Source organism: Mobula birostris, chromosome 18 (genome assembly GCF_030028105.1).
Source record: "Mobula birostris isolate sMobBir1 chromosome 18, sMobBir1.hap1, whole genome shotgun sequence".
NCBI classification, from domain to species: domain Eukaryota; kingdom Metazoa; phylum Chordata; class Chondrichthyes; order Myliobatiformes; family Myliobatidae; genus Mobula; species Mobula birostris.
Window position 1 is genome coordinate 35,043,921 of NC_092387.1, and position 60,948 is coordinate 35,104,868.

General features: G+C 40.4%; 1 protein-coding gene across 2 annotated transcripts; it reads right to left on the minus strand.

Moving 5' to 3' along the window:
* Positions 1 to 8,356: 8,356 nt before the first annotated feature.
* Positions 8,357 to 59,330, minus strand: zfand4 (zinc finger, AN1-type domain 4). 2 transcript variants are annotated; one of them, XM_072282468.1, is made up of 10 exons: positions 59,219 to 59,330; positions 56,590 to 56,910; positions 31,974 to 32,049; positions 31,489 to 31,556; positions 26,729 to 26,813; positions 26,052 to 26,199; positions 19,557 to 20,750; positions 14,751 to 14,805; positions 13,430 to 13,556; positions 8,357 to 9,818 (listed from the first exon to the last, which is right to left on the minus strand). In XM_072282468.1, the coding sequence occupies exons 2-10, from the start codon at positions 56,852 to 56,854 to the stop codon at positions 9,683 to 9,685; spliced, it is 2,154 nt and encodes a 717-aa protein (XP_072138569.1). In that variant the 5' UTR covers positions 56,855 to 56,910; positions 59,219 to 59,330; the 3' UTR covers positions 8,357 to 9,682. The 2 variants fall into 2 exon arrangements, with proteins under 2 accessions (XP_072138569.1, XP_072138568.1); XM_072282467.1 differs by having other exon boundaries at positions 8,358 to 9,818; positions 26,627 to 26,813.
* Positions 59,331 to 60,948: the final 1,618 nt, after the last annotated feature.

A 60,948-nucleotide genomic window follows, 5' to 3' on the forward strand; every position in this document is an offset into this window, starting at 1 on the left:
ACAGTGCAGGAGGCAAAGGTCAGAGTGGGAGAAACGCGTCTTCCCATAAATCAGGCTCAGACGCTCTGCAAGCAGCCACTCGATCTGCATTTGGTTTCACCACTGTAGAGAACACAGCGTGAATCACGAGTGCAGAACACAGACTGGAAAAAGTGCTAATGAATCACTGCTTCACCTGGTAGGACTGTGCATTGGGAAAAGACAAGGTAAAACAGCAAATATTGTATCTTCCATGGTTTCTGTAAAGGAAGTGTCTGGTGGGACGGAGGAACACGACCCCTCCAAAATACTGAAAGGGAAGGGAGAAGGAAGCTATGTCTGATGTAGAATCTTGTTGAAGATGAATGAATTAATTGACTTTATTTCTTATATCCTTCACATACATGAGTAAAAATCTTTACGTCTCCATCTAAATGTGCAATGTGCAATTATAGTAATTTATAATAAATGGAACAGTCAATGTAACATGGTTGGTTGGTTGTTCGTCCATCGTTGACGTCGATGAGGACCTCGACACCATTATGATGGTGTCGAGACTAGCGCGTGATTTGGATTTAATTGAAGAAGAGTTGCGCAGCGTCAGCCTCACTCTCTCTTCCCAATTCCCATCTGGATCCAGTGGCAAGACAGAGTCTAGAGGGCTGGAGATGGGACTAGGCGCAGTGGATGACCAGGACGTCTTCTGTGTCTTGTCCTGCTCTACACGTTCCATAGAACATAGAGGTACATTCAAAACACTGTGAGTTAATCAGTCTGATGTCCTGGTGGAAGCAGCTGTCCCGGAGCCTGTTGGTCCTGGCTTTTAAACTGTAGTACCATTTCCTGGATGGTAGCAGCTGGAATAGATTGCAGATGGGGTGACTCGGGTCCCCAGTAATCCTTCGGGCCCTTTTTACATACCTGTCTTTGTAAATATCCTGAATCATGGGAAGTTCACATCTACAGATGTGCTGGGCTGTCCACATCACTCTCTGCAGAGTCCTGTGATTGAGGGAAGTACATTTCCCATACCAGGCAGTGATGCAGCCAGTCAGGATGCTCTCAATTGTGCCCCTGTAGAGAGTTCTTAGGATCTGGGAGCCCATAACAAACTTGCAGATGGCAGAAGCTGTAGGGATGATCTCTGAATTCAGATGATAGTGGGATGGAAGCTGAATGCCCGAGAAACCTTCTCCTTGTTCCCTCTGGGTGATGGGCTGAGAGTAAAGGGTGAGAAATAGATCTACGATGGTAAAAAGGAAGCCTCCATTTAAGAAAGGAGACATTTAATTATTGAGATACAGCTCGGAATAGGTCCTGCCGGCCCTTCACGCCCCACCGTTCGGCAACCCCTGAGTCAATTCTAGCCTAATCACGGGACGATTTACAATGACCGATTAATCTACCTACTGGTACATCTTTGGACTGCGGGAGGAAACCCATGCTGTTACATGGAAAATGTACAACCTCTTTACAGGCAGTAGGGAGTCATCTGTACTGTAAAGTGATGTGCTAACCACTACACTACCATGCCACCATGGAGATGGAGAGATCCAGAAAGGGAAGAGCTGGAGACAGACCAGAGGAGAGTGAGAGCAGGGCAGAAATGATAAAGTTCTGCGCAATTGCAAGAAAGAAAACCAACACAGTTGTCGATGTACCAGAGGTAGAAATGAAGAGAAGGCTTAAGTGAGACTGAGACAGATTGCTTCATGTTTCCCACGTGACTTCCCAGTGCCACACTTTTAATCTGGAGAAAGTAAGGGGAATTGAGGCAGAAGTTGCTCAAAGTGAAGAGGAATTCAGCCAGGGGAAAGGGTATGCTGGAGGAGGGAATCTTGTTCAAGGGAAAAATGTAGGGTGGAGGTGTTGTGAGATGGAATATCCATGTTAAAGCTGAGCCACTTGGGATCAGGGAACTGGAAACTGATGAAATGGTAGGGTGGAGGGAGATGTTAAAAGTGTATCTGCTCTCCCCAGAACTGAATTAAAGCCACAGCCCCATTTTACAGTCTGAGGTTTGCCCACTAGTCCAACTTGTAAACATCCTTTATCTACACTCTGTAGTCACTTTATTACGTACTTCAGTGGTCACTGAGAGCATGTTTGTAGCCTTCTGCTGTTGTACCCATCCACTTCAAGATTCGACATGTTGTGCAGTTAAAGAAACTCCTCTACACAGCACTGTTGTAGCACGTGGTTATTTGAGTTACTGTCGCCTTCCTGTCAGCTTGAACCAATCTGGCTATTCTCCTCTCACCTCTCTCATTAACAAGCCATTTTTGCCCACAGAATTGTTGCTCGCTGTTTTTTTCCCCCCCACACCATTCTCTGTAAACTCTAGAGACTGTTGTGTGTGGAAATCCCAGGAATTTCTTGGTTACTCAAAGTCACTTAGATCACATTTCTTCCCTATTCAGATGCTTGGTCAGAACAATAACTGAACCTCTTGACTATCCCTACATACTTTTATGCATTGAGTTGTTGCCATGATTTGCCAATATGAGGTGTATAGGTATACCTAATGAAATGCCACTGAGTGCAAACAGACAAAGTTAAGAATAGATTAAAACAATCAGGTTGCACCAATTGTAGCCTTTATTTATTTCAAGAGAAGTCAGTGACCCGCAGGAAGGGTGGGTTTTGCCTGAAGTGAGCTTTCCTGGGGAACAGAGCTTAACTGAGCTTAATGAGCCATCATGCTGATGCAGCTCACCGCCACCTGCTGGAGAATACAGTGACTGCAAGTCCATCAACATCAAGACCGTTGTCAATGCCCACCATCTGGGCCTGATGCACAAGGCAGGGTTATCTTGGTCAGAAAGGCCTCTTTCTGTGCTGCATGATTTAATGAATCTATAAAATGGGCATGCTAATGGGTGTTGTTTGTGCCTGAATGGCATCCAAATATCATTTGTACATCTGGAAAGGAGTGTATCCACTTCTCATTGAAGTCACATCAGTTGTGAATTTAGACTTTCAGAGGGGACTCAGCCAAATGTCACTTTCTGTTTCCCATCACCATACACCCACCTGATGATGCCACAACCTCCTTTCTTTTCTGTAATTGGTCACAAGCTGGTGTTTCAGTCACAGGTTGGTCAGTGAACAACACAACTGTTGGCGTGCTCTTGATGCAGCTTTCCTCTGTAAATGCGTCAGTCACGTTTTAACAGGAGAGAAGCAGACTGAGGATGTATCAAAGCAAAAATGTCCCACCTCCTCCACTTGCTTCAGTGTTAGTGAAATTTTTAAACATCTCTTCTCACTCCTGGGAATTTCTGGCCTCTGAACATTCACAGTGGTGAAGACACATTTGGGATGGTATCAACAAATCTCTATACCCAGGATTTCTGTACTCCGCAGTGCTAGCCTTTGTTCGATGCGATTGTAGCAGTTGGCTGTCATACCTTCAGACATCAAAGCCATTAGGAATCCTCTCATTGCTCCTATTTCTCCAGTTAAGAGCTTCCTTAAAGCCTGAAGGAGAAAGTGTTAGAAAAATTCAGAGAAATAGTCAGTGTTTCAGGTCTGTGATCCCTCATGGAAACTGGGAGAGAAGCAATGTTTTTAGATGGAGGGAAGGAGGGACTGATGGCATGGGAAAGACAGTGTCTGATTAAATGAGTCAAAAATCTGCTTTTGTTTCAGATTTCCAGCACCTGTAAACTACTTCTACATTCTCCTATAATATCTGCCTTTTATCAGCTCCCTGAAGGTCACTGAGATTGATTTGTTAAGGTTTGCTTGCAGGGCTCCCCTGAAGTACCTTGCAATATTTTGTGTTTTTAAGGACATGATTTGTTATCTGTGCTAAATTAAATCTCTACCAACATGCAAAAAAAATACGGATGGCATAGTCACAGCTGTAGGGATGATTTCAGTCCTGACCTTGGGTGGAGTTTGCTCATTTTCCCTGTGATAGCATGGCTTTCCCTCAGGTCCTCCTGTTTTCTCCCACACCCCTCAGTTATGCTAATTGGTTGGAGTTAGTATAACTAACCAGGCACAGTACACCACACCTGAGCTGACATTCTTTAATATCACTTGTCAAATGCAAATCAGCAATGTAATCAGAGTTTAAAATTTTGAAACACTGTTAGTTTTAGTCAGTCTTTACATACAAGAATATGTCATACAATACAAACAATTGATTCAGAAACATGCCCCTCTGCTGGCTTGGGACACATGGTTCTAAAATAGAATTTATACACTTTCATCAATTTCGCCTGCAACTTCTACCTTGGCCTTAAATTTACTTCAACTATTTTGGACTTCTCTTTCTCCATGTCTGACTCCCACAGGCATCTTGATTATACTTCTTCCCAACCTGTCTCCTGTAAAAATGCCATTCCTTTGTCTCCACCATATCTGTTCCCAGGATGAGGCTTTCCTGTCCAGGACATTAGAGATGTCCTTCCTCAAAGAACAAGGTTTCTCTTCCTCCGCCATTGATGCTGCCCTCACACACATCTCCTCTATTTCTCGGACATCCGCCCTCACCCCATTAACAGGGATGGAGTTCCTCTTGGCCTTACCTACCACCCCATGAGCCTGTGCATTCAGCACATCATTCTCCATAACTTCTGCCAATGAGACCCCAGCAACACCTCCCCCCACTCTTCGTAGGGATCATTCCCTCTGAAGAGATCCTTGTCCTTTCATCAATCCCCACTAATCTCCCTCACGGCACTTACCCCTGCAAGTGGTAGAAGTGCTACATCTGCCCAGTCATCTTCTCCGCTTCCATTCAAGCCCCAAACAGGTGAAGCAACACTTCACCTGCAAATCTGTTAGTGCCATCCTACTGTATCCACTTCCGTTCTTCCTCCTTCCCTTTCTCCCATAGTCCACTCCCCTCTATCAGATTCCTTTCACATCTTTCATCTTATCCACCCCCTTCCCCCACCCACCAGGCTTCACCTAACACCTAGCCTAGTTTGTCCTCCTCCCCTCCCTCCCCCTCTTTTGGCTTCTTCCCTTTCCAGTCCTGATGAAGGGTCTCAGCCCAAAACGCCAACTGCTTATTCATTTCCATAGATGCTGTCAGACCCACTGAGTTCCTCCAGCATTTTGTGTGTTGTTGTGGATTTGCAGCACCAGCAAAATCTCTTGTGTATACTCCGCATTTAATGGTTCACAGATTTCAACACAACTTAATTCGATAGATGCTTGGGTTTACTTGGGTGTAAAAGTTGCTGTCTAAATGTCAGTTTTTGTAAAAAAAAAACCACCAGTGGGGTGGTGTGGTGGTGTAGTGGTAGTCACAATGCTTTACAGTACAAATCAATTCCCACCACTGCCTATAAGGAGTTTGTACGTTCTCCCCGTGACCGCAAGGGTTTCCGCTGGGTGCTCTGGTTTCCTCTTTCTGTCCAAAGACGTACTGGTTGGTAGTTTAATTGGCCATTGTAAATTGTATTATGATTAAGCTCAGATTAAATCAGGAGAGTGCTGGGCAGTGTGACCTGAAGGCCAGAAGGGTCTATTCTGTGTTGTATCTCAATAAATCAATCTAAATTCAATCCTCATTATGGAGTGACAACTTCCCATGCTGGTTCTTTCCACATGTAGACAACATGCTGTCTGCTGGAACCAGCCCCTGGAAAACAGGGGACAAACATGACCCAACTAAAAAGATTTACAGGCACAGGATGCCTAATGGAAAAGAAAAGTTACTCACGTTAGTGACATTGTCATCCTGTTGATGAAAGAAAAGTGACATTACGTGCATAGATGCAGTAACCCTGGAAACAAGAGGAAATACACATACAAGCAGGAGTTCACACGTGGCTTGCCATATTACAGTGTGTATCATGGAGCAGTAAAGAAGTTCTGCACCATTTCATGGTCTCCCGTTTAATTGCTACCGTTATTCAGCATCAAGAAAAATCAATCTTCCTTTGCTTAAATAAAAACTTTTTACAACATTCACTAACAATAGCATTCCAGAGCACAGAAGGAAGACAGCCACTGGTGTACTACAAGTGTGCACTAGTATGTTGAACAAACTCTCCAATTCTCTTTCACTTTAAGCACTGCAAATTTCTGCTACACATTCTTTTCAAGTTATTGATTATACAGTTGAGACAAAGATCCAAAACAGGAAGCAAGAAAGCCAAGGTGAGCCATCTTACCTTGAAAGCATTTTATTTTAAGATGTAGCTTGTTCGTGCATTTTAGTGTTAATAATTAAGTAATAGATTTATTGAATTAGCACTCCAAATGCAGAGTTATGTACGCTGGGAGCAGATTTTAAGATCTTCTGGGACTGAAAACACAAGCTAAGTATAATGAAACATTACAGAAAGAAATAGAAATGGGTCATGAAAATATCTTGATAGGCAAGAAGCCATTCTTAGGAAATTGGACGGTCAAGCAAACAGTTGCTTTCTTTTATATCTCTCTACCCAAATTATATTTCCTTGCACTCAGAGGTTAATACTGGCAAATTCTTGTGGCGTGCAGCGTCCACCCTCGAATTGTGGGAAGAGTGGAATGTGTAACACTGCAACTACAGTGTAGTTGTTAGAGCATCTCAATTCCACCCTGACTGTTTGGTGTAGAAACAGTTGAGGGCTTTGTTTATTTTTCCCCACTGTGTCCCCACAGGAAACAGCCACATTACTACACAGCTTCATTCCAGTGCCAAGTTTCCAAATCATACCTACAATTCTTCTCACAGACAACTGTCATCATGATGAAGCTCCTGAGTGACCATTTGGAAGAACAGCCAATAGCACGTATGCAAAGTGCACCATCTTCGACAAGACACTTTCATGAATCAATTTCAAAGTTCAAAGTACACTTATTATCAAAGTATGTATACTATAAACAACCCAAGATTCATCTCCTTACAGGCAGCCACAAAACAAAGAAAGCCAATAGAACCCACTTTTTTTTTTAAAAAAACCACCAAACACCTAACGGGCAAAAAAAAACACAAATCGTGCAAACAGCAAATAACATTCAGAACTGAAGTTCACGAAAGTGAGCCCACAGCTGATTCCGGACCCCATTAATTGCAGGCCATAACTTCAGTTCAGCGCAGAGACAAGTAAATCTCATGGAGCAGCAAGCTGACCACTGGCCTGTTCCTCACCTCTGGCCCAAACAAACTGTCCTTTTCAATCTGGACTGGCACTCGAATCAGCCAAACCCCAGGTCAATAGCTCTCAGGCCTGTACCCAGCCTTTCCACTTCAGCCTGGTGCTTAAATTGGTCATATCTTGGGTCTTCCCAAGCTGCGCTGCCTCAATTTTGCCTTGGTTCTGCCACATCGAATCGCCTCCGTCCGCTCCAGCAATGGCCAAACATTGACTCATTCTCCACTCATGGATCTGCACTCCATTGTCGCGATTCCACTCGCAACCACCACACCACAACTGGCCTACAGCTTCCAGACTTCAGTTTGCGCCGTAAGAATGCCGGGTCATATTCCCAAAGGGAAGTTCCAGGCTATTGATGACAATGATTGTATCTGAGAAAAAATGTGATTAAAATAGTAATTTATAGCTTTGCTTACTACCAGCAAATTGTTGCTGTGCTTCACCAGCGCCATCTTAAATCCACCCTTCCCATTCTATTAACCTAGTTTAATGGAACAGCTGTTGTATAGGCTGGGTAACAGGAAGCCCTTGGAAAATGTTGCAATAGAAGCATTTGCGTTAATATCTCAGCTCAGCATCTGCTCTTGTCCTTTTGGAATGTTTCTCCATGTTAGTAACCAGCATTGGTATGCTTGCTGTGTTCTGTGGCTAACCATAAGAATGCATCCACCCAAAATAAAGCATCAAGCCTAATAGAATCGAAGGCCAGGTAGAAACTGATGACAAGTACAGTGAAAATAATCCATAAGGAAGCTGAACGACTGTCAGGAAACTTGTCTGCTGCCAAGCTGACTCAGAGACATTGGTTGGAGATGGTTCTCTTCAAAGCTCATTGATAGTTGGCAGTTTCTTGGAGATGACTGATCTCAAGCAACAGCCAGTATCTTAAATCCACTTTCAAAATAATGGCTGCAACTGTTTGTGACCAAGTGATACATACAAAATCAGATTTCCATGTTTCCTACCCACATGCCAATCAACTGGTGGGTATCTGAGGATCACCAAAATAGTTTTTAAACCATAGATTCTGCCTTACCAACTACAGAAAGTTAAATCAAAGAGACAAGATTTATAACATAGATGATGTGAATCACAGAATGCCTCAGTCATCACCAGATCTAGTGGCTCACAGGATCAGTGGGCAAGAAAGAAAGAGCGGGGGAGAAAAGAAAAGTAAACAGGTAATTGCTGGATTAGGTGTTGTAGGGGAGAAAGAAACACATTGTGGCTACAGAATGATCAAGTTATGCATTGTTATAAAACCATTTAAATGGTGCAATTAAACACAAAACATCCCTGTTTAATGCAAATATTGTTTCATGCTATGAATATAATGCTCAGGATAACATTAAAATTGATAAAAAGGCACTACAAATACAACTTACAAAATTTTACACATTGTGTTGAAATAATATTGTTATCACAGCAATTTTAAATTACACCATGATCTAAAGGCCAAACTTAAAGAATAATAGGTCACACATTAACTGCCTCCTTCTTGAACCAGTTATGGATTTCATTATGAGAGGGCAAAGACTACAAATCTCTGGTGATTACCTCTCGCCTGCAGTGTTCAATTATAAATAGGGTGGACTGATCAAGCAATTAAATAGAGTACAAGATACCATTACAGTACAAATGCCAAAATACCAATGTTTTAATATAAATTAGTTTAATATTGGCTAGATGCTTTCTGCACATTAGAAAAATTATAGGTGCAAATTATTCAATTTTTATTCAAATCTTGTTAACAGCACTAACTTTTATTTGCAAAAAAAAAATGTGTAGTCTTGTATTTAAAAAACTGAGATTACAAAAAAGATTCACTTTGCCAAAATGTGAGATATGTAACAGAAGCAAAGAATTAGGCAGAGGATAATTTCTGAGGACCAGTCATAAAGACAGAAGAACAAATTTTAAAATTACCTCAGAACATGTTTCCAGTAAGGTGATCAATAATCTTTATACAGTGCATAAAACTTGAATTTTTTAAACAACTGAAGAGATATTGCACAACCAACCCAGTATGGGAGCCAAGTACAGTTGTCACTGAATCCAGCTATCAATGGTGTCAACATCTGTAGAAGCAGCAGAGGCGCAAATTTTTCAGCATGAAATAAATATACCTTTAACAAGAACTTGCAATGTTAAAATAGACACGTACTTAAAATGTTATGTTACAAAGATCTAATGCACATGCCATCTTTTTCAAAAAAAAGTCCTCCCTTGGGATTTATTTCAGTCAAACAGTAGTGACAGGATTTTAATAAAGTGCATTCTTGCAAGATTTGCTAGTGAAGCATTATCTGCACCAAATACAAAATTAACAAAAACATCTGCATTCATTTGAAACCGAACCCACCGCGCAAATCTTCGGGAAATTTCATTTCTTTTTCCACACTGACAATTTACTAAAAGAATTATGCAAACTAAAAACCCACAATAGTGTTCACATAATACATAAATACCAAGCATCAATTATGTGCTTCTGATTGGCAATTTTGTCTTTCCAAGACCAATGTCAAAATTACGCAAAATGGTTAAATATTTAGTTCTTTCTGCACAGTCTGACAGGTTACACAAAATTACGTGGATCAGATTTTTGGAAGCTTTGGTGCACTGATGACAGGGTTGGTCTCTTGCAAATATTTTCTTCCCACCGTCTTGTAGTCATATGTACATTCATGAGTCTCAGCATAGCGATGAGTTGCGCAAAAATTGTTTCCACATCTACAATTTGAGGAACACAATTTAGTGCTCAAGCAATCTGTATTCATTTTAATCTTGAAGTACACATTTATGAATATTTGATTGCTTTACTTGAAAAACTATTAGGAAGATTCCACAAGTGATATACAAAATACACACTACTGTTAATACTGTACTAAAGCTTCAAATAGACCATATCTTTTTCAACTCATTCAATGTGAAACAGAGTCTTAAGACACAAGGGAACTGAGTACAGTCGGCCCTCCTTATCCGCAAGGGATTGGTTCTGGGACCCCTCGTGGATACCAAAAAACGCGGATGCTCAAGTCCCTTATTCAACCTGTCCAAATGCGGTGGACCTGAGGACCCAGCGGAACCCCGGATCTTATTTAACCTGTTTCACTGTGGTGGACATTAGGACCCGGTGGCAGAGCTCTGAATCCGCAGTGTTTCTGTTCATGAAAATAATCACAATCACTATTTAAAATAAAGTGGAAATAATAAAGCGATCAGAAAGAGGTGAAACACCATCAGTCATTGGAAAAGTGTTAGGCTACAGTCGGTCAATGATTGGAACAATTTTAAAGTGAGAAAGGCCCTACCCCAATGAAAGCTACAATTATTACTGAGCAACGCAGTGGTTTTATTATTGGGTTTTTGATCCTCCACATCAACCTGGCATGGATGGAGAGCGCGCTCGGGAATGGTCTGTCACTGGATTGAACTCGGGGATTTCTGTTCCCGAGCCCGGTGCTGAAACATACGTTTCTTAAGTGTTTTATATGCATAGAAAGGTAAAATATATACTATATACTAAGACAAACGTTTGACTAACTGACGCTAAATAATACCGGATGTACCTGTTCCGACTTACTTAGTAAGAGAACTTCCGTTTTTTTTTCAATCCCGATCCACGATAACCTACGCACATCCTCCCGTATACTTTAAGTCATCTCTAGATTATTTATAATACCTAATACAATGTAAATGCTATGTAAGATAGTTGTTATACTGCATTGCTTAGGGAATAATGACAAGAAAAAGAAGTTTGTACATGTTCGAACAACAAGTGCTGGAAGAGCACTTCCGGGTTTTCTCGATTCGCGGTTGGTTGAATTCGCCCATGCGGAACTTGCGGATAAGGAGGGCCGACTGTATAGTTTTGGAGGTAGGGCAGGAGTCAGTCAAGAGCAACGAGAACCATTTTCTTACTCCTTGTTTCAGGTTTTAAGTGATGCTATTAATAAAACAGCCAACAGAAGCTTTCAACCAATATTGGAGTGCTCTCAATATTTGCAATTATTTTCTCCAATACAAGGCCCGTTAAATATCATTAATAAATCAGAGCATTATTTGAAATATTACTAAAATGACACTGCAAATTCAGGGAGATGAAATGCCTTAGGAAAGGCATGAGTGTGGAGCAATACACTGCAATAAACCAGTTGACAGTGAGGAAGCCTATTATAGCTTGAGGCCAGATCTGCACCAGCTGAAAAAAAAATGGCAGATGGAATTTAATGCAGACAAGCACGAGGTGTAGCATTTTGGGAGGACCAACCAGGGTAGGTTTTGCACAGTGACTGGTAGGACACTATGGAGTGCGATAGGACAGAGGGATCTGGAAATACAGATCCATAATTTCTTGAAAGCGGTGTCACAGGTAGATAGGATCGTAAAAAAAAAGCTCTTGGCACATTAGCCTTCATAAATCAATGTATAGAGTACAGAAGTTGGGATATTATGTTGTAATTGTCTAAGATGTTGATGAGGCCTAATTTGGAGTATTATGTATAAAGATTTGATCACTTACCTACAGGAAACATGTAAATAAAATTGAAAGCATGCAGAAAAATTTACAAGGATTTTGCTGGGTTTTGAGGACCCAGGTTACAGGGAAGATTGAATAGGTTGTGACTTTATTCCCTAGAACATAGAAGATTGAGAGAAGATTTGGAAAAGGTGTACAAAGTTATAGATAGGTTAAATGCAGGCAGGCTTCACCCCCCCCCCACCCCACTGAGGTTGGGTGAGACTACAACTAGATGGGTTAAGGGTGAAAGGTGAAATGTTTAAGAGGAACTTTTTCACTCAGAAGGTGGTGGCAGTATGGAACAAGCTGCCAGTACAGGTGGTGAATGTGGGGTCGATTTCAACATTTGAGAAATTTGGATAGGTACATGGATGAGAGGGGTATGGAGGGCTATGGTACTGGTGCAGGTCAATGAGACCAGGCATATTAATACCTTCTTCCATTGGTATACAACGCCCTGTAGATTTAAATATCCAATCAATACTGAGGCTGGGAACAGCATAAAATCACTCTTTCATTTTGCAACTGCATACACACACTTCGGATTGGTAAGTCAAGTCAAATTTATTGTCATTTATTTATTTACATGTATCTAATGTATATAACCATGTAAACAAGACAACATATACAAGACAACATTTCTCCAAAACAACATGTAAAACACAGTAGTACACATACCACACAATAACTTATGAAGGCAAGGATAAAGTGTGGGAAAGGAAATAGCATTCTGCACAAGGTATCTCAAAACAAGTTTGTGCCCTCAAAGGGCACTCCAGCTGAACTGTGGTATTTGAGCTGAGACAGTTTACTACTGAAGATGCCTGAACTTCTTATTCTGTTCACAGCATCTATACCAGCTTGGCATTCTACAATACACAATGACCAGGATAGTTTAAGAGGAATTAGGAATGTGTGCAAAATACATAACCGAGTATTAATAAGGTATTACTTAATAAGGTATTTAGTTTATCCTAATAAGGTGTAATGAGCTGAAACAGCTATCTATCCCTAAATAAAGTTAAGTACTTAAAACTAACTAATGGACATTTTTTGAGGTGACAGTAAATGGCCAACGATTATTGCCTTTTGCTGCCCTAAGCAATTTCACATTATATCTGAAATAGAAGCATCATTTTTTCCCTCTCTCTTCACCATTCACGTCATGAAAGACAAAAATATCTACAAAACAAAGTTTTGACTGTAAACATTTCATGATATAATCTATTCAATAACATCAATCCCACTACATTCAAAGGATAATCACTGAAAACAGTACCCACATTGCAAGCACATCAACCAAAACCCCTATGTCCATTTAAAATTACAAGCAATAAACTGAAATACAATTAGGAACCTCATCTCTCCCAAGAATATTCTGCCCAACATTTTCAATGCTTTGAAATTACTGCCTGTAAAACCCCTAATTTGCATTGCATGAATTAAAATTTCAATATTTGGGAAATGAAACAGTGACTTGAATATTCATTGAATTTTTCCTTATTTAGATTTAAATGAATAATTTTGGTAGGTAAAAAAGAAAATTGTAAATTCTAAACTGTAAACTAAAGGTTTAAATGGTAAAGTTATGACACTTTCAAAGATACATATCTAGAATTTATATCTGGTCTTTCATTTTCAACTGGCCTGTTGTGGTCTTTATTTTAATGTGTTAACATGGGGATTCTTGATTCCAACTGCCCAAGACTGGAAAAGAACAAATGCCATATTTCCAGTTTAGGAAAGTGTACCACAACCAATTATGCACCTGAAAGACATGTCTACCTCAGCATTTCACCAGAACAAAAATAATACTAACCTGCACTCGTAGCTGGTCGCCAATCCAGTTTTCTTCCCACAAAGAAAGCAGTGCTTGGTAGTTTTCTTTTTTGTCTGGGTTGGAGCCTTTACCGGTGGAAAATGATGTGTAGGGGTGTCTGATGTACCTAATGACATTTCAAGAGACAAAAGAGGTAACATTGTTTACACTGAAATATTACTGAGAAATCAAATAAGGCACAAACTGTTCAGAGATGAATGACAAGAGAACAATACTACCAGTACTGATGAGAAACCATCGACAGTTAATTTCCCTCCTATATGCTGCATGACTCACTGAGTTCGCCCGGCAATTTGCATGTACGTGTCTGTTTTGAGTTATGTACCAGGGAGATGCTGAAAACAATTCCCCGTGAAATATTCAAGGTAGACAATGACTCTTCGAAAGTGACTTTTCTAAAAATCTTCCTTTCATTCTTAATGGTAGATTGTCACTCAATATAAAGCATTCTATACAAAAATAAAACAAATTCCATTTGCTCACTTCAAACTAACTGTAGGGTAAAATTTGAATTGATTTTTCTCAAATCACTACACTGGTTGTTTCTTAGGTGGAATAAATTCTATTCCAGTAATGCACATTTGTTTGCAGAGTTGAGACATTGACAACCCCAAATTATTTTAAGGGACCACTTAAGACAAATATGAAAACTCTGAACTTCTCAAAAGAGTCCTCACTGCTGCCGTTTGAAAAGTGTTACAACCATTTTATTATTTTAGACAACCACATTGTACACCCTTTTGTCTCCATCTTTTGAGATTTATTTAAATGGAGGCTTCTATCTTTTGTTCCTTCGAAATCTACATTCCACTTTGCTTTGGTAAGTGGTCACTGATATGATCAAAATGATCTATATATTATGTGAACAGTTATTATGGGAACATAGTCTTGTTGGAGGGGAATGGGTAGTAAGTAGTGTGGATACTGAAAACAGAATTCATTTTAACTTTCAACTGACCCATGTAAATCGACAACTATGATAGACAAGGCTGGAACTTCAGCCTCAAGAAAAATTAAATGTACAATTCACTCTTATTATTCTTTAACAAGTCAAATAAACAGTATATGGTTAAAAAGACCAGCATCCGTCAAATTGTAGCTTCCTTGACTTGCTACTGTACCAGCTGAATTAAAAGTGAACTAAAACATTAAAACAACTTTAAGAACAGGTAATGCTGGCGGTTAAGATTGACTACAGCTAAATGTTTAATAAAGAGAAAGATAAGGTCGGAGAAGAGATACAAAACTACACATTAAAAAATATCAAAATTGCATCATCTTATTAGGTGACTAGGCTTACCTATTCGCCTCCCCATTGTTGTTGGTCTGCCATTTGCACAAAGTCCAAGGGGAGACTGGAAGGAGAGAAAGTATTGTACCCTTTATACACCGGAAAATTAAACACCAGGGTCAGATGGTGTGAAGATACAATGATTTGCAATCACTTAAAAGTTAACTATTTCTTGTCCCTCTTAACATTGTTTTAGGGTAGAAGACATGCTATTATAACTTTAGAAAATTTTCGCAAGGACAAATAAGGTACAAAGGTAAATAAATAATTGGAAGTGTTCACAACAATAATATAATTCATTCAACATATGAAAGAGGATTCTGACCTTCACCCTAATGATATATCAATCCAGATTTTATTGGAATGAGCTACTTCTCAGCACTTATTTCCCCCTCACTTGTCAACTCTTAAAAAAGATTCTGATCAACAAATTAATGGAAGTGAGAGCAGATAACAGCTTGAGGTTAAGACCTTAGTTGATTACAAGGCTACAGTCTTTTCCCTTCATTAAAGTCTAGGAAAAGAAATAGAGCCGGGGTGGCAAGGAAATAAACTCAAATTACAAGTCAAAGTTAAATCCAAATAAAGGGAAATAAATAAAAATCAAGAGTGAAAATGATAGAAGGAAAGGATGTTTGTAAGTAACCATCCTCCAAAAGAGTATTTTCAGACAACTAGTAAATAGTTCTACAAGAGTTGGGGCTGTACTCAACCTTAGGAAATGAATCTGGGCAGGTGTCGATGGGACTACAAGCTTCAGGGTTGTTAAGAAAAGGGAAAAGGTTGGTCCACAAGTTAAGGCCCAAAACTGGAGGAAGGCTGATTTTAATGACATAACGGAAAGCTCATTGCAAGTAAACTGGCAACAAACGCTTGCTGGTAAAATTACATCTGACAGTTAGGTGTCTTTTTAAAAAGACTTCAGGGCCACTATGTTCTGGTAAAAATGAAAGGCAAAGATGGAAAGATTAGACAGCTTTATATGACAAAAGATACTGAAAGGCTTGATCAAGAAAAAGAGCAAAACAGATAGAAGCAAAAACAATCGGGCATGTGCCTCAGAGAAAATAGAGGTTATAGAAGAGAACTTAATTAAATATCCTTGACAGGAAAGATTACAGAGTATCCCACATACTCTTATAAATATATTCAGAGCAAGAGGGGAGCCTGGAAAAGAGTAGATGCCTTTGGGAACCAAAGGAGTACTTTGAGTGTAAAGCTTTGATGTGGGCGAAATGTAGCAAGTTCAGGGAGTGATATGCTGATATTCTGGTGCATGATAATATTGAGGATGTATTACATGTCCTGGAGCACACCAGGGTCAGTACATCCCTAGGGCCGAAGGAAATCAATCCCAGGTGCCATGAAAAGTGAGGAAATTGCTAAGTCTCTTACAGAGATTTTAGCCACAGGTGAGGAACCAGAGAATTGATAAGGTAGTTGCTTAATTAAGAAAGGCAGCAAGATTAAACCAGGTAATTATAAGCCAGCAAGCCTTACATCAGTGGTAGGGAAATTACTGGGAGAACATTCTGAGGAATACGATATGTGTACATTTGGAAAGGCAGGGGCTGATTAGCAATAGTCCTCATGCCTTTGGAGTGCAGGAAATCCAATCTCACTAATTTGATACAGATTTATTTTAAACTAAGAAAATTCTTGTCACCAATTCTTAATCAGGAATACTTTGCTATTACTTCACCACCACAATCAAAATTGTGGAAATGACTACTGAATATCTTTGCTTAGCAACTTAAAACATTGTATAGCTTAATCAGGACCCTTCTTCAGCATTTTCCATTCTGGAATAAAAAAATCAGTCAGTGTAATCTCTCCTTATAATGAAATATGCTCCAATTTAGGCAACATGCAGGTGAATCTGTCTGAGGTGCAATCACATCCTTCCTGTAGCGTGGCAACCAGATCTGCATACAATATTCCAAAGAAAGGCAAATTAAACCCAAATTGGCTCAGTTTTAACAAGTACAAGGTAATGATAATTAAAAAGGCAAAAGATGCTGAATGCTAAAATAGTGAAATATAAACTAAAATTGCTGAAATCCTGACAGCAACTTCAGCCTGACTGCTGAGCATTTCCAGTTGTCATTAAGGGGTATTGGTATTTGCACGACCACAAGACTGTCATCAGTGAAGTTCTACAGTGCTCAGTACTTAAAGCCATGTTACTTGTGATATATATTAATAACTTAGACTTAATTGAAGGGAGAAGAGACAATAAAAGAAGTTTGCTCGTAATGCAAAAATTGGAAATGACAATGAGGAAGAAAGCATTAGACTATGAGAAGAGAGCAATGATCTGGTTTGCTGGGCAGAAAAGTAGTAAACAGGATCCAGAGAAGAGTGAAGTATTGCTTTGGAGGTGCATCATAATAAAGGAACACACAATAACATAGCAGGATATTGAGAGACATGGAGAGAAATGCAACTCTGGAAAAAGGCAGGACTCTGCTCAGATGCAGCAGAGTAAGTCAACACTGGTTAAATGGCTGAAAAAGTACATGGAATAATTTCCTCTGCTAGTCCTAAATGTAAAGAGATGAGGGTACTGGAAATAACAGGAATTCTGCAGATGCTGGAAATTCAAGCAACACACATAAAAGTTGCTGGTGAACGCAGCAGGCCAGGCAGCATCTCTAGGAAGAGGTGCAGTCGACGTTTCAGGCCGAGACCCTTCGTCAGGACTAACTGAAGGAAGAGTGAGTAAGGGATTTGAAAGTTGGAGGGGGAGGGGGAGATCCAAAATGATAGGAGAAGACAGGAGGGGGAAGGATGGAGCCAAGAGCTGGACAGGTGATAGGCAAAAGGGATACCAGAGGATCATGGGACAGGAGGTCCGGGAAGAAAGACAGGGCGGGGGGGGGTGGGGGGAGAGAGACCCAGAGGATGGGCAAGGGGTATATTCAGAGGGACACAGGGAGAAAAAGGAGAGTGAGAGAAAGAATGTGTGTATAAAAATAAGTAACAGATGGGGTACGAGGGGGAGGTGGGGCATTAGCGGAAGCGAGAGAAGTCGATGTTCATGCCATCAGGTTGGAGGCTACCCAGACGGAATATAAGGTGTTGTTCCTCCAACCTGACTGTGGCTTCATCTTTACAGTAGAGGAGGCCGTGGATAGACATGTCAGAATGGGAATGGGATGTGGAATTAAAATGTGTGGCCACTGGGAGATCCTGCTTTCTCTGGCGGACAGAGCGTAGGTGTTTAGCAAAGCGGTCTCCCTGTCTGCGTCAGGTCTCGCCAACATATAAAAGGCCACATCGGGAGCACCGGACGCAGTATATCACCCCAGCCGGCTCACAGGTGAAGTGTGGCCTCACCTGGAAGGACTGTTTGGGGCCCTGAATGGTGGTAAGGGAGGAAGTGTAAGGGCATGTGTAGCACTTGTTCCGCTTACACGGATAAGTGCCAGGAGGGAGATCAGTGGGAAAGGATGGGGGGGGAACGAATGGACAAGGGAGTCGCGTAGGGAGCGATCCCTGCGGAATGCAGGGGCGGGGGGGAGGGAAAGATGTGCTTAGTGGTGGGATCCCGTTGGAGGTGGCGGAAGTTACGGAGAATAATACGTTGGACCCGGAGGCTGGTGGGGTGGTAGGCGAGGACCAGGGGAACCCTATTCCTAGTGGGGTGGCGGGAGGATGGAGTGAGAGCAGATGTACGTGAAATGCGGGAGATGCGTTTAAGAGCAGAGTTGATAGTGGAGGAAGGGAAGCCCCTTTCTTTAAAAAAGGAAGACATCTCCCTTGTCCTAGATTGAAAAGCCTCATCCTAAGAGCAGATGTGGCGGAGACGGAGGAATTGCGAGAAGGGGATGGCGTTTTTGCAAGAGACAGGGTGAGAAGAGGAATAGTCCAGATAGCTGTGAGAGTCAGTAGGCTTATAGTATACATCAGTGGATAAGCTGTCTCCAGAGACAGAGATAGAAAGATCTAGAAAGGGGAGGGGGGTGTCAGAAATGGACCAGGTAAACTTGAGGGCAGGGTGAAAGTTGGAGGCAAAGTTAATAAAGTCAATGAGCTCTGCATGCGTGCTTGAGCTGCATATAATACTGCTTAGGCCAGTTTGAATACTGCAATCTGTTCTGCTCAGCAAGATGCAGGAAAGACATGGTTACACTGTCTTGGAGAGGATTCAAGGAGACTACCAGAGTTGGAAATTTGTAGCTGTCAGGAAAAAAGGGATAAGCTGTGGCTGTTTCCTTTGGAATAGTGGGAAAACAGCACTAACATGTATAAAATTAGAGGGGTCTAAACAGAATTAAAGAGTTTAAAACTATTTCTCCATAAAATGGTCAAAAATAAGGGGGAAATATTTAAAGAAATTGGTAGAATAAACACTGCAGTGAAAAGGTTCATTAAAGCAAAGTTGAATTACAAAAATGATACTTACTAGACAAAACTTGGTACATATTATCCTAACCACCTGGAGAAGACACAACATGCATCTTATACTATCAATAAGTGTATACTGATGATGTCAGATAACAGCAAAGTCAGGGATATCATGCAGTGCACTTCTTAAGATCCCTTGGTAGACCATGCAAACTCACCTGATTAAATTCACCAAAAAATATCATAGAAATCCATTTTTATAGATGGACACAGGTAGACTTTGGTACTGCAGGAGCAGCACAGAATAACTAGAATCTTTTTGCCAAATTGCCGTTGTGTTTGTGTTACCATTGTACAGGAATTTGGAAGTACAAACTTACGTCAACCTGTGTGCATTTTTTTTACTGCAGTAAAATAGCCACATTCACTTAAACTAATTTTAAAATTAAAGTGAAATTCACTTACAACAAATGCATTTGAAACACGATCTGGTGATGCAATGCCTCCAAAAATCTCTTCCTGAAAATTCTGAATGCTAGCTGGTAGTGCAATACCAGACAGCCACTGTCTGCCTGCCCCACAATTACTCTGCATACTCTCCCTGGATGTGCTTCGAGCCAGCGAAGCAAATGTGCCAAGATTTTTTGTAGAGTCCAAAGGCTCCATCATTGCTTTGTTTACCATCTCGGTCATCTCAGTTTGAGAAATGTTATCAGTTTTCTTTCCAGGAGAATCTAGTTTAAGTCCTCGAAACCTGTTTCCCTTTGACAGGGAAACACTAGGAAAACTATCACTATCCCGAAACAAGTGTAGCAGCTGTTGTGAAACAGGAGACGTTAGGTTATTTATGTCAAAAGTCTTCTGGGGTCTTTGAGATGCAAGAGTAATTAAGGAATTATGAGTGACTGCTGCAGGGTATCTGGTGGATGGCATTACTTTATCTTTTGGAAGTAACTCAGCAAAACTTGATTTCCCAGATTCCATTGGAACACATCCTAGTGGATTTGGAAAAATGGGTCTAATAATATTTGGTTCCATAACATCATTTTCTGGAGTCTTAGACTCTTCCTTGGCCTGTTCACTCAGGGAAGTTTTAAGTTCAATTTCATTCAGTAACTTGGCCTCTTCTGCACGATCAGCATCTATGGACAAGGCAAGGTCGTTTGCAGAATCCTCAGGTACTCTGCTTTCTTCTGAAAGGGTCACTTCATTATCTGTGGATTTTAGTCCTGAGCCAGCTGCTGTACAGTCCGTTACAAAATCTGTACAAATTGTTGGAGCATCCCTATAGTCCTGAGGAGCAAGTGAAGGAAGCATCTGCTGCCGTGGGGTTTTCAATTCTTCCTGCAGAATTCTGCCTGGTGATGGAATAGCACTCTGAAGCAAAGGAGTCAGGTCGGCAATTTCATCATCCTTTAACAGGAAACCGCTGGAAGATGATGGGGCCAAGCTGATACCAGAAGCAAAATTGGGACTCAACACATTTTGGTAGGAAAAAGCTGGATGCTGATCAACAGGAGGTAGATACAGTGTATGATTGAGGGGCAGCGTGTTGTGAGGGAGAACACGGAAAAGGCGATGACGAGCTGCAGTAATCGAACTACTCGTTGGTCTGGGTGCTGTGGGAGGCCTTGGCTTCACCTTGGCAATTTTCTTGGGCTTTTGCAAAAAAAAACACAGAAAATGAAGTTAAAAAAAATCAGTGAAGAAAATATTTTCCTCAAGTATTAATTAGGACACAACTGAAATTTTTATATAACTATAATGCTTGTTTACAACATATTTAAAATTATGTTCTTGATTCACTTACTAACACAGACCAATGTTGACATCAGTGAAAAAACAGAAGATCTGCCTGCCATTATAACAACAACATTGAATAACACTTTGAAGGCAGTGTTTTTCAGTTTGCAAAAAGGAACAACTCTGTCAGTTAAACTTATAGGAAACTTGAAGATTTTAAACAATTTCAAAATATATTTACTTAAGCAAATAAACAAAACAGGAATAGATTGAAATTGTAGATAGTGCACACAAAGCAAAACAAGCTCATGACTCACTTTTTTGTAAATTTCAGGTGATTACCCACAGGATTTTAAAAATTGTACTTGTAGCCTTTTCCTCAGCTTGTACTACTTCCACTGTTTAAGATTTCTACTCTATGAATATTTCCATTAGCCAAACTACACATTCCTTGTTATTTTAATTTACTTTTATCTTATCAACAGCAAGGAGCACTAACAAAACAACTCCATTTAAATTGACTATCAATTAGCAATTGATGTAACTTGAGGTGGTTTTGTCTTGGTTACCATTCCTGAAGGAAACCTCACTGCCTTCAGTAATTAAGTCAAAGAGTGCAGGTTAGGGGCATCCAAAACATTAGGGAGGGCTCCATTTGATCTAGAAAGTTACAAATCAGAGAAAGCAAGGCTCATGAGAGAGAGGACTGACATGTGACATAAAAGGTTAATTCCAGATAGGATCCTAGTCCTGGGCATTTTTACAGCATAGGACAGGAGGTTATTGTCCCAGAAGGCTGCAGCAAATTGCACTAGTGGCTTAGCCAAAGAGATTAATAGGGAGGTAGCGAAAAACTTTAAGATGGGGTAGGATTCACAAGAAATGGAGGGGAAATCCATTGTATAAACAAAGCAGAAAAAGAGACCACAGTACAAACTGAACCAAGGGCATAAAGGAGCAGGAAAATAAAACTCCCAAATATAAATATATAAGATGAGTAAAATTAAAGTGAAAAGAACTATTAATAAAAATGAGTTAAATTGACTGTAAATTCATGCCCACATTTCAGTCACTAGCTTTGAACGTAGAATGTATTGTGCAATGAATTCTGCCTCCTAAAACTGAAGCGAGAGATGACAGCCTGTGTAGCATATTTAATGCTACCAACCAGGTATGAACTTTAAGTTTTAAATGCCTGCAATAATCAGGGGAATTTGAATGCACAGCAAGGAAACAGAAACTGTAGATTAAAAACACAAAAGATTCAGCAGATGCTGGGAATCCAGAGTAACACACCTACAAAATGTTGGAGGAACTCAGCAGGTCAACCAGCATCTATGGAAATTAATAAACAGGCAATGTTTCAGGCTGAGCCCTTCATCACGACTAAAAGGAAGGGAAGAAGCCAGAAAGAGGTGGGGAGGGGGAGGGGTACAGCCTAGAAGGTGATAGGTAAAGCCAGATAGATGGGGGAGGAAGATGAAGTGAGAAACTGAGAGATAAGTGGAAAAGATAAAGGACTTAGAAGAAGGAATCTGATAACAGATGAGAGTGGACATTGGGAAAAAGGGAAGGAGGAAGGGCACCAGAAGAGGTGACAGACAAGTAAAAGGAGAGGAAAATCACCGGAAATTAGAGAAATCGATATTCATGGTCACAAAAAAATCAGGAGGAAATAAACATTATTACAACATAAGAGTTTGACTTTCCATAAAGTGATCTTTATATTTTTCCATACCAAAATGCAACATTTCATATGTTAAATTTGCCAATTGTTCCACCCTTTTGCAAGATTATTACTGTTTTGTAATTTGTTACAATATTGAATGTGCCCAATGTAATGTCATCCATAAATATAAAAATATTGCTAAATTGAAATTGTGAGCATCCATTACCCCATTTTCTGCCATTGATAACAGCCACCCTTCACCCCACTATTCATCTTTCTGTAACTCATTTTCTACCCTAACCAATAGCATCTCATTTGCCTTCTCCGAGTAGAATAGAAATACACGGTCAACAGGATCTGGCAGTGTTCAGAAGGAGGATATTAAATTGGCACAAAGAAGCAAAGAGAGTTGTCAGAATAGAAATCCTTGTTAATCAGTCTCAATCTTGGGAAGTCAACAAAGGGGGGATTTTGGCAATATAGTGGATCTGTATGTATAAAAGCAGGCCATTTGGTTTGTCATGTCCCTTGTTACTTCCTGTTCCTTTTCTGCAGACATGTGAATTACTTTCCCTCAAGTATTCATCTAATGTTCTTTAGATAACCTGATTAATTTCCAACAATCTGGAAGTACTTGATGTAGGTAGGCAGTGTTTTAAAATGTTAAAATACCAACTAAAAGCATTTATTTAAAAAAAGTGAAATGACAATTCTTTATTGAAGGGCACGCAGCTTGTGTACAAGATCATTATTTTTGTGAATACAGGTAGTTCTGCATAACACCAATTAAATATAACACTGTTGAGGAATGAGTAAACGTTACTTGCATTATATAGGCTGCAATGTCATAGCACAATCACAATCAGGAAAACCTATTTAAATCTGTACTTTGAGGACAATAACAGCCTGTTCTGTTAAACGCAACTTTCTATAATGAGGTGCTTCTTAGAAATGTGGGTATTGTGTTATAGCAGAGCTACCTACACCTCAAGTTTTACATTCACTAAAAATAGCTGAATAATATTATTCTCAATTTATGGACAGACTGATCACTGAAGGTAATTACGGCACTTTTAAGGCATTTGTAGATGACACAAAGTTGGGAAGAATATTCAATAATTTTATGAAGGAGTTATACAAATACTATAAGAGTTATCCTTGGTATTTTCCAAAATCCAGCATCATTATTATTTTAACACTGATGATTAATTTTTCATTTTATGAACTGGTCCCTCAAGTTTTTTTTAAGCTACAAATATTGAAATGTTGATGTGAAAGGTTAGACTGGTTTACTTGCCAAACCAAGGTATTCAAATCCAATACCCTTCTGAGATGGATATTTACTTTCCATAAGGGCTTTTCTAATCTATTGCAGTTCAAAACATGACGACTCAAATGGGAAACAATATTTTTCTCACCCTTCTCCTGAAGATGATGTCATCTACAGAAAACTGAACTTCACTGCTGGGTTAAGTAGCCTTGTTTAGAGCAGTAGTCGTTTCTAATGTCCCCCAAACTGAGTAGGAGAAAGTGTGATCCTATCTTTGAAGATTGTATAAAAACCCAGCTGAAGGAGCAATTTGCATATCTATCAAGGGCAAACCGAAGCTTGATTTATAAAAAGTATATTCCGACCTCCAGCTACTGCTTAGACATCTTGACAATGATCAATTGTAATGCTGCTACTTCAGACATGACACTTACAGGACAATTTAATAACAAATCAAGGGCTGCAATTTGCCTAGCACAACAGGTCTATAGCAGATGCAATCTCACTAGCTCTCCACTCCGTTTTGGAGCTTCTGACAATACATGCGTTAGGTTTATCAATTACAGCATTCAAAACCATCATCCCCTCAATACTAATCAACAAGCTTCAAAACCTGGGCCTCCATTGCTCCCTCTGCAATTGTATTGTTGACTTCCTCATCAGGAGGCCACAGTCAATGAGGATCTTCTTCACTGACAGTTAATAAAAGTACAGCTCAAGGATGCATGCTTCACTCACTGGTCTACTCTCTCCACAATTATGACTGTGTAGCTAGGCACAATGCCTTCTATAAATGTGCCAATGATATCACTGTTAAGGTGGTGTACAGGAGTGAGATAGGTTGAGTGGTGTCGCAAACGACAACCGTGCACTCAATATTAGCAAAATCAAGGAATTGTAGACTTCAGGAGAAGGAAGTCAGGAGAACATACATCGGACATCATTGAAGGGTCAGCTGTGGAAGGGGGTGAGCAACTTCAAGTTCCTGGGCATCAGCATCTCAGAAGATCTACCCTGGGTCCAATCCACTGAGGCAATCATGAAGAAGGTATGCCAGCGGCTACACTTCATTAGGAACTTGAGGAGATTTGGCAAGTCACCAAAGATTAGCAAATTTCTACAGATGTATCATGGAGAGATTTCTGACTGGTTGTATCACCACTGCATCCAATGCACAGTATCGAAAGAGACTGCAGAGGATTGTAAGCTCAACCAGGACCATGGCAACTTCCATCATTAAGGATGGTCACAATCTGGGACATGCCCTCTTCTCATTACTACCATCAGGGAGGAGGTACAGGAGCCTGAAAACCCACACTCAATGTTTTAGGAAGACCTGCTTTCACTCCAGCATCAGATTTCCGAAAGGTCCAAGAACCCATGAACATTACTTCACTATTCCTCTTTTATAATATAATAACCATGCCAGCCTGAAAAGGTCTCTAAATAACTATTGACAAATCACCTGTACTACCAAAGGAAAGAAAACGCTGGACCAATGTCACACCACCATCAAGAGTGCTTACTGTGCTATTCCATGCGCACACTTCAGAAATCTGATCACCTGGTTGTACTTCTACTCCTTGAGTATTGGCAGAGACTGAAGACTGCAGTACCAGTAGGAAGGAGCAAGAAGGTATGGACAAGGGAAGCACAGGAGCGCTTACAGGGCTGTTTTGAATCGGTGGACTGGACCATATTCAGGGATTCATCTAAGAATCTGAATGAGTATGCTGTAGTTGTTACTGACTTCATTAAAACCTGTGTGGATGAGTGTGTGCCTATGAAAGCTTGCTGACATTTATGTTTTGTAACTTTTAGTAATTTTTATGCCTATACTGTGCTCTTGCCACTAAACAAATTTCACGACATACACTGGTGATATCAAACCTGATTCTGATTTAATACAACGAATATCCCATTTATTTCATTCATGTTTAGCAAATGAATCATTTCCTCATTCCCCTTGTGACTTAATTTCATTTTATAATTTAGTTTCCTCTGGATACAGATCTATCAAACCCTACAGGCCACATCCGTTCCCTCTTTTATTGATTTTCTCAATTTTATCCTCAATATTGCCTCTCAGTTGCTAATCTTGTAAATTTTATAGTTTATTGTCTTCACAACAGAATCAACCTGAAAGGGATCATTAAGATCAAATATGTTGAACAGTGACTCCTGGCAGTCTCAGTCTTGTTAATCAAGTAAAGGAAGCTGTAATGATAGAAATCTACTGTACAAGATCTAACCAGTAATTAGCTTTCCCTCTAGTTACCTTTTTACTGAGGTTCATGTTTTCCATCTTTGCCTTCAGAAGTTTCATTTTGTTCATAGTGATTGAATTTTCTAATATCTGCTGTCCAGACGGAGACTCCTCAGATTCATCTTCATCATCAGCGTACAAGTTGAACATTGAGCCTCCACTTGAATCAGAAAAAAATATTTAAATCTAATATTAAAACAAACAAACAAGTTTCTTCACATCAAAGATGGTGCAGAAACAGAGGCTATGTTCAAATCTCTCCAAGTGAAACTGAAGTAAATGTGGCCTGACTTTAGAAAATGAAAGATTAGTCACTAATACTCTTCACATATGTGTCTGACACCAAATTAGTAAAACAAAGGGTGGGGAAATAATGCCTTGTCAGAGTCATGCACATGCTACGATTTTATAAAAATTGATCATCTCCTCAAAAGAATTCCATTCGTAATTCCACTCCCACATGGAAAAGTCACAGCCAAGGTTTTCCAAATTTAATGTAAGCAATTCAAGAAATAATTGCTAAATATCGGTGTTGAATCTCCTTGAATCCAGTAATATAGTTTCACATTCTACTCATTTTCACACACCTCAGGGATTCGGAGAGTGGTGTTAAAGTGCCATCCCCACGATCTACAACTCGAAAGAAATTTAACTGGTCCCCTTCACGATATACTAGAAAGGTCACTTGCTTGTTAGAAGGAATCTTATCCCAGATGTCATCTCGACTGGTCTCCATGTACTCAGCCATATCTCTTGTCGGATCTTCCACTGGAACTGCAAAATATGGATAGAAATAAATGAAAATATTTTAACAAATTGCAGGGGATAAGAACAGCAAATTTCTTTCCTTAAAAAACACGGGTGGAACAGTTGGGTTCTTATAATATTCTGAAGGTTATAATTAGTGATGGCTGCTTTTTATGACTTGAATTTAAATTCTTTAGCTCCCATTACAAGAGTATGCGGCCAGATTAATAGTTCAGGGCCTTGGATGCCAGAACAGTAACTTAACCACTATGCTATTAGGGAAAGGTATAAAAAGAGGTAAATACTCATATGCCCATAAGCCATTATAACATGGACTAAGTATATCTCATAACATCATTCATTATCGGCAGAAAACAATGCACACAAATCACTTTGCATTTCACATGTTCATATTCCAGACCACACAGTCAATCTTCTAAATGCAAATTGATATTTGATGAGGCAGGTTTAACCAGTCAAGTGCCAATTATGTGACAAGATAATTGCATGACATTAAAGAGACAAAGGAGACTGCAGACGCTGGAACCTGGAGTAAAAATAAAACAAACAGATTGACTGTCTCAGCAAGTAGGGCAGCATCTGGGCAGGCAGAGGAATTGTTAATTTTTGTATCAAGTGCTTACATCTGGATTGAAAGTGGAGAGGGAAGATATCTGATTTAAAGAGGAGAGGAGCAGGGGCGAGATGGGGGCCAGCTGATGATAGGTGGACTGAGGAGGGACTACGGATGAAGGGCATCTGGTGAGGGGCAGGTAGAGGAGGGGACAGGTAGAATTGGGGGATAAAGGCAGGTGGGTGATAAGTGGAAGTACATGAGGAAAGATGGAGCCAGCAGCTGGGTGACAAATGAAAGGTATCAGTACTGGAATCTGATTAGATAATGGAAACCATTAAGGGAGAAATGAGACCCAGAAGGCTGAGGGGATACCGTGGGTGAAGTGTGCAGGTAATGCGTGGATAGAACCAGGAAGGGGAAGGATCCTAAAATGATGGGGAATGGAGGAAGGCAGTACAGGAAAGGGAACAAAAAGACTGAAACTGTAAAGTTCAATGCTTACACCACTGGACACTGTACACTACCCAGATGGAATGAGGTGTAGTTCTCCTTGTCTGTGTTGAGCCTCACCCTGGCAGCGAAGACTAAAGATGGACAGATTGGTGTGGGGATGGAAAGGTAAATGCAGCAACAATATGTATGTAGGAAAGAATGATACCAAGGAAAATTATTTTAAATTTAATTAATTGAAAGATGGCAAAACAGTGGAGCTCAGCAAGAGACATGCAAGAATAGTTCAAGTTTTGAAATGATAAATGAAGGAGCCCGACAAGGAAATTGCTGCAATGCAAGAAAAGCATAGGCTAGTGACATGATGTCAAGGAAACTTATGGTAAAAAATTTGCTTTAAAATCAATCAGATCACTGTGTCATTCTGCCACGCCATATGGACTTCACGAAATACAACAGTGATCTGTGCAAATGTACCTGTAGAGCCATTCAATGACATGCAATGAATACAATACAAAAACATTTTTTAAGTGACATTCTGCAAATTCAGAAGGCTGAATAAAATGCATTTGGGGTGCATAATGTACTGCATAAAACAATACAAGGTACTGTTTTGTGGGAGAATGGTATGAACCTCCTGGCAGGTTAAATGACCTGATAGACAGCAAGATAAACACCAGAACCAGGATATTTCCACAAGTATGTAATCATCATTTTGATGCTCTTCATCCTCAGACTCTTCTTACTGCTAGTTCTCTTGGGAGTTCTCTAGTTCTCTTGCCAGTTCTATTGCCTCAGCCAAACATTGAGCTCTACCAACAGGCAAGTCATGCAAGACATGGAATACCAACAACAATATCTGCATATGTTTGGAATATAGTGCTTACCACCCCCCACACCTGTGCAGACAGTGGTATCGCCAACAGTTTATCCAGTAGGACCCTGGCTGTGCTGACACCTTGAATGCAGAAATGCTCAGCTGGAGTGGATGAGGTAGAAGTACAGCACCAGATTTATCGACAATCCTTATCACTAATGATCCAGCACTCAGAGCAATGCAAGCCATCGAGTAAAGTGGACTCACTTAGCACAAAGGGGAAATACAATCTTCCAGATGCATGGCACTGACCTCTTCAGCAAATTTAAGCACTCTTAATTTACAGAGTCCTGATTCTAAACGACTTGTGCAGTTGATCAGGAACAGAAATCTACAAATTGATAAAACTCCATCACTAAACTAGAGGTAGCTCCTTTTAAAAGGTTTATTAATATTTTTACAATATTTACATCACTTTCATTCAAATATTCACACAATTTTCAAATTAACACATAGTCATCCTTGTCCTGGATGCACTCTAGCCCCAGGGCACTCAAAGACCTCTGAAGGCCACTTTCCACCCTAGGATCACCCAAGCATGGACCCCTTCTGCAGCAGCGAGCTTCAGCAACCATGAAATATGGCATGGTTCATCCTTGGCCATCTGTAACAATCCCAAGCTAGAAAGATGTAAAAGTAACAGTTACGTAACCTCCAAAGGCAAAGCAGTTCAGGGATGTGAAAGCGCCTGGAGATCTGATGGCAGAACAAATAATGTACTGTATGTTTTAGTAAGCCCAATTCTGCAGAGATGCTGTTCCTTAGTGAACTTGAGATAATGACAAATGTTTCTGCAAACTCTACAGAATTAGGATCTTTGAATACATTTACTTCTCTGCTTCCTCCTCCAGGTTGCCAAAGTGCCTTAGGTGCCTACAACATCTGCTAAGTTTGAAGAGTGCTGCCAACAGGATCACATCAGATTTCATTCTGGGTCAAATACATTTTCCATCACATCTTGTTTCCAACATGCTGTAACCTAATCTTTAGCCATTTATGTTTATGTAACTCTGAGAACATCCCAATGTGCTTCACGCATGCACTGACCCATTTCTGAGGTGCAGTCATTGTCGATACATGGAATGCAAAATGGGTTCCATATTTGTCAGAAGTCAGAAGTGTATTAAAACTGCAAAAGTGCTGTCTATCTATTTATTTAGAGATGCTGAGTGGATTAGGCCTTCCCGGCTCTTCAAACCACACCGCCCAGCAACCTCCGACAACCCTGATTTAACACTAACCCAATCATGGGACAACGTACAATGACCAACTAACCTACTCGGTTAATCCTTGGACTGCGGGAAGAGACTGGAAGACCGGGAGGAAACACATGCATTGCATGGGGAGGATGAACAGACACCTTACAGATGATGCCAGAATTGTACTCTGAACTCGAATGCCCTGAGGTGTAATGGCGTCACACTAATGGCTACGCCACTGTGGCGCCCAATCAATACCTATCTGTCAATAAGCAGAGTCCTGAGTGCCCCTGGTCAGCATTAGATCTTGTACATTTAGATAAACAGAATCATGTTTCAACGTCTCGCTTGAAAAACATAATGATACAGTCTCTCCTTGATCCACTAAGCCTAGGTTAGTAACTGGAGTTGGCTTTGAACAAAGAAAATAAGGTATTTGGTAAGTACTCAATTTGTTTGATGATAGAGGTCCAAGCACACAGAAGAAAGACATGGTTCCAAATCAGTTGCACAGACTCTGGAAGTTCAGAAATATTATAATGTGCAGGCCAAGGGGAAAGAGGTAGATACTGGGACTAATTAAAGAGATCTTACAAAGCATAAGCACAAAATGGGATGAATGACACCAAGTTTTTCCCTTGCATTTTCTTTATTTTCAGATTTCCAGCAACTTCACATGGACAAGTTTTATTTCACTTTTTAATCTCTTTCTCCTTCCCTCATTTGTCTCCCTTAATACTGCTCCAGACAGAAGAGCAATAATTAACAAGCATTCATTACTATCTTAGATAACACAAACATCCATGTCACCTTGACAAGGCTCATCCCACACTTTGCTTGTTTTCTCTCTTTTCTAGTTGTTTAAAAGGTCATCAATCTTAGATTATAACTTTATTTCTCCACAGATGCTGCCTGATCTGCTGAATATCTCCAGCATTTTCTATTTTCAATTTAGATTTCCAGCAAATATAGGGCTATGCTTTTGAATAACTTTTTCTGTGCTTCTAGCTCCATAATTAGTCTAAGTTATAGCTAAGGCAAGAGTGAACAAGATAAACACATGCAAAATGCTGAAGGAGTTCAGCAAGTCAGGCAGCATCTATGGAGAGGAACAATTGACGTTTTGGGCTGAGATCTTCATCAGGACTCATGGAGTGAACAAGAAGCATGCAAAAGAGAAAGAAAATAGCAAAGTAGAGATTGAGCAGACAGTTATTCAGTGATCTGTCAAAGCATCAAGAAACAAAATCTTCAAAAATCTGCAGTATGATTCCTGTATGTAAATGTGCACTCAGTGATAACTTGAAGGGAAAGAGTGGTGAAGGGGAAGGTAGCAGCTGTGACAGGAACAATATTTGGCTAACATGGGGGAGTAAGATTCAATTTTCAAACAGTTGAAAATTTGATCCCACAACTCTACATCAACAGAATCTAATTCACTCCCAAAAAAACTCTAATTCCTGCCAGTAATCAGTACTCTTTCCATTAATGGCCATGGGTACAGTTCATCATCAAGCTTGCTGAAGAAAATTTGAAAGCCGAGTAAAAGAACAAAAAAAAAAGGAGGAAAAATACATAATGACGAAACACTTTACTTACCCCTTCTGGTATTAATAGGTCCCCCTCTCATGGCAAGCACCAATTTAAGAGTACAACCTTCTGATATACTGCAAATAGAAGACAGTAAACTGTGATAAACTGATAATAACCTCTTTTCCATACTGCAACTGTACTACTTGACCCATTGGTTGTTGAACATAGGGATACAAACCACAAATAATAGAAAAGATTTTTTTTCTAAAACTTAAGTAGCATTTGTAAAAATACAGGTATCTGTGCTGTTTTTACTCAGTTGGTAGGAGAAAACAGATGGGGAAGTATTATTACAACACAGGCTACCAGGACTATATTTTGCAAGACTGACCAGGAGGAAAAGCGTCAGAGAAGTGACAGAATTGCCTCATGCTGATCTTGGCTTTTCATTCCTCCTGTATGCATTAGTTATACTTTTTAATAAAAAGGCAATTGTTTATATTAGGAGTACAACTCAAAAATAAAGTGTTTTCTTTTAAATCACAACTTACTTATAGTCCTGTAAACAGTATTCATCTTCAAGTTCCAAGTTGTTCCAGATGAGATGTTGCTGTGCAATGGAAATACCTATGAAAAAAGATGTTCTATTAAATTTTGAGAGAGCAGAGTTAGAGTTAATCCCATTAAGAACTATGCTGCTTCGTTCATTCATTCTTCTTCACACCTTTGCCACTAATCTCAAATGTCAACAAGGATTTTGTAGGGTTACTTACAACAACTGGGCAAAATAACAAAAAACCAGCCTAATTAACACTAAAATCATCTTTTTTTAACATCGGAGGACAGGCACTAAAATTAGAAATAACACACAACAAAAAAAACAATCACATTTATCAGCCAAGCCTCAGCCTCTTCCATCATGATTCTGGGTATGCCCTACCTACTGGCAGAGCATGACCATGAGATAGATATAAGGAATGAGTACTGAGACCAATCAATATCAGAACCATGAAGTGCCATAGCATCTATTCAAACACAGGAATGGAAACATCATGTTTATGCCACAGGAAACAGTTGAGGCCAGTTCATTGGCTATATTTAAGAGGGAGTTAGATATGGCCCTTGTGGCTAAAGGGATCAGGGGGTATGGGGGGAAGGCTGGTACAGGGTTCTGAGTTGGATGATCAGCCATGATCATACTGAATGGCAGTGCAGGCTCAAAGGGCCAAATGGCCTACTCCTGCACCTATTTTCTATGTTTCTATCACCAATTCCTGCCCCCTTCAGTTGATCAATCAGTACTAATCCATATGGTGAACAGCACTTAGGAAGAGTCGAAGCAGCTCAGATAACATTAAAAGAGAGAGAAGAAAAACATAACAAGCACATGAAGTATACAGATACAGTGGTGCTAGAAAGTTTGTGAACCCTGTAGAATTCTCTCTATTTCTGCATAAATATGACCAAAAATGTGATCAGATCTTTATTTAAGTCCTAAAACTAGTTAAAGAGAACCCAATTAAATAAATAGCACAAAAACATTATACTTGTTCATTGACTAATTGAGAAAATTGATCCAATACTACATGCATTTGTTGGAAACGTTATGCGAGCCACTGGGGTAATGCCTTCTACAAAAGCTAATTGGAGTCAGGTGTTCCAATCGAGATGCGATTGGAGGTGTGGGTTGTAGAGGTGCCCTGTCCTATGAAACGACACACACTCAGGTTACTGATAGAGCCTGCTCTTCTCGAGAAAGATCTGTTTATGTGCACCATGCCTCAATCAAAACAACATTCTGAGAACCTCAGAAAAACTGTACAGATACATGAAGCTAGAAAGGGCTACAAAAGCATTTCTGAAGACCCGAGTGTTCATCAGTCCACAGTAAAAGAAACGGTCTACAAATGGAAAAAAAACTCAGTACTGTTGCTACTCTCCTTAGGAGTGGGCATCATGCAATGCTGAAGGAGGTGAAAAGAACCCAAGGGTAACAGCAAAAGACCTGCAAAAATCTCTAGAACTTGCTAAAGTCTCTGTTCGTGCATCCACTATGAGAAAAACACTGAACAAGAACGGTGTTTATGGAAGGACACCATGGAGGAAACCATTGCTCTCCAAATAAAAACATTGCTGCATGTCTCAAGTTTGCAAAAGACCACCTGGAAGTTTCACAATGCTTCTGGGACAATGTTCTGTGGACAGGCGAGACAAAAGTTGAACTTATTGGCAGAAATGCACATTGCTATGTTTGGAGGAAAAAGGGCACTGCACACCAACACCAAAATTTCATTCCAATTGTGAAGCATAGTGGAAGGAGCATCTTGGTTTAGGGCTGCTTTGCTGCCTCAGGGCCTGGACAGTTTGCAATCGTTGAGGGAACAGTTAATTCAAATTTGTATCAAGACATTTTACAGAAGAATGTCAGGGTAGCGCTTCATCACCTGAAGCTTAATAGAAGTTGGATAATGCAACAAGACTACGATATGAAGGACAAGAGTAAATCAACAACGAAATGGTTTAAAAAGAAGAAAATTCATGTTTTGGAATGGCGAAGTCAAAGACCTGACCTTAATCCTATAGAAATGTTGTGGAAGGACCCAAGCAAGCAGTTCATGCCAGGAATCTCACTAACATCCCAGAGTTGAAGCAGTTTTATATGGAGGAAAGGCCTAAAATTCCTCCAAGCTGATGTGCAGGACTGAGCCACAGGTACTGGAAACGTTAGGTTGAAGGAGCTGGTTGTGGATTATAGGAGGAATGGAGATGGGCTAACCCCTATTGACGTCAATGGATTTGGGGTTGAGAGGGTAAACAGCTTTAAGCTCCTCGACATCTACATCGAGAACCTCACGTGGTCTGTACACACCAACTGTGTGGTGAAAAAGGCACAACAGCGCCTCTTTCACCTCAGATGGTCAAGGAAGTTTGGTATGGGACCCCAAATCCTAAGAACTATCTACAGGGGCACAATTGAGAGCATCCTGCCTGGCTGCATCACTGCCTGGTATGGGAACTGTACCTCCCTTAATCACAGAATTCAGCCCAACGCATCTATAGTTGTGAACTTCCCATGATTCAGGACATTTACAAAGACAGGTGCGTAAAAAGGGCCTGAAGGATTACTGGGAACCCCAGTCACCCCATCTGCAATCTATTCCAGCTGCTACCATCCAGGAAATGGTACTGCAGCATAAAAGCCAGGACCAACAGGCTCCAGGACAGCTTCTTCCACCAGGCCATCAGGCTGATTAACTTACACTGATTTGAGTGTATTTCTATGCTACATTGGCTGTTCTGTTTATTATAAATTACTATGATTGCACATTGCACATTAGACGGAGACATAACGTAAAGATTTTTACTCATGTGAAGGATGTAAAAAATAAAGTCAATTCAATTCAAGATAATGCTGTACAGGGGGCTCACGCCAGTTACTGAAAGTAAAGGTTCACATACTTTTTCCAGCAAATACATGTAATATTGGATCATTTTTCTCAAAAAATAAAATGAGCAAGTCTAATGTTTTTGTGTTATTTATTTAATCGGGGTCTCTTTATCTAGCTTTGGGACTTATGTGAAGATCTGATCACATTTTAGGTCATATTTATGCAGAAATAATGAAAATTCTATAGGGTTCACAAATTTTCTAGCACCATAGTTAGCTGGCTTAACTGTGTTTGTTGAAACTAAACTCAATATACTTGATAATTAACTTGTTGCACCTGAATCTATCCAGACCATCAGTAGTAACTCTCTAGAGTGCTATCTTCACCAAAAGTAAGGCTTTGTGATAAACAGGATTAACCATGTTAATAACCATGTCAATATATTGACAAAAACTGTAAACAGGATAAAGCACTTTTATCTAACACCTGTGGCAGTAGAGCTACTAGGACTTGATGTTTCAATCTGCAGAATTCTATCCCACCAGAATTTACAGCCTCCCCTACGAGAGCTACTTAGAGACTTGGAACAGGTCAGGTTCAGTTCCAGACACACCTGAAAGGTGGATACAAGTACAGGTGTCCCCTGCTTTTCGAACGTTCGCCTTACCAAACCTCACTGTTGCGAAAGACCTACATTAGTATCCTGTTTTCGCTTTCAGAAGGTGTTTTCACTGTTACGAAAAAAAAGCAGCGCACAGTAAAAAAATCAGCGCGCGATAAAAGGCAGCACGCCACGCGCCCCGAGCAGCCGCTCTCCCCTGGATTCTCGCTGGCGTTGCTTAAACACGAGCCTGTGAGCAGCCATTTGCAAGATGAGTTCTACAGTATCGGAAAAGCCTGAAAGAGCTCGTAAGGGTGTTACGCTTAGCGTAAAACTAGACATAATTAAGCGTTTCGATCGTGGTGAACGAAGTAAGGACAACGTGAGTTTGGCTTGTGGAAGCTGACGAACATGATGTTGAAGAGGTTTTGGCATCCCATGACCAAGAACTGACAGATGAAGAGCTGATGCAATTTGTAGAAAAAAGGATAATCAAAACCAAATGAGTAATGATAAACTACGACTTTAATTTTGAAAGGGTACGTACGTTTAGGGGATATTTGCAAGATGGTTTGAGTCCTTACAAGGAACTGTATGATAGAAAAATGTGCGAGGCTCAGCAGTCAAGCAAGCCTTCCATATCAGCCACAGCAGACGACAAACTGCCACCTTCGACATCGAGGCGGGCAGAGATAGAAGATGATGAGCTGCTTGCTCTAATGGAAGCAGACAATGACGAGATGACACCCCAGTGTCCCACCACCCCAACTCCCAGGCCACGGACAGATACCGATTCGCGGAGAATGCAACGGTAGCCGGGAGGCATCCAGCACAACTTTAAGAAAAAAGCCAAAATAAACATGCTAATTAATTGGTGCCGCTGACATGTAATTGTCGGCCCAGATCAGAGGCGATGCAATCGGCAGTCACCTCTGTTCTGGGCAGACAATTACGTGTCAGGCAGCACCTAATTAATTAACATGCTTATTTCAGCTTTTTTCTTAAAGGTGTGCTGTGTGCCTCCCGGCTACCACTGCATTCCTGCATGCTTCACGGTAATGTATCGCTCGGCGGCCTGGAGGGTGGGGGCCACTGCACCACCTAACCTGCAACGACTCAGTCTAACACACCATCATCAGTGTGCTTGGCAAGCTATCTTCCCGATTGCTGTAAGTGATACTACACTGTACATACATCATTTCTACTTTATATAGGCTGTGTATTTTTACGTGTTACTTGGTATGATTTGGCAGCTTCATACCTTAAAGGTTACTGGAGAGAGTGTTCTTGCCAACAGCGCTTGCATGAGATTTTCTGCCAACAGCGCTTGAGTGAGATATTTGCTACGGAGAACAGTTGAGTAATGATTGTGGAAAAGTACTTCTACTTTATACAGGCTGTGCATTTATCATATCATTCCTGCTTTTACTATATGTTACTGATATTTTAGGTTTTATTTGTTATTTGGCATGATTTGGTAGGTTATTTTTGGGTCTGCGAACGTTCACAAAATTTTCCCATATAAATAAATGGTAATTGCTTCTTCGCTTTACGACATTTCGGCTTATGAACCGTTTCATAGGAACGCTCTACCTTCAGGTGGCAGGGAAAACCTGTACAGGATTATTATGTTCATCCTAAACAGAGCAACTTGCTCAAGTCAGAACTAAACCACACCACACACAACAAATCACATCTTGAAGAACACTTATAAATGAGTCACTGTTCATTACACTCACAACTATCTACAAAAAATAGACCTTTACACATAAAAACAAGCCTGCCTAATGAGGTACTTCCCTCAAGTGACAGACAAAGCAACAACTTGCCTCCTCAACCATGCAGACTAAAAAATATCATCAACAAGAAGTCTGAACAAATTTGTTCATGGACATAAAACTGAAAGAGGAAAAGATGCAAAGGAAAAGAAATATAAAAAATTCTTGTAATTAAAGCTGAAGTAAACACACTCCCACTTTTAAAATTAATTTTTAGCTCAAAGGTGTTTTTTGTTTAAGTGGTATTAGTTAAGTCTATCTAATAAGGCTCTTATACATCATGGATATCTAGTAAAGACTGCAGTTTCTGAATCTGGATCCTCAGGCGTCTGAATGCTAACCCGAGGAGAGAACAGAAGCAAAACTTCTGAAGATGTAGGACAATTTAAAGCTTCTCCATTTCAGCATGGCATGATCCTCCCCACCAAGAAGGCAGCATCTGTCAACAAGGATCCTCACAATAATGGACATACCCTCTTCTCATTACTACTGTCACGTGACCGGCAACAATTAATATAGAATTGAGTTTTATAAAAACAAACAAACATTTATTAAACTCTGCTCAAAAATAGCAAAATGTATTTAAACGACTAACTTAACTGGAAGTTAACTGCTATATGGCAACTCTGGAACAGTTCTTAAAAGGATAAATGCGAAAACAGTTCTTAAAGTGGTAAATTCAAACACAGTTCTTAAAATGGTAAATTCGAAAGTCCAAGAGATTTATACAGTCAACTTGGAGAGACTTTCCTGAAGTAAAGAATTCCTCGAAGACATGACGTTACTGCTGATCCCAGCCGGAACCTGCCTTGTCTGCAAGATTCACAACGACAGAAATAAAACGGTTTAAAGGAACTGACCTTTTCCTCTGGAGAATAGACACTGCGCAATCCTTCCTGCTTTAGCAGAGGATATCTCAAAATGCAGGTCACTATTTCTTGAACAAAGATTCAATAAAAGTTGATCCTCTCCAAACCACCAAACGATATCAACTTTACTCGACTCGGCGAATTCCTGTACTTTAGTAAGGTCTTCACTCTCCAATACTACTTACAATAGAAAGTAGAACTCTACTTTAAAACGAAACTGCGTCATAAGATGAATACACAGCATAACGGAGTATCTGACCAATTAAATAACGAACTAAACTTAAAACTCAACTGGAAAAAACTAACTGCATCACACCAGGGGTCTCCCTTTTATACCTGTGGTGAACACGTCATCACGTGACCTCACACTGGTGGGAAAATTACATCATGTGACCATGTGTGAAGCACATGGCCAAGTGGTTAAGGCGTTCGTCTAGTTACCTCAAGGTCGCTAGATCGAGCCTCAGCTGTGGCAGTGTCTTTGTGCCCTTGAGCAAGGCACTTAATCACACATTGCTCTAGTCTGTGCGAGGAGTGGCGCCCCACACAGACTTCCAATCTGCACCTTGTAAGGCATGAAAATGCCCGACGCAGGCCTCTCATGGTCTGAGTCAACGTTCCCTCCCCCATGACCTCCACAGGACCATTACATCATGCTTATCAGATACTCAATTACATCATGGTCATAAGACAGTCATAAGATATCCATGAGGTATGTAACACTACGACTACTAGGGAGGAGGTGCGGGAGACTGAAGACCCACACTCTGATTTAGGAACAGGTGCTTCCCCTCTGCCATCAGGTTTCGGAATGGTCCATGAACATTAACTTGTTTGTGTGCAATTTACTGTATTTTATAATTTACTGTATTTTTATCTTTGCACTGTATTGCTGCCATAAAGCAATAAATCTCATGACATGCAAGTCTGGAATAATAAACCTGATTCCGGTTCAAATTCTAATTGTGCATGTATACATACTAGAAACCACAATGGATTGCACCACTTAACTACAGTCAGCACAAACAACCAATTATACCCACTTTCAAATGACTGAACCTTTATTGTAGGAGTTATCCCTATTATTCTCATCATCCACCCTGCTAAGCCTGAAAGATTGTTAACTATTTCACTTAAATCACCTCCAAGTTCTAACCGGAACCTAGATGAATCTATTTCATTTTATAACTCAGCCTAGGGAATATTGTTACACCTTCCAAGACATGCATATCTATTCCTAGCAAAGGAGAACAGAATTGAACAAGTGTTCTCAACAGTATAAATGCAGTTAAGAACTCTTTCCTTGTACTCCGACCCCTTTGCAGTAAGTTATGGTTAACAGGGCACTTGAGAAATTATGATAGGACATATTTCTATAAAGGGAACTAACAAGTCACCTCTTTTCCAAATACTGGCTGGACTTGCATATTAATTATGATGTGTGTACCAGGAAATCAGGCTCCAGCATCTCCCAGCCTCAATTTTTTTTTTAATGTACTTAGCTTATGTCTCTGCTTTCAAAATGCATAACTTTCGAAACGCTTTAAATTGTATTTCAGCTGTTATGATTTCAGTCATTTACAATCTTAATATATTCCTTTGTAACATCTATTTCAATCCTGGCTAGGTAAGCTTGTATATATATTACTGGGCCCCTCAATCATGCCAATGACATAGACTGCGAGCAGCTGAAGCTCAATCATCAATCCTTAAAATATCAGATTATTTGCATATTAACAACCCAAAGATAACCGATTTTTCCAATACCTAACCTTCAGTCCACATTAATGTCACCTCTACACCAATGAACCTAATCTTGTCCTTTAATTTATGTGGCACCTCACAGAGTGCTTTTCAAAAACCCAAATGCACCACATGCACTGCCTCACTATGGGGCTAACCAAGAATCTCCTGTTGGTCACACACTCCTTCGCTTTAGAAGTATGTTTCACCATACCAGTTTCATAACTTAGTAACAGACTGTAGAACATAGAACATTACAGCACAGTCAGGCCCTTCGGCCCACTATGTTGTACCAACCTTTTAACCCACTCCAAGATCAATCTAACTCTTCCTTCTTACATAAACCTCTATTTATCTATTATCCGTGTGCCTAACCAAGAGTTTCTTAAAAGTCTCTAATGTATCTGCCTCCACTCCCTCCCCAGCAGCGTTTCCCACGTATCCACCACTGTGTATTAAAACTTAATCGCTGACATCCCCCCTATACTGTCCTCAAATCATCTTAAAATTAAGCCCCCTCATATTAGCCATTTCTACTCTGTGAAAGTCTCTAGCTGTCTATTCAATCAATATCTCTCATCATGTTGTACACCTCTATCAAGTCATCTCTCATCCTCATTTGCTCCAAAGAGAAAAGCTCGAGCTCACTCAGTCGATGCTCTCTAATGCAGGCAGCATTATGGTATCTCACACCAGGCCAAAGTTTCCTCATTCATACACTCTTCAGGACAGGGAACATTCTAAAGTCTAGGAAATTCTTAAAAGATCAAGCCGAAACAATCCAGAATCGCCAAAGCCACCAATTAAAACTCAAGAACATGGCCATCAGCTTTTGATCCTATTAATAAAGCTTTGCTAAGACAAATTTCTTTAGATTAACCCATTCTGAGAAGTTTTACCCCTTTAAGATTTTTTGTTTTCCACAATGTAAATTTGTATTCCATATTATAGTTTTGCCAGTCTACTGCACTAATTTTGTTAATCTCTTTTCTGCATAACAGGTGAAGCTTTTACAATCTACTTTTATGACCTCTGCCCGCTTGCTCAGATTTCATCTTATCTTAATTCCACGGTCATCTAAACTGTATAATATATGCAGTGGACCGGAGAGGAAAGGATAACTTGAATCACCCCAGATTCCACAACCTACAGACTCACTTTCAAGACTTCTCTACAACTTATTCCCTTAGTATTAATTTGTTATTTGGACATTGGTTGCATGTCAGTCTTTCTTTATCTATAGTTTTTCATAAATTCTATTGTATTTCTTTTTCCCCTGTAAATGCCTGCAAGAAAATATATCTCAAAGTAGTATATAGTAACATATATGTATTTAGATAATAAATCTAATCTTGAACTTTTGAAAAGAGGAAATTAAATTCTGCACACAATTGTTTGAAAAGTTTTTGCAATGTCAGCCCTGCTGAAGGCATTTACACAGAAGAGGTACGCCATCCATCCTCAAAACCACTACCATGAGTTCAATGATTTGAACGCATTTAGCAGTGGTTGTTGCAAGGGTGAGAGTGGGGATTGGGGTGGGCAGGAGGCTGGAAGGGAGACCTCAATTTAATTTGCATGGTGAGAGGCTAAAACAAAGGAAGCTAATATGGGAAAGGAGCAAAAATAATAATTAGAAAAAGCTCAGTGGATGGCATTCATGCTCCCAGAGACTAAGGACACTCAGGCAACACTATGAAATCCAGATAGATAACTGGGCCAGCACTGAAGCAGTATCACTTTGTCTTCTTGGCATGTTAATCTGAGATGCCAGTAGGTCTCAGATGGAAGTAAACCCCATACTACTTGAAAAATAGCAAGTCATCCTCAATCTGAGGTCTGCCCAAGAAGCATTCAGAAATAAGTGCTAAAATCCAAACAAAAATACAGATACTGGATACTTGACACAAAAACCAAAAAATGCTGGAAACATACAGATCACAAAGTAGCTGTGGAAAGAAAAAAATCAGCATTTCAAATTGATGATGCTTTCTCAAAACTGAATACAAATGAACAAATGTTAGTTTTAGGTTGCAGATCAGGTGTGGGACAGGGGTGGACAAACAAAGTGGGATTAGATTTGTATTGAGGCCAAAATATTCAACTTTACTCTTATCTGATCACAAGACCATCTTCCACAACTTTACAGTGTCTAAGTGATGCTTTGCCAAGTCTTTATGGGCAAGGGGTTTTTTAAGCCAGGGCTTCTTCCTTGCATAAACAATCTTTTCGTGCAAGGCTTTTAGAGATTGCGGAGCCATGAACTTCATCTCCAGTTGCAGCACTGATTTCTGCAGCTTACTCAGAATGATCGCTGGCATCACTCTCTTACAAGTGCCATTCTTATCTGGCAATTAAGTGTAGAGGAATGGCCTGACCTAGGCTGCATGGCTGTGGTTTCATATTTTTTCCACTTTTTTATGATGGACTGCATTGAGCTCCAAGGCATGTTCAGTGCCTTCAGTACAGGTTTCCCCTGCCATCCGGAGGTAGAGCGTTCCTATGAAACGGTTCGTAAGCCAGAATGTCATAAAGTGAAGAAGCAATTACCATTTATTTATATGGGAAAAATTTGAGAGTGTTCACAGACCCAAAAAATAACCTACCAAATCATGCCAAATAACACATAAAACCTAAAATAACAGTAACATATAGTAAAAGCAGGAATATGATAAATAAACAGCCTATATAAAGTAGAAATACTTTTCTACAATCATTGCCGCACTGTTCTCCATAGCAAAAATCTCACGCAAGTGCTCTCGGCAGGAACACTCTCTCCAGTAACCTTTAAGCTATGAAGCTGCCAAATCATACCAAATAACGCATAAACATACACAGCCTAAATAAAGTACAAACATTTGTAGAAATAATGTATGTACAATGTAGTATCACTTACCGGAATTGGGAAGACAGCGCCGAGCACAGTGATGATGGTGTGTCAGGCTGAGTCGTCGGAGGTTGGGGTGGTGCAGTGGTCCCCAACCTCCAGGCCGCTGACCGATACCGATTGCAAAGAATGCAGCAGTACAGCGGTAGCCAGGACGCACCCAGCACATCTTTAAAAAAAAAGCCGAAATAAACAAGCTAATTAATCAGGTGCCGCCGGGCACGTAAATGTCAGCCCAGATCAGAGGTGACGCAATCGGTAATCGCCTCTGATCTGGGCCGACATTTACATGCCAGGCGGCACCTAATTAATTAGCTTGTTTATTTCAGCCTTTTTCTTAAAGATGTGCTGGGTGCATCCCAGCTACAGCTGCATTCTCTGCGGTACTGTATCGGTCCATGGCCCAGGGGTTGGGGTGGTGGGACACTGGGGTGTCATCTCATCATCCATCAAGGCAGGCAGGTCATCTTCTTCTATGGCTGCCTGCCTCGATGTTGAAGGTCGAGGTTCGTCGTCTGCTATGGCTGATGTGGAAGGCTTGCTTGACTGCTTAGCCTTGCTTAGTTTTCTATCATACAGTTCTTTGTAAGCACTCAAACCATCTTGCAAATATGCCCTAAACCGACATACCCTTTCAAAATTAAAGTCGTCCTTTTCTGCAATCATTGCAGCGAAGATCTCACGCAGTTGCTTCACGTTCAGTTCCTGGATGACTTCACTTTCGGTCTGTTTGCTACTGCATTCGGTTTCAATTGTTATCCTTTCCTCTTCCAATTGCAGCAGCTCTTCATTTATCAGCTCTTGGTCATGGGATGCCAAAACCTCTTCAACATCATCTTCGTCCACTTCCACAAGCCAAACGCACTTTGTCCTTACTTCGTTCACAATTGCAACGCTTAATTATGTCTAGTTTTACGCTAAGTATAACACACTTATGAGCCCTTTTAGGCTTTTCCGATACCTTAGAACTCATCTTGCAAATGGCTGCTCACAGGCACATGTTTAAGCAATGCCGGCGAGAATCCAGTTCCGGGGGGAGGAACTTGGCTGCTCGGGGCGTGCACTGCCTTTTTTTGTAACAGTGAAAACACCTTCTGTTAGCGAAAACAGGTAACTAATGTAGGTCTTTCATAACTACGATGTTTCATAAAGCGAACGTTGTAAAGTGAACACAGTTGTGAGGGCTGAATACTTTTTCAAGACACTGTATGTACTTTGATAATAAATTTACTTTTAACTTTGATGATCTAAGTGCTTACAGCATTTGTTTCTGTGCCTTAAGTGGGAGTTTGATACCTGTAGGAACTATCCTTCAACTCACATTTCCAAACGGGTCCCAAGGGATTGTGAAGAGTATAAACAGATTCCTACCTTTTCTAAATTTCAATTATATTTCAATTAAACTTCATTAACTGCGAAGCATTTTTGGACATCCTCATATTGCAAGAGGCACTAATTAAGTTCACTGTTTACATTCTTATAAGTTGTTTGGGTCTTAATAGAAAAACAGATTTGTACTACTATAAATAGTGTATTATGTACTTGCTTGAAGGATTAGTTTCTGTCTCTGCTCTGAACTGCAGCTGAATATAAAATCACTTGAATAGTGAAACAGAGTATTTGGAACTGTTACATGCTGTTAGTATATTTTTGTCACATGGAAAAACAGTTCAGCAAGCTGGCTACACAGATAGATCATTTCAAAATATAAGTACATTGAGGTAGTACAAGGGAAAAGCAGTAAGGAAATACTGAATATAGTGTTACAGTTACAGAGAAAGTGCTGTTCAAGTAAACAATAAGGTGCAAGGTCCACAAGCAGATAGACTGCGAGGGCAAGAGTTCATCTTTAATGTACAAGAGGTCCATTCAAGAGTCCCTTAACAACAGGATAGAAATTGCCCTACAGATTGGTGGTGTGCACCTTCAAGTGTTGTATCTTCTGCCCTGCGGGGGGGGGGGGGGGGTCTTTGATTAGGCTGTCTGTTTTTTATGCAACGAGAAGCACAGACAGAGTCAATGGAGGGCAGACTTTTTTTGTGATAGACTTTCTGTGTTGCTTTGGATTTCAAGTATCTGCAGAGTTTCTTATGTTTGGACAGGATGCTATCAATGGTGCATCTATTAAAAATTGGTGAGAATCAATGGAGACTTATGAGGAAGTACAGGCACTTGTGTGCTTTCTTGGCATAGTGACCATGTGGTTGAACTACAACAAGCTGTTTGCTTACACACTCAACCACCTGCACCTCAGCACCACTGACACACGATTGACAGGTGTGCCCCACTCCGTCTCCTGAAGAAAATAACTGGCAATGATCAGCTCCTTCGTTTTGCTTAGTACTGATTTGATTTTATCCCTTTATAGTGTCAGACAAATACAAAGCAAATGCAAATAGTCAGTAAAAATGGTGGAAAAAGTCGGTGGCATTCATTCAATGGACAAGTGAAGCTTTTAAGTATTTGTCCTTCAACCTGAAGACTTACGCAAATACACATTTTCTGAAAATTCATCATTTTCAACCGTTCATAGTTAAATATGAAAGCTCACTTTGATAGTTATACAATAATCTAGCACCAAAATCCAGTGAATTATGTGTGATCTTTGTACAAATTTTCAAATTAAAGAGAACTTTAGAACAGTGATTCTCAACCGTTTTTTGGCCAAGAAAACTTGAACAATCCGACATACTGGACAAAACTTAAAAAAAAGACTGCATGAAATTAAACATCTATCAGGCCCAATGTGATCCTTGAACTTGGTGCTTTTCTACAAGTTTTATGATATCGGGCTCCAAATTAGACAATGACAGTCGGAGGTCACCTCTTGTTGTGATATCAATTCTGTTCCTGAATTTTGTCAAGGAAACTACCTTGCAGAATCTGCTCTCAACCAAATATGTTGAGGGAAAGGCAATAAAAAATCTTTGGGCTTTTTTCCAGTGTTGTAAATTTATTCGGCAGATCACTCTTGATCCAAAAATCTTTTTGAAACTGACTGAATTGACGACGTGCAGTCATATCACTCTGAAGATCAATCAAACTCTCTTGAATTTCTGCCTCAACTTGGGTGGGTTGTACTTCAAATGGATTCAAAATCCAATCTGGGATACCGAAGCTTAACAGGTCATTAAATCTTTCTTGCATATCCTTGTGTATCTAGTTGAGATGTTTCACATAAATGGTATGGTCATCGTCCTTCAGTGCCTCTGCGATCGTCTTCAGGTTTGGAAATTGTAAAAGTTCCTGACGACCCATATTGTGGCAATAGACTTCGAGTTTCTTAAGGAAAGAAACAACGGCTTCCTTACAATCTATGAGGTTATTATTTTTGCCCTGTAAGGTCTTGTTTAACAAATTAAGTTTCTGAAAGATATCTGCCAGATAAAATACGTCCACCTTAGCATCAACGAGTCTTTCTCCATGCTCTTTATCAGACACGAAGGAAACTGTGGTGTCCCAGAGTATAACAAAACACTGAAGACAGTTTCACTTGGAAAGCCACCTCACCTCGGTATACAGCAGTAGCGTCCGGAAATCTTCACCATTTTCTTCACACAGCTGCCGGAAATGACGATCCTGAAGGGCATGGGATTTGATGAAGTTTACAGCCTTTATGACAACTGAAAGCGAAAGATTGAGACATCCCCCTAAGTTTTTAGCTACTAGGTGCTCCCTGTGAATGACGCAATGAATAGTAAAGACAGAAGGTATAACTCTTTTTAGGTGGGCGATGAATCCTCTGTATTGACCAATCATAGATATCTGACAATGTAGTCATGCAGTTCAAACACATGGGGAAAGATGGGTTTTGCAGAGATGCGATGAAACCATACAATAAGTATTCCACTGAATACTGCCAACACTTTTTTTCCGCCAAGGAACTCATGGGTAGAATTATTTCTGAAAATAATAAGCGTGCAAAATACAGATATATTACTGACAAAAAATGCTGTCACCCAGAGCCAGGTTTTTTTTTCGGTGACTTCATATGCAGTAATAAACACATTTCACAACCTACCTTAACGTATAATATATCCAAACACATATACTTTAAAGTTACTATGCTAAAAAAGGCCTCGCAAGACACGCTGATCTTCGGGGAATGAAGTATGGCAATAATGGATGCGAGAACCCTTGATTGAATACATTGACCCGGTACAGTCTGATTCGCCACTGACTCTGAAGTGAGGCTGTGTGGGAGGAGCTTAAGCAATGAATTTACCAGGTGCGCCAAATTTAAATGACGTGTTGGAAAGATATTGCTGCTTGGGTATTTCATCGGTTCAGTTATCAGGGCCCCCATAAACACTTGGGGCTCCCCTTCTCAGAGTTTTCAGTCGGTGGCCCCCTTCAAATGTGCCCTTCAATTGAGAATGGCTGCTTTAGAAGAAAGGAAGGTCACATGATCAACAGCTGATCAGTATCAATGAGAGAACAAACCTGAGGCAGTTGAAAACAACCCTGAACTACCCCACTATCAAGGAGAACAGAACAAGCCAATATAAGTTTGCTCTGGGAACTTACATTCTGAGAAAAGGACAGTCTGATAAACTGCAAAAGCACAAGCAGATATTCCTATAAGAAACTGTGGAGTGGTGTCACAGCAGAAGCTTGGGGGGGGGGGGGTTAAAGATACATTCGTGTGGATAAGGACTGGATTTGTAGCCATATAATTGGCTACAAGAGGCTAAACAACGTCTGTTATGTATGCTAAGAAATGCATTAAAAAAGATGCCTCAAGATCACCAAGAGCAGCAACTCTTGAATCCAACTACTGAAGATATATTGAGTCAGAGACTCAGAGGAACTTGTCGCATGCAGCTTTGGTCAGGTTCATCTAGAGTGGGTAACATCGAAATACAAACAGTAGCTTTCAAAGTTATGAAATTAAACTAAGGGGGTGTAAAACTAAAATGTTGTGATACTAAAGAGTTAGGTAATTGAACAACGTAGTGAATCTTTGAGTTGTTTGAACTAATTCCAATTAAAGCATAGTTGTGAGGTAGTCATCTTTTGGTGTGTTTTATCGTGCACTATTTAGTTAGCTACACAAGTGTACGTAAGCTATTGACTAATTTGAATAATACATAACATTACAGCAGGTGAAGAAAATAAACAGTTAAGGAGTTAGCAAGTGTGGCTGTCAGTGACACAAGGAAGCACTGAGACAAGGAAATTAACCTCACTAGATCTAGATCTAAATGAGCTCGAAGGGAGATGTGAAAGGTGTGGATGATGGCTCTCTGTGATGTGAATTATTCCAGAGTTATTCAAATTCCAGTGAGTTTGTTAGGTGAAGGTGTTGGACACGGACACGGTTGATGTTTTATGCAATTGAAAGTTAAACGAGAAAGAGTACAGTGAAAAAAAAAGAAAAATAGGAATAAAACCATGGAAGAATTAAGTAATTTGGGGAATGTAGGGCAAGCTGCTGATTGTAGAAGGTCCTCCTTTCAACCTGTACTTGTAGCCACCATACGTAGCCACAAATTCTGTGTACAAGTGGCAAGTTTTGTTAAGCTTTGTCAGGATATTAATCCTAGAGAATGCAAAGACTGCAATTCTACTGAATGCTTTGGGGCAAAAATGGATTCACTTTACTTTAGTGTGTTTACCAGAGGAAACACAGCTGGACTAAACACTTATGAAGGACATTGAGGAAACAGGTAATAGTAGGACTTCAGATCTGAAGGTTTCCCCATCCGCTGGTTGTGGACGACAGGAGAAATGGAGACAGGCTAGCCCTTATTGACATCAATGTATCTGGGGTTAAGAGGGTGAACAGCTTTAAGTTCCTCGGCATGAACATCACCGAGGACATCATGTGTTCTGTACATAGGGCTGTGTGGTGAAAAAGGCACAACAACACCTCTTTCACCTCAGACAGTTGAAGACGTTTGGTATGGGCCCCTAAATTCCAAGAACTTTCTATAGGAGCACAATTGAGAGCATCCTGACTAGCTGCATCACTGACTGGTATGGGAACTGTACTTCCCTCAATTGCAGGGCTCTGCAGAGAGTGGTGCAGACAGCCCAGCTGATCTGTAGATGTGAACTTCCCACTATTCAGGACACTTATAAAGACAGGTGTATAAAAAGAGCCCAAAGGATCATTGGAGACCTGAGTTACCCCAACCACAAACTGTTCCAGCTGCTACCATCCAGGAATCGGTACCATAGCATAAAAGCCAGTACCAACAGGAACTGGGACAGCTTCTTTCACCAGGCCTTCAGACTGATTAATTCATGCTGACACAACTGTATTTCTAAGTTATGTTGACTATCCTGTTGTACATATTATAAATTACTATAAATTACACATTGTACATTTAGACGGAGACATAACGTAAAGATTTTTACTCCTTGTGTATATGAAGGATGTAAGTAAGGTCAATTCAATTCAATTCAATTCATCTGGCTTCCCCTTACCATAACCAACAATACTAAGTATCACATCAGTCAGTTAATTCAATTGATTTCCAATGATATATGGAACCACACTTGATTATATGGTATCTTGGTGTCAAAGGCAGTTATTTTCATCTCAGTTCTAGAATTCAGCTGATCTGCTCTTGCTAGCAACACAATTGCAATTAGATGTGAACCTTTAAAGTGGTCAGGAACGAAGACACCAAATTTGAATACTAGGGAGCAATTTACTGGAATGCAAGTGGCAAAGGAGCACTGCATTATTCGAGGCTGTCAGCCAAGGGTATATATAAAATGTCACACTGCACCCATGTTTCAGTGTCATACAGTATGGAAACAGGCCCTTCAGCCCAACTTGCTCATGCCAGCCAAGTTACCTACACAAGCTAGCTGTATTTGGCTCATATCCCTCTGAACCTTTCCTATCCATATAATTGTCTAAATGTCTTAAATACTGTAATTGTACTATGTCTGCCAGTCCCTCTGACCACTCGTCCCACATATTCATCAACCCCTATTGAGAAAGTTAGTCCTCAGATCCCTTTTAAATCTTTCCTTCCCCCACATCTTACATCTAGGTCTTTTAGCTTTAGACCCCCCTATCCTAGGGAAAACTGCTGTGACCATTCACCTTATTTATGCCCCCCATGATTTTATATAGCTCTATTAGGGCACACCTCAGCCTCCTGTAGTCCAGGGCAAAAAGCTTAGTTTACCTGGTCTCTTCTTATCACTCAAACCTTCAGTCCCAGTAACATCCTCATGCATGTTTGCGGTACCCTTTCTACAGCTAAGTAATCAGAATTACACACAATACTCCGAGCGTGGTCTCACCAATGCCTTGTACAATCGTAACATGACATCCCAGCTCTTGTACTCAGTCCGAAGGCGGCAAAGTTTGCCAAACGTCTTCACCACCCTGTCTAACTGCTCTGGTACTTTCACAGAACTATGTGCAAATAAAACTAGATCTCCATTCTACAAAAGTGAAAGGCCCTGCTATTTGCTATGCAAGTCTTGCCCTGGTTTAACACACCACAATGCAACACTTCATACTTATCCAAGTAAAATTTCACATGCTATTCCATAGCCCACTTTCCCAATTAATCTATATCCAGTCGTAATTATAGATAACCTTACTCACTGTCTGCTATACCACCAATTTCCCCATTTACAAATTTACTAATCACATGGCTTGTCCTTGCAACCCTTAAACTCATTCAGCAAAATCTTTTCTTCAATCATCCTGGTCACATTTGCCAATTGGATTAAGGGTTTATTCTGTGGGTCTCACGTGGTAGCCGATATGGAACACCTACCTTTTTGAAAAAAAGTTGCACACGGAAACTTCCACTGCACAAATAAAATTCAGGACACAGAAGGTCAGAACCCTCATGTACAGACTCAATGGTAAAAGAGCCATTATCTGTTATCAAAGCATGTCAAAATATCTACCTGTCCTATCCAGAATTTGGTCATAGCTCCAGTATCCCCTTCAGCAGGTTGGTGTCTATTTCTTTTTAAGTGATTTACTATTGTTTAACCACTTGGAATGTTTCACTGCATTAAAGGCATTATACAATGACGACGTACTCATGCTGACAGCAGTTTTCAATAAGACAATGTTTTCCATAATGACTAAATGATGAATAATCCTACCAATACTGTCATGGATAGATACATAATCAGCAGGTTGATAAGACAGGGTGAATGAGAATTTCCCCTTGTGTTGGTATTCTCACAATCTGACACAATTCAATCCAGGTGCTCTGCCTTTCAATATTTTGCCACTTGTCGTTACCAAACAGTGCTCAGTGATGGATAAATTTGTCCGAGAGTTTGGATTTATTCTAAGCCACTGCTACTCTGTGCTCCTTCCGAGACAAATAATGATTCATTCGCTGAGGCCAGGCATTATTCAACAATGCTCCTTGCCATTGTTAAAATGTGCTTCTTCGAAAACAAATATTGATTCATTTGCAGAGTGAGGGCATTATTCAGCTGCATTTCTTACCATTGTTAAAATGATCTATGGGATGTGTAATCAATAGAGGATTCTATATGTGAAAGAATATACACATATACAGATGCAAGGGGGAATTATTGCCAATTTTTACCATTCTGTGATTATGACTACACCAGCTATTTGTGCTCACATGAATTTTCTCTTCACATGCTGAATAAGCTTCTCAAACCGAAGCATTGGACACTGGCCAAAAACTGAACTTAAACTAGACAAATCCACCAATAAACCTGGTGACAATATATCGTGATTTGCTAAAGCAAGTTAAGCAGTGATTTATATAGGTTTCTGTGTTGTCACGGACTTAACAAGGGTATTTTTATATTTGCTAAATGCCAACAAAGAGAATTACAGAATTGCAGCATAGAATTCATGACAAGTAGCTTCAGCAACAGAACTAGGGAAAGTCAGCAGGCATTTCAGAGATGAAACTTAGTGATTGCACACAAACTTAGCAGCAGAGATAACTGAGGGAGACCAAAGATGGATACTTCTGCTGACATTTAATAACAACACAAGAACATAGAAGCAGGAATGCACCATCAGGCCCTTTAAGTCTGTCTGATATTTAATATGATAATGGCTCATTAATACTAGCCTCAACACCTCTGTTTTTTGATATGATCTGTCATACTTCCAATGATCTGGCTTCTACGACCCACTAGGGCACTGAATTCCAGAAATTCACTGAGAAGAAATTTCAATGTGAACTAAGGCACCTCAGTTTTAAGTGATTGGTCCCTTATCTCGTAGCTATGTCCCCTCCCAACATCTCAGTCATCCCAACAGATGACTCCTCCAACATCTAAAAATCAAATATACAAGATTCTAAATTCAGTGCTCATTATTCTAAACTCAAAGGAATACAGGCTCCAAGTATATAGGCTCTCTTGGTCCCAAGAATTAGCCTGGTGAATCTCCTTTGAATTGCTTCTAATGCTACCATGCCTTTTCTTTAAGGAAGGGGATCAAATTGGCACAGTATTCCAGTTCAGGGCCCACTAACACTTTGTACAACTGCAAGTCCAAGGACTCTGTCTCACTGCCTCAGTAAAACAGCAGCAAAACCAAAGACCCCATCCAACCTGGACATTCTCATGTCTCCCCTCTTCCATCAGGCAGAAGGTACAAAAGCCTGAAAATACATACCATTAGACTCAAGGCCAGATTCTATCCAGATGTTTTAACATTATTAAACAACTGCCTCGTACAATAAGATGGACCTTGATCTCAATCTACCTTATCTTGCAATTTACTAATTGCACTGCAATTTCTGTAGTTCTTGCACTTTATGCTGCATTATGATTTTACCTTGTTCAACCTCAATGCACCAAGTAATGTTTTGATCTGTACGAACAGCATGCAAGTTAAGCTTTTCACTGTATTTCAATACGTGTGACAATAATAAACTAATGCCTCCTCATTTTAAGATTTCAACCCCTTTGCAATGAAGGCCAAATGTTGTTTGTCTTCTTAACTACTCATTGGACCTGCCTACTAACGTTTTAGGATTTGTGCACTAGAACACCTAGATTCCTCTGTACTTCACTCATTTTAACTCTCTCTCCATTTAGATAATAATGGCTTTTGATTTCTCTGACCAAATTGCAAGACCCCATTCTTCCCCACATTAAATTCAATTTGCTAGTCTTTTGCCCAATGACTCAACCTATATTCCTTTGCAAAATCAGAGTATCCTTTTTACAACGTCCTGCCACTTAATTTCATATCATAGGCAAATTCAAAAAACTTGCATACTGTTCCATCCTCCACATCATAAACATAAATAGTGAACAAATGGAGTTAAGTACTAATCCTTTCTGTACACCACTAGTTACCTTGCCACAGTCTGAAAGGAGCCCATTTTTCCCCAATTCTCCATTTTCTAGGAGACAGCTTTTCTTCCTCCAAATCTACAAAACCTTTATGCACCAGCCTCTTACATGCCACCTTGTCAAATGCATTTTGAAAACCTAAATACTTTATATCCTACAATTTCTCCTCTTTCAACTCTCCCTGTTACATCCTCTGGGAATTCAAGTAAATTTGTCAAACATGATTTACCTTTCATGATTTACCTATGGTGATTATTTATAGTTTCTCTATTTTATGATTAGCTATTTCCTCCTTGATTACTGGCACCTTGCCAATAATAGCTGGTTGGCATAGGGGTGGCCAAGGGGCTGTGGTATACTCTTCCTTGTCCCACATTAGCATTGTGAATAATATGAAAAAAAATTCAACGTAACTGCCATTTCTTTGGTTATTAATTCACAAGCCTCATTTTTGAGAGGCCCCACATTTACCTCATCCACCCTCTTCCTATGTACCTACAGAAACTTTCTGTTCTTATACTGCATGTAGGTCTTCTACTGCTAGATCCTAAAAAATTCGAAGTCCTCTGGTCTTCCACAAGACAATACCACTTTGTATACACCACTTTTTAATTTAACAAGAAAAAGCTACAAAGAAACCTGCTGAAGGCAATTCACACGGTACTGTCTGCTGTGGGCTGACCAAAACCCCAAAGGGGATTGACTAGTAAAAGAACAATTTCTTTTCCTGGCATTTTAGTGGGGAAAATGTAGGGAAATTGTGTCGTATGTGGATAATCATAGCTTTTGAGGAGGTTGTTGGAAGTAATTTTTTAAAAAAATATTCTGGAAGTAGGAAGCATGATACCACTAGCATGGAGTCAGGAAGATGAACTGATGAAAGAAACTAAAATGGAGCAAGTCAGGAGACAGTCACATGCTCTGTACATGAAACATCACAGAGAATTTATAAATGATTGTGAGAGGGTGAGACAACTCAATCCACGAAAGGTATTTAATTTGGAAAACAGGAACTCATGGGTTTTGTATATCTGATATCAAAGTAAATATGGAGCTTTGTAGTGGGATATACAGTATCAAAAGGAATTAGTAGTGAATAGCATTTAGTTTTCTTGCGTTTCTGAACATTCTCAGATTAAGAGAAACCCGACTGCACAAAAAGAGAGCTGGTATAGCTTAAGGTGATCACACAATAATTGGCAATGAAAAATGAGGTCAGTTCAGACATGCTCACAGATATACCCTAAGTTTGGACTTTGAATTTAAATTTATTTCAAGTTAAGTAATGAAGACATGCAACCTCATAAGCCAGAATTCTCAATGTGATTGACAATGAGATGATCCACTGTGACAATGCAACTACAGTAATATATTGTCACTCATAATTGGGATCTCAACAAAGCTTACCAAATAGGCTGCTAAAAATATAAAAAATTGTTTTTGTATTTTAATGAGTAATTGAGCCAAAATTCAAAGTAAATGTATTATTAAAGTAGATATATATCACCATATACAGCCCTGACATTCATTTTCTTGCAGGCATTCACAGTAAATGCAAGAAACATAATAGAACCTATGAAAGACCACACCCAACAGGATGGACAAACAACTAACGTGTAAAATACAATGAACTGGTGAACTGTGCAAATACAAAAAGAAAGAAAATAAAAGTAATAATAATTAATTAAGCAATAAATAGAGAACATGAAATGAAGAGTCCTTGAAAATGAGTCCATAGATTGTGGAAACAGTTTATTGATGGGACGAGTGAAGTTGAGAACAGTTATCCCCCCTGGTTCAACAGCCTGATGGATGAGGGATAATAACTGTCCCTGAACCTGGTGGTGTGAGTCCTGAGGCCCCGATGGCAGCAGCAAGAAGAGAGCACGGCCTGGATTGTGGGGCTGCCTTCCTGTGACAGTGCTCCTTGAAGATGTGCTCAGTGGTGGGGAGGGCTTTACCTGTGATGGGCTAGGTTGTATCTCCTATGTTTTGTAGGTTTTTCTGTTCAAAGGCATTGGTGTTTCCATACCAGGCCGTGATGCAACCAGTCAATATACTCTCCACTACACATCTATAGAAGTTTGTCAAAGTTGTAGATGACATGCCAATTCTTCACAAACTTCTAAGAAAGTAAGGGCACTTCTGTGCTAGACCCAGACTGACTGCTGTCGGCTGACCAAAAGCCCACAGGGAAATGACCTGTGAAAGAGCAATTGCCAAGCAACTTCTTTCGCTAGCATTCTAGCAGGGAAAATATACTGCAAGTTTTGTAGTATCAAAGCTTTTAAGGAGATTGCTGAAAGCAATTCTTAAAAATATATTCTGAAATGGTAACATCAAGGAATTTAAAGTTGTTGACCCTCTTCATCTCTGATCCCCTGATGATTACTGGTTCATGGACCTTTGGTTTTCTCTTCCTGAAGTCAATCATCAGCTCTTTGGTTTTGCTGACATTGAGCAAGACGCTGCTGTGGCATCACTCGGCCACAGATTTTCAATCTCCCTCCTATATGCTGACTCATTATCAGATTTGATTTGTCCCATGACAGTGCTGTTGTCAGTAAACTTAACTACAGCATTGGAGCTGCGCTTAGCATTACAGTAATGTGTAGAGAGTAGAGCAAGTATTACGTAAGATGCAAATTAAGAGTTATTGAAAACACAGTAATATGAATGAATTAAACTTGATGAATGAGACAAAGGTACACTGTAAATGTAGAATTTCCCAACTAAGGCCAGTCAACATCCACAAAAGGAACTGACCTTGTCTTTATCAGGACAGGCATCATTTCACGCAGAAGTAAATTTTATAGAAAATATTAATTCTATGCAAGTTCCTAATCTGGTTTTGATCAAATCAGATGCTGAAGAGGAATTTTCCAGAACATTTTTCCCTCATTGACCTTATTTTAATTAGCTCTCTGTTCTTTCTGTTTCTGGAGCAAGAGGAAAACAAGCAACTTACCCCTGACATTCAGATCATCATGACATGACATGACCTTGTATGTTTTTATGCAAGTTGGTGTCACCTGCCCGATTGTGCAAGTTTGAACAGCACTTTTAGGCAGCAGGGCAGTATAGCTCATAGAGCTGTGACTTCACAGCTCAGGCAACCCAGGATTGATCCTGATCTCATTCTCCCAGCGACCCAGACTTTCTCTGAGTGCTCTTGTTTCATCCTACACTCTATACATGTGTGGGTTGTTAGATTAAATTGGCCACTGCTAATTGTTCCTAGCATGCAGATGAATGGTACGATCTGGGGGGAGTTGATGACAAGGTGAGGGTGGGGGTATAAAATGGCATTGGTATTAGATTTGAGCAGGTGGCTGCTTGATGTTGGCTGAAATGTCTGTTGCAGTGCTGCACGATTTTTAAGACTGAAACAGAATCTTTTGTGTTGAGGAGAACCACCAATTCAGCATTGACAGAAAATCAAAATTTTCCAAAGTATTTAAGACATTAATCAGTTTTCAATTACATTTTGTTAAAGGGTTGTCTTATGTCACTGAACCATTACACTACACTTCATTTTTCTTAGGAAAGGTCTGGAAAATGCAATCTTTCAAAAGGAGAATTGGAACAAATGAAAGAAAAAAGCTTGTACCTTCTAGTCTTTGAATTTTGGCCTTCACAGAAATCACAGTCTCAAAAGATGACACTCTGAGTTCAAAACAAGTCCCGGTGAGTGTTTCAATGAAAAGCTCCATTGTCTCGTAAAAAGGGAATTTATAGCTTATAGGCTGAGAATTGTCCTCATTAAAGGAAGGAGGCTCCTTTTTGTTTTCCATTTCAATGTAATCCACTGGTTTCAGAGGACAGCTTATGATGAAAGCTGGTCCCACTTTAGCAGCAGCAGACTGAAGTTGCATTCAAATACCATTCACATTCGAGGCTGGTTAATGATGACCATGACCAAGTGCTCTTTCTAGAGATCGAAAAACAAAAACAAAAATTACTTCTTCCGGACATTGATTTTCCTTCCTAAGCTACATAAAATTAGGTATATGCAAAACAGGTACTGCATATGCTAGTGTAATATTCAAGCTCCCAAACAATACAATAACCAAAAGAGATAAGCTCACACATCACCTGCTCATTTTTAAATGTGCAACAATAATTTGAAGAATGAAACTAATTGATTAGAAGGCACTTCCTTTACAACAATGCAATAAAACAAAATTATTAAATTAAGCATCAGTGAACAAAGTGTTAGATTCATGTTACAAGTAACACTTGTAAGCAAGAACAACAATGCAACCAAATCTGTTGAGTAGACTGATATGAGAATAAATTAAAACAGAAAATTCTGGAAACATAAGCAGTTCTGGCAACATCTATAGAACGAGAAACAGAGCTAAGGTTTCAGGTTAGAGATCCTTTGTAAGAACTAGGAATGAGAAATAAAACAGGTTATTCAAGGTTGCACAGAGGTGGTGATGGAATGGATTGGATGAAGGGAATACATGTAATAGGATGGATAGACGGGACAGTTATAGGGTCAGTATGCTCCTCCCTCTACAACAGATTGCTAATTGGAGGACTGTGGAACTTTCCCATCAGGTCAGGCCTGATCAATAGAGAAAAACTGAGCCAAAAATCACAAACAAGTTACAGCAGAAATGGCCTAACCATTCCTACCAACATCTTCGCTTTATTTAAAATAACTTAAATATTTCTTTCCTAATTCTGTCAAGGGGTCTCTGATGTGAAACATGGTTCCGTTTCTCTTTCTACAGATGCTGCCTGACCTGCTGAGTGTTGCCATCAATTTCTGCTTTAATTTCAGATATTCTGCAATCTGCAGTTATATCCTTTTAATTTCCAGATAGTAAATAACTTGCACAGATTTTCGCAGCTTTTTGTGGATGTATATACAGGGAAATTTTCTATATTGTCCAGTAGATACCAATGTTTTAACTGCTCTGAAACAGCAAGCCAGAGGTGCAGTCAAAGTTCAGGACTGTCTTTATTGCAACCAAGATTTTTGTCCCATAGCATTAACTACAGCCCATACTCTCAACCCTTTCTGCTTCAGAAGAAAAGGTTTAAATTGGCTGAAGACTGGTTGGGCTCTCAGGAGCCAAAATAGAACATCCGCTCAGCACTTCCCATCGTAATATAGTTGCAAATACTTTAGTCTTGATATGCTCTGCCATTGTTGAAGACAAACTACCAAAGAGGAACAGAGGCTTAAGTTCAAGAACAGTTACAGTCCTGGGGCCATTCAGTTCTTGAACCATCTCTAATCACCATCTCAGTGATTATAAACACTTTGCACTACACTGGACTTTGTATTTGTTATTGATCTGACTGTTCTATCTTTCTATTTTATGTTTTTCTTGTGACTGATACTATCCACCATGCTGCTGCTGAAGTACACTCTTTCATTTCAACTGTGCACATCTGTACTTGTGTATGATAGTTCACCTTTGACTTTGTTCTTGAAGAAGCCCTTATCCTCCTATTAGTTGTTTAATTGTTCACCATCATTAATGACTATATATGGCAGGCCAACAGCACTGCAATCTGATCCACAGTTGTGGGATTACTTGGTTCTACTACAGTCCTGTGGGTAGCTTTAAGATAACATCTCACTTCGAGTTACACTGTGCCCTTCTCCATTCCTTACTGAACTAGTACTATCTTCTGACTTGACTGTAAGGCTGAATAATGGAAATGCCAAACCATAAGAGTTCATGGATTACCCTCGTAACACAATGGCTCTTTCCTCATGGAGATAAGTGACACGTTCTGACACTTAGAATCTCCCCATCAAATTGTCACTGCTAGTGCAATGATCCAAAGGCGATCCAGTGACTCACCCCCCAGACCCCCAACACTAAAAAGCAGCGCCTACCCCTAGCCCTCTAAAATGGTACTGAAGTGCAATCAGCATTTAACGGGGGACTGTTGGGGGGGGGAGGGGAAAGGCAGTGCTCAGGACCACCCACCCCTCCCACGACCCATTTCCCTAGGGGTCGGTGGCTCTCTGACTCTTTACTCCACGAGGTCGGTGTCAGAGTGTCCCTTTGTGCCCTTATCCCAGGCGGGTCGATGTTAGGATAGCTCTCTAACCTCTCACCCCAGGTGGCCGGCTTTAGTGTAGCCCATTGAGCCCTGCTCCACGGGGGTCACTGCCAAGTTGGCTCCGTGGCCCCTCCCCCAGGGGTGCGTTCTGATGCACAGCAGGTCAAACTGTCCCACGATCCCACCCTCCGTACCCGCCGACTCACCGAGCTGTGGCACCCACCGCTCCCTCACATCCCCGGGCCCCAGCGCTCACACTGAGCGGAGAAAACCCGCAACCAGAGCCACTGCCGCCGCCGCCGCGAGGGTGGAGACAAAACTTTGTGACGCAGACGTGACCGACAGCTCACTGGACCAATCAAGCAGAGGCACCCGCAAGCGGAGTGTTCCGTCTGGAACGTCAGCGCCAGTTGCAGCCAATAGGAGCGAGGCGAGGCGAGACGGGGAGAGTAGTACTCAATGGAGCGCGCGCCGAGGCCCGGATGTTAACCCCCATCTCCAACAACAATGAGCACGTGACCGCGGCACTGTCCCGCCCCTGGTACCGGGCGTGGGGAGGGTCTGAGGTGTTTGGGTGGGGTAGGGCCCTTGTGGTGAGAGGTCTGGGTGGTATGGGGAGACCTGTGAAGGCCCTTGGGTCATGCGCTGAGAGAGACAGAACCCGTGATGGGTAGGTGTTTCCCCTCCTTGGTGGGAAACTGTGACGGGGGTTGGTCTGCTGACCGTGGGGAAAGGCCCCAGTGGTGAAGTACACCCACCCTCCCCCGGGTGCTAGAAGGTCCAGGGACCCCCCCCCACCCACCCAGCTTTAGAGGATCTGCGGCCCTCCAGATCACACAAGGCGACCTGTATCAACGATGCTGAGCAGAAAAACAAAATCTCCCACTCAACAGCCATTGCTCATCCGTAAGACCATAACATACAGGAGCAGAAATAGGCCGCTCGACCCATTGAACCTGCTCCACTATTCAGTCTCAGGTGAATAATTTTTTTCAAAGCAACAGGCACAAAATGCTGGAGGAACTCAGCAGGTCAGACAGCATCTGTGGAAAAAAGTAAACAAGGTCTCGGCCCAAAATGTCGTCTTCATTCTTAAAGGGAATTCCCTTTATTCTGTGGCTGTGTCCTTGGATCCTAGACTCTCTTACGAAGGGAAATACCCGCTCCGTAGATACTCTATCCAGACTTTTAAGTATCCAGCAGATTTCAAAGCGATACCGCCCTGTTCTTAAGAATGCCAGAGCCATCAAACATTCCTCCATGATAGGTAAGACACAAGAGACTGCAGAAGCTGGAACCTGGAGGAATTCAGTAGGTCAAGCAGCATTTGCCTACTAATTACAGAGCCTCCCAGATCTAAATCTTTAGCTGAGAACCTGATAAAGAAAAATGATGCTATCCAATTCACGCTGCCAATGGCCCTCAAGGGAAAGAAACTTCACCTTCCTGTGATCTTTCTGGATGCTGCATTAAATGTACACTGAACCCTTAATAGAATGTTGATCAACATGGCATGAACGCCCTTCCTAATAAACCCTGAAAGTGGAGACACGGGGAGACGTGCTGATGAAGAAGAGGACATCTGGCATGCTTGCATTGTTCTGGGCATTTGAGCGCCGGAGTTGGGACATCCTGTTACAACTGCACAAGACCACACACACATAATGTGCAATTCTGGGAAAGATGTCATAAGCTGGGAAGTGTAGAGAAAAGATTCACAAGGATTTTATCATGACTGGAGAGCTTAAGCTATGAACAGTGGCATGATAGCCTGGGACTTTTCCCCTGGAGTGAGGAGACTGACGGGTAACTCTACAGGGGTATATAAAATCATGGGGTACAGATAAGGTGAATGGTCACAGTCTTTTATCCAGAGAGAGGAATCTTAAAAATAGACAGCATGTTAAAGTTGAAAGGGAAAGATAGGAAAAATTTA

What these genes read in the sequence shown, in the direction of transcription:
- zfand4 (XM_072282467.1), bottom strand. Translation starts at nt 56,854, where the DNA reads ATGCAACTTCAGTCTGCTGCTGCTAAAGTGGGACCAGCTTTCATCATA. An exon ending in CCACTCTCCGAATCCCTGAG is followed by an intron (nt 26,200 to 26,626) that starts GTGTGTGAAAAT and finishes TTCTGATTCAAG; the next exon opens with TGGAGGCTCAATGTTCAACT. An exon ending in GCGACCAGCTACGAGTGCAG is followed by an intron (nt 9,819 to 13,429) that starts GTTAGTATTATT and finishes CTCAAATTGTAG; the next exon opens with ATGTGGAAACAATTTTTGCG.